The following is a 51,133-nucleotide window of genomic DNA, read 5'->3' as shown; positions in this document are numbered from 1 at the left end:
AAATAAAAATTTAGCTGCTGAGCTCCATGCCCACACAGGCAGCACTGATGAGTGTCAGCAGCAGCTTCTGGGGGAGAGGTCAAGGAACGTGGTGTCTGTAGTCAGGGGGAACTCGTTCAGAAAGTCCCTCATCTGTAACTCCTTCCATCACCTGCTCTGTGCCGCTGGCCCAAGACACCTTGTGCATCTGTGTCTCAGGTTTGGCACTTGGAAAGAAGAAGACATTATAGCCCCTACTCCTAAGGTTGTTGTGAGCACAGAAGGAAAGAATGCCTCCAAATCACCTAGAGTATGGTCATAAAAAGAGCAGCCCTTTTTATGATTTTTCCCAAATGAACACAGTAAGAGACAGATTTAGTTGCAAAAAAAAAAAAAAAAAAAAAAAAAAAAAGGCACTGGTTTGAGAGTCTGTCTAAAATAAAGATCTTCTTTATCTGATTTTTTGTCCTGCTGGGGGAACAGAAAATCTTGGAACCCCTTCCCAGCTTTCACTACCTGTGTGACCTTAAGTAAAGTCATTTGATCTTCCCAGGATTCTGTTCCCTCACCTGTAAATAGGATTTTAACAGGACTTAATAGGTTCAGGCTCTACCATAACTGGGTGTGTCACTCCTCTCTGAATGAGTCTGTACTTTCTTTTGGTTTATGGAGGAAATGACTATTGAGAATGCCAAAGACTCTTCTAGGCACCGAGGACACAACTGGGAATAAAACTAAGTCCCTACCCTTGTGGACTTTACAATTCTTGTGATTGGCATAAAAATAAATCATAAGCCAATGAGAGACCACTGATTAAAAAGGTTTACTTTCTTTTAATTCCCATTAGCTGCAATAACAGACAAACCAATCTTATGGCCCTTGAAGTTTTTATACCCACATGTCTTCTGTTCCCAAGTCAGGAATATCTGCAGCTTCTTTGCATTTCACTTTGGTTAGCATGGTAGCATCCAATCATAAAGTTCTGTTTTCCTCACAGTAGGTAAGGTTTCTCCTTACTATTTATAATAACACCGGGGAACAAAATTTTTGTTGCATCCACAAAACACTTGTTCTTACCTAATTCAAGTGTGCTGAACTCAAATCTGACATTAGTTTTTCTCTGTAAGCTACGGTTTTTTTGCAATTCAAGATTTTTGGTTTTTATCCTATTGTAAAAATTTTCAACATTTAGTTTAACATAATGAAGTAAAATGTCTTCTTGGGCATCATCTTTGTGAAAATATAATTTATATAATGCAGTAAATACACTAATATACTAAAAGATATGATTGCATCAGAATTTGTCCACAATTTCAAAATAGAACATATTAAAACACTTATTTTAATAATAAAATTTGCGTAAAACATTTAAATTCTATTCAGGCAAAAATTTGCGTTTGTAGCTCTTGCATTTCTGTACCTATTGAGGACAATCTCATTTGATGCTCCAGCAATACTCTGTTCATCACTAACAGCTCCAAAATTTTCGGAAAACTTATCAAGGTGACTTTTCAGGAAGTGAATCTTAACGTTCATGTTACATCCAATGTCACGGAAAGCCAACAGCATCCTTTGAACCAGAAGTTTGTAGTTTTCTGCTTTTTGTTGCCAAGGAAGTTCTTTGTAACTGCCACAAAAGACTGCCATGCTGCTTTCTCCTCCTTATTCATCTTCCTGGAAAATTCTTTGACACATATGAGGGTGCAAATTTGAGGTCCATCGAATACACCTGCTTTTATCTTCTCAAAAGACAAGGCAGGAAAAGCACAAATAATATGTTGAAAGCATTCACTTTCTCTATTCAAAGCCTGAACAAACTGCTTCATTAAGTCAAGTTTGATGTGAAGTGGGGGAAAAAATGATCCTGTCTCAATTAGCTACAGGTTCATTCACAATATTTTACATCCCTATTTCCAAGGCTTCACATTTCAGCCACTCCTTCTGTGTCCAGTGTTTCTCCCAAGCTCGGCTGTATAACAAACACAGAAAGCAAGGATACTTGGTGAAACCTCTCTGTTATCCCAGCAGGAAATTTACCATTTTAAGGTCCACACAAATGACCCAGTTATGCTCCTCATACTTCAGAAAGTCAAGGATAATTTTTATGTCTTTATAATGTTCTCGCAGATGAGTTGAATAACCAATTGGAACCGCTGCATAAACATTACTGTTGTGTAGGAGAACACATTTCAGACTCTGTTTAGAGCTGTCAAGAAATAGCCGCCATTCTGTTGGACTGTAAGTGGTAACACCTAGCTGGCTGAGGAGACTACTGATATCATGACAGTAAACAAAGTGTTTGTCTTCAGAAAAAAAGTCCACAAAAATTTGTTCATGCTTCCTGAAATGGGATACTTTAGCTGACTGGTGAGGTACATTCTTTTCTGGAAGCCTGGAGGCTAATAACTCAGCTGCTTTCTTTGATAGGCCCAAATCTCTTACTAAGTCATTCAATTCGGGTTGGCTAAACTGCTGAGGGGTTAATGACTGCTTGGCATCAGAAGAAGACCCTTCAGATTCTACAACCATTTCCTCATGCATCTTATCAACATACACTTGATCACCATGTTCACTTTCTTCGTCCTTAGAAGAAATAAAACCATTGAAAACTGGAAACAGGAGTGTCTCAGAATGTGGGATAGGTCGTACTGCTGAAGGAATATTAGGATATGTGATCATATACCGTTTTTTCTTGCCAATGCCCTTTGTATGGATCAGACAGAAATAACAGTCATTTCTGTGGTCCTTAGGTTCACACCAAACCATGGAAATACTAAAAGGCATTCCTTTGCATTTTCCTTTTGTCCAGTTACAAAGCATTTCCTCACAATTATGACACACAATATGAGGAGCCCAATTCTTGTCTTGATCGCCAAGGGGAACTTGAAAATAGGCAATGTATGCACGTGTCACAAATGATGAAATATTGCACCTTCTTTTTTTTTTTTTCTGAAGCTAGAAACGGGGAGGGAGTCAGACAGACTCCCGCATGCGCCCGACCGGGTTCCACCCGGCACGCCCACCAGCGTAGCTCTGTTGCGACCAGAGCCACTCTAGCACCTGGGGCAGAGGCCAAGGAGCCATCCCCAGCGCCCGGGTCATCTTTTGCTCCAATGGAGCCTCGGCTGCGGGAGGAGAAGAGAGAGACAGAGAGGAAGGAGAGGGGGAGGGGTGGAGAAGCAGATGGGCGCTTCTCCTGTGTGCCCTGGCCGGGAATCGAACCCAGGACTCCTGCACGCCAGGCCGACGCTCTACCACTGAGCAAACCGGCCAGGGCCTAATATTGCACCTTTGACATTGAAGTGTGTAACAGCCACAGATATAACAGAAGGTGTCAGGACTATTCTTACATTTATGCCAACTCCAAGAAGCCATAATTCAATATTAAAACAAAATAAGAGAGTGTTTTTATCAGATAATAATTTTTTACATTTAAAAACTACAATTATGTAAAAGTGATGTTTATAAAACATTAATTGTGGCCCTGGACGGTTGGCTCAGCAGTAGAGCGTCGGCCTGGCATGTGGAGGACCCGGGTTCAATTCCCAGCCAGGGCACATAGGAGAGGCGCCCATTTGCTTCTCCACCCCTCCGCCACGCCTTCCTCTCTGTCTCTCTCTTCCCCTCCCGCAGCCAAGGCTCCATTGGAGCAAAGATGGCCCGGGCGCTGGGGATGGCTCTGTGGCCTCTGCCCCAGGTGCTAGAGTGGCTCTGGTCGCAACATGGCGACACCCAGGAGGGTCGCAACATGGCGACGCCCAGGATGAGCAGAGCATCGCCCCCTGGTGGGCGTGCCGGGTGGATCCCGGTCGGGCGCATGCGGGAGTCTGACTGTCTCTCCCTGTTTCCAGCTTCAGAAAAAATAATAATAATAATAATAATTGCCTTGTGGTTATGTTCAATCCAAGAGCCATTGCCCTTTAACTCCAACTTAAAAAACAATGCATGCCATTAACTAACAAAAAGAAATTAAAATCGCATAAAAACTAGAGCATGCACCAAAAAACAGATTTCAGATTTGGAATCAGCGATGCAGAAATATACAGAAAAAGTTCTAAAACTCCATGCAACAGAAAATGGAAAAAAATATTGTTGCCCAGTGAATGGAACAAATAGATTGTCCAGAGCATGACAGCGGACTATCATGGATGTTAGCAGGGGTTTTGCCAGGGATTTGAGTTCTCCTTGTAGATATGATACAGCCTGTCTCTTACCTTTCATCATTTTATCTCTGTTAACTATACCTGCTTTTATTTACAAAAATGTAAATAAATATACATTTTTCAGACTTCAAGAGGCTGTGAATAAAAACGTATGTATCCAAACTTTATGCAAAATTTAATATATGTACAATATACATGACAGTATCAGGAAGTTTCAGGCTTTAAACAAAGGCTCTTACTCCTCCGGAATCACCTATAACATCATTTCAAAGGATTTGCTGTGTTTAGGTCACAGTTGACATTCAGCAAACGTGTTCCCTTTCAAAACAGATAAAAATTAACGGAATAATAAGTAGCATTTATATGCATCATTAATTGCATCAATAAAAAGCAGCCCTTTCCCGCAAGCCGCTCAGTCTAGGGATATACCAGATGCAGTCAGGCTGGAGTGGGACCGGATGAAGAGCACGGGTGCTCCTGAGTCTCTCCCCCACCCCTGGAGCGTGGGTGAGCAATTATGATTGTGCCGCAGAAGTTCAGCGAACACCGGAAAGAAGCAAGGGCAGGTCGTATGGGGGCAGCAGGGGAAATACTGAGCACGAGGGCCTAGCACGAGGACCCGCTAGCGCTTTGGCAACCCATACTGAGGGGCCACGCCCAGCGCTTAGCAACGCTCTCTATGGCAACCAAAACTGGGCAACGGACCCGCCCCGCTGCGTCGCGACTAGCGTGGTGCGTCACAGCGCCGCGCCGGAAGTTACTGAAGCCGTCGCCAGAGACCCCGGAAGTTGGCTCTGTGGAGGATTGTTGCTGACTCTGACAACCGGCTTGCGATGGGTTGCGACGGGGGAACAATCCCTAAGAGACACGAACTGGTGAAGGGGCCTAAGAAGGTTGAGAAGGTCAGCTACTTGGGCCCGGCGGGGGTCTGGGGATGGTAGAGCTCCTTGGAGCGCGGAGAGGCGGGGGTTGGTTTGGGGCCCATCGGTTTCCACACACAGCTGAGCTCATTTATCCTATTTAAGAACTCAAAATTAACAACAGTATTAACAACGGACCTTTATTGCGTGCTTGCTCTTGCCATTCACCCGGAAGTATGGGGTGCCTTGTGCTGTTCTCACATCGGTGCATACTGGCATTATCTTCACTTTGCACACATGGAAATTGAAAGTGAAAAGGAGAAAGTTGAAACGCTAGTAAGTGACAGCTGTTGTCTATCGAGCTTTGTTATACAATAGCATCATTTCTCAGGGCAGTCTTCCCAAGTCGTTCCCTTATCCCCGTGAGACCAGGTCGTCCTCTTACAACTGTATTATCCCCTGTGCACTGCGTTCGTGGTCGATTAATGTCGGTCTCGGGACAGTAAGCTCCTGGTGGCAGAGTCTGTGCCTTTTTCGTCTCTACAGGTATCAGAATTTCTAGCAGACTAAATACAGGATAGTGAATTAGTGAAAGAGTGAACAATTCCTAATTCTCACAGGTAATTGATCAAATTATATACCATTTCCATGCTATGACAGGGAACTTTTGTCAGCACTATGACCAGGCTCTCACAGCCTGTAGATAATGAAACCAAGATTCCCATTCATTTACTCAGGATTTCAAAGTTAAGACTAGTAATTTCTTTTTAATAACAGAAGGCAGGTAAAGCACCTCATTCATACAGTGTTTCACTGCTGGCAGGTTTCTCCGTGCTCCACCGCAGTGTGAATTTTGATGAAAAGCTCTTTAAATTGCCAACGTGTGGCTTTGGATCTGGGCAGTGATAGACTAACAGTTGCAATAGTGTGGGTTTGGCTTGGTTCGGTTAGAAATAATAGAGAATGGCGATTAAAAAAATGGTCTCCAGCCTGACCAGGCGGTGGCACAGTGGATAGAGCGTCTGACTGGGACGCGGAGGACCCAGATTCGAGACCCCGAGGTCGCCAGCTTGAGTGAAAGCTCACCAGCTGGGACCCAAGGTCGCTGGCTCCAGCAAGGGGTTACTCCGTCTGCTGAAGGCCTGTGGTCAAGGCACATATGAGAAAGCAATCAATGAACAAATAAGGTGTCGCAACGAAAAACTGATAATTGATGCTTCTCATCTCCCTCCGTTCCTGTCTGTCCCTATCTATCCCTCTCTCTGACTCTCTTTCTGTCCCTGTAAAAAAAAAAAAAAAAAAAAAAAAAAAAAAAAAGCATGGTCTCCAGTGCCAGACTGCTCTTATGCTCTTATTCTGGCTCCTTCATCTTCTTGCTGTGGGGCCTCTTGATGCCTCATTTTCCTCAACAACAAATGTAAAAATTCTGAGGCACAGGATGTTCATGAGGGAAAAGAAACGGCTTAGTACATACAGTGTCTGGAACACAGCAGATACTTAAGCAGTTCTTGCTGCAAAAAATCAAATTTAAGGGACTTTTTTCTATTTCTATTTTTTCCCAAATGTGCCACCTGATTACATTGTTCAGGCTTGGCATTTTAGGAGGTGGAAAGAGTGGGACATGGAATATTTGTCACTTGAAGGTTGTGGAATGTCAGCATCTGGATTCTCAGATATTAATACGGTGGATAAGATTTGATATGCCCCCTAGTGAACAGTTTTTTAAAAAATCTGTTAAATTAGTGATGTTATAGTTAAATAGATTTTGTGCTGAACTTTTAAATAAGAATGCCTATCTTCTCAGTTCTTAGTCCTTAAATTCTGCTGAAACTTTGGAGCCTTTCCCATTGCTGGAAATTAATCCATACTTATTAATCCATACTTCTTGCTTTTTCTGTATGGCTTCCCTAATTTACTGTTAAGATACAAACATTAATATTTATATGTAGTTTGCATAAGCAATTTAATAACTTGATGTAAATTGTCTCAACATAGGTGTCATGTTTACAGGGGACTTTATTTGACATAGTATTGATTACTTGACTTTTCAAATCCCAGCTTCTTTTGTCACTATCTTTGTAAAAAAAAACAGTCATCACAGTGCGATAATACAGAATAAGCCTTTATATATAGAACTGTGGACCATATGTTTTTCAGAGATGAAAGATAATTTAAAAGTTTTTTTTTTCTTTTAGATTGACAAAGATGCAGAATTGGTGGCCCAATGGAACTATTGTGCTCTAAGTCAAGAAATATTAAGACGACCAATAGTTGCCTGTGAACTTGGCAGGTGTGTTTCTTAATCAAGACAAGTTTTTATCAAATGATTTTTAAAAGAATTTTAACGTGTAAATGCAGTTTTTGGTTCATCAAATGTGAATTAGTGCAGGCAGATTTTTGAAGTGTAGGTTATCATTCCCTGTGGACATACTTCTACACCATCTGTTCAGTTTGGTGTATTTAATACAGGGGTTGATAGGAGTCGAGTTGTAAACGTAAATGTAGGGAAGAGCCATGTGGGGTCATTGGGAATGGTGGGGCCTGGGGGAAGCTGGGAGAGTTCATGTCCTGTCTAAAGGGGTAGTTCCAGCCAGTTGTGGCAGTTCAAGAATGTGGGCCTAGTGAGTCTAGAACTTCCTATTTTATTTTCTAACTCAGAAAAAGTTAAAAATATATGCTTTTATATTAAATTTTGCATTTTTAAAAATCCTTGTTAAAGTCACATTCAGCCCTCAGATTGCCAGTTTGCAACCCTTGTTTTAAACTAGTTTCTTTCTTTGTATGTTCTGGAAATAGTTGAGAAAGGATTAATAAGTTTACATTTTTAGTGAGGTTGGGCATTTCTATTATCAAATGTAAAATGTCTTTGGATTGTACTCAGTTTAGTCTTCCTTTATGTAAAGGTTCATTGTTGGCGAAATGGTTTGACTAATCTTTATTGTTGCAGACTTTATAACAAAGATGCCGTCATTGAGTTTTTACTGGACAAGTCTTCTGCAAAGGCTCTTGAGAAGGCAGCATCTCACATTAAAAGCATTAAGGTAAGACAGGTGATTCCAAAGTGCTCCAAGGGTCTCGGTAGTTAAGGGTATCTTATAGAATTCATATACGTATATTATAGACTGAACTTGGATATTTGGAATTTAAGTCCCACCAGGCCAGCTAACAAACGTGTCATTTGGGACAGTCACTTAAAGCTCAAGCCAGAAGGTCCCACACCTGTACTTTCTGCATTATAAATCTGTTAGGATTTAATATGCGTCAAAAAGAGTTTTGAAAACTCTTAATGTACTGTATAAATGGTGGGATACCTTATTTTTGTAGTTAAAACTCAGTTACTTGAATTTTTTATTCACTTTTATAGACACTTTTATAAAATTAGAGAATTTTATAAAAGGACCACTGTTAAATCATCATGGTTTTATCTCCTGCTGCCTAGAAATTCTGATTGGCAGTTCAAGTTCTTTCATAAAAGTAGAAATACAAGTATTTTAGTAAAGGAAGTCTGTTGAGAGGACAAAATTTTCACATTTGGTCAATGGGAGAAAAATCAGAAAAGTAGTGAAGAATTTGAGAGCCATTAAGCTTGTCTAGGACTTCATCTCTCTTTCATTTAAATAGCTCATTGAGACCACAGAGCCAGCCAGGCCTAAAGCAGAACCAGAGCCCCTGACTCTTAGACTAAGGCTTTGGGTTGTTTTTTATTTCTTTGTTGTTGTTTTTTCTTTCTTTTTTTTTTAGCAGGAGGCAGGAAGGGAGAGTGGTGAGGAGCATCAACTTGTAATTGCAGCACCTTAGTTGTTCATTGATTGCTTTCTCATATTTGCCTTGACCCGGGGGCTCCAGCGTAGCCAGCAACCATGGAGTCATGTCTACGATCCTACACTCACACTGGAGACCCCACACTTGAGCTAGTGAGGTCATGCTCAAGCTGGATGAGCCTGTGCTCAAGCCGGCAACCTCAGGGTTTTGAACCTGGGTCCTCAGCATCCCAGTCCGGCACTCTATCCACTGTACCACCACCTGGTCAGGCTCCTTCTATTTCTTTTTGAATGTTTTATTATTATATTAGGCTTTTTGTTTTAATTCTTTGGGAGTGATTACAAGATATAGGATATGTTCATTTCAGGCAAATTAGTAATTCTGAAATGTAGCGAATCATAGTATAATAGAAATCACTGTGCTGATTTTTGTCATCTTTTGCCTTGAGAAGAGAATTTATTCCTAAAAAATCCATGCTAACATAATTATCTCAAAAATGTGATTATCGTTGAAATGTATTTATACAATTCTGTACTTAACTACAGTATTCAATTTATGTGGTTGAACTTTTCATTTTAATGCCAAAAAATGCTTCTTCCAAGAGTCTCTGAAAGGTAAAAACAAAAAATTCAAGTAAAGTGATGCAGACGTACAAGATTATCATTACTGTCAGTGACTAGTCCACAAACATTCTGAGCAGAGTCCTTGGTGAGACACATCCAGCTGTAAACCAAGAAGCCTACCATGTGCATGGTGGTTTTCCTTCAGCCTCGCAGCTGCTCTCCAGAGTGCTGAAATCAGAGTGGTGCGGTTAAAAATGAAAAAATGCCTCCAGTGCTAGAGTGGGGCAAAGTCACTCCTTGCAAAGTTGAATTTTTTGAAAACCTAACTGGCTGAATCTTGGAATATGATGATATTCTCTGGCTAATATTCTGCCCTGGACTTATTAGACCATGGCCTCCAATTTTACTGTCTCTTCAACTGTTAAGTAAACATTATAGTCAATAATATGGAATAGCCTCTCTGTGCATTCATGAGCATGGAAAGAAATGTTCCTTTTAGGTGGAGTGATTTTTCATGTCAGAAGTTACTTTTCCTGGCCATGGCTGGTGGATCAGGAAATAGAGCCTTGGCCCAGCGCATGGATGCCCTAACTTTGATTCCCAGTCAAGTCACATAGGAAAAGTGACCATCTGCTTCCCTCACTCTCCCTCTCTCCACTTCCCTTCCCCACTCCCCCTTTCTCTCCCCTCCTCTTCCCCTCACCCTCTCTTCCTCCTCTTCTTTTTCCCCTTTCACAGCCAGTGGCTTGATTGGTTTGAGCCTGGCCCCAGGTGCTGACAATAATTCTGTTGGAGCACATCAGCCTCAGGCACTAAAAATAGCTCGGTACTCGAGCATCAGCCCTAGATGGGGTTGCTAGGTGGATCCTGGTCAGGGTGCATGCGGGAGTCTGCCTCACTATCTCCCCTCATCTCACCTAAAACAAAAAACAAAGTTACTTTTCCTTAAAAAGCAAAATATTTGTGAAATAGAAATTAACTTACTTGCTAGTTAGTGAATTTTAAAAATCATGTTTTCTGTTACAATTTATGGTTTAATTTTATATCCATGTTAATTGATGGCCAAAGGAAAGTAGCTCGGAAGGAGATTTGAATGGAAGGGAGTAGAATAACAATTTCTCTGTTGATGTAGGTGGTTATGAAGGCTAATGGTGATCCATTTATCAAATAAGTTCTTAAAATATTGATGGTTTTTCACAGAATGTGACGGAACTAAGGCTTTCTGACAACCCCGCCTGGGAAGGGGATAAAGGAAACACAAAAGGTGACAAACACGATGACCTCCAGCGGGCACGTTTCATCTGCCCAGTTGTGGGCTTGGAGATGAATGGCCGACACAGGTCAGTCTTGTTAAGTACTAGTAGTCATTACTGGTACTATTAGGGTTTGCGCCGGAGCCTTATGCTCACACGGACTTCTTTAAAGTGTCCTTCAGTCGGGGCAGCGCCGTAGAGGCAGCGGTGCTCATCATGACACCATGTTCACGTCCTGTCAGCCATTTGTAACATGGCGTCCAAGTCCACTCACCTTTGTTGTCTGTGGCCTTCTGTTCTTCGGAGCAGAAGAACCTGAGGTAAAGACGGATTTTTAAAGTTTGGTATATGATGCTCATGAGACTTGGGCTGGGTTATCTGATCTGTCCCTATGGGCAAGAAAGCAAAGGGCAAATGTTTCCTATCAAACATCAGTTTTTCTATCCTTGTTAAAAACTATGCAGTGGAAAGTGTTATAGAATGTGTGATTGGTCAGTCAGCTGAAGGCCCACCTGATAATAAACAGTATGATTTGCATTTGTAGCTAAAAATCCTCTGACCAAAAAAAAAAAAAAATCCTCTGGCTAGAGCACCAGAAATCTTAAGGTTAATATTTATATAGAAAATGTAGCTGTGGCTGGTTGGCTCAGTGATAGAGCGTCGGCCTGGCGTGCAGGAGTCCCGGGTTCGATTCCCGGCCAGGGCACATAGGAGAAGCGCCCATCTGCTTCTCCACCCCTCCCCCTCTCCTTCCTCTCTGTCTCTCTCTTCCCCTCCCGCAGCCGAGGCTCCATTGGAGCAAAATATGGCCCGGGCGCTGGGGATGGCTCCTTGGCCTCTGCCCCAGGCGCTAAAGTGGCTCTGGTCGCGACAGAGCGATGCCCCGGATGGGCAGAGCATCGCCCCCCTGGTGGGCATGCTGGGTGGATCCCGGTCGGGCACATGCGGGAGTCTGTCTGACTGCCTCCCCGTTTCCAGCTTCAGAAAAATACAAAAAAAAAAAAAGAAAGAAAGAAAATATAAGTGATCTGTATATCTCTCCCTTAAAAAATGTGAATGTTGAAAAGGTTAGTAGGTGTCTTTGTATAGAATGTCTCTTAAGCCAAAGCTCTCAACTCTTCCACCATTTAGAAATATCTTTAATAGCTGGTAGTCTAGATGGAATCTTCCATCTAACACATTGCATGTTGAAAGGTAGTATATTTTCACTCAGTAAAGGGGAGAAAAGCATCTTAAGTAAGTAAAAACTATAAACTATAAACAGCCACAGTCCATCTGGCACATTTGTGTCCATTCATCTGTCAGATGTATGTGTGCTGTACGTGGCAAAACACACCAGAGAGAGGAACTGCTCAGAAACGAATAACCTTACGACTCTATTATTCTTCAGATAGTCTGAATTTAAGTCATTTAGGCCTCTCTCTTCATTGTGGAGTGGTGACTATGTCAGGTGATGGACGTGTTAGTTAGCTGGATTGTGCTGATCATTTCACGGGGTGTGAGTGTATCAGATCATCAGGTTGTATACCTGAAATATACATATTTTCTATTCGCCAATTATACCTAAATAAAGCTAAAAATAATAAAATAGAAAGCTAGAGTTCACTATTTGGGTCAAGCAGGAAATATTTGGGAACCAGTCTCTTACACCTAATTCCCCCTTCCCTTGGCCCCTGGCAGCCACCAATCTGCTTTCTGTCTCTATGGTTTTACATATTCTGAGTATTTCATATAAATAGAAGCATATAGTATGTGACCTTTTGTGTCTGGCTTCCCACTTCTTTTTAAGAAAACCATGGTTCAGCCCAGAAGAGGAACTTAGCAGGACAAACTCAATTCCCAGGTCCTGAGCAGGGATTACCTGGAGCCCGCTGCTCTGATTGTGGCTTCCTCCAGTTTTCTCCCTTTCGTTTGCTCTTCCTCTTTTTTTCTTCCCAGTAATCAGCTTTGCCTGTTTTGGCTCTGCCCTCCTCCTAGTAGGGCCTTTGCACTAGAAAATTCACTTGTTTGTATATTTAATAAAGATTTAAATATATAGAAAAATATAAAAGAGCTAGTAGTATAATAAAAACATTGAGCCTTTGTTTAAAGAAAAACAGTTTCCTAAATTACTAATAATTAGTATGCATCTGTAGAATAGGATTTTTTTTGGTCCTAAACAACATTTAATGAACTCAATACAGTGTCATGAATTGGGTTTTTGTCAGGGCAGTCTGCAGCTGCTGCAGCTGCTGCGATCCCCAGGAAATTGGAGAACCTTCTAATGTGGAATTTTTAGATGGGTATGTAAAGTAAAACGTGAAAGTGCATTTTGCCCGTTTCCCCCAGTGCTGGCCTCCAGAGGTGGCAGTATCAGCCACGCGGTATTTAATGTCCCCTACAGACCCTCCCAACACCAGCATAGCCCACTTCCCTACACCTCTGCAGGCGGAGTTATCAAACAGTCGTAGAATCATACATATTTTGTAAGCTTTTTTTGCGACTTCTCTAATCTGAACGTGTTTTTATGGTCTTACACAGAGATTTACCGTATTTTTTGAACACTGTATGAGTGTCGATAATTTTCTCAGCCATCCCCTGCTAATGAACATTTAGTTGCTTTTCTCTCTTTCCCTGTCCCAGGCAGTGCTGTTTGTACTACAGTGCTCCACCTGGCACTGTCACACTGTCCTCCTAACATGTGTCCCCGCACTGTACTCCCAACCCGCCAGCTCACATGCTGCTTCCACAGACATCAGCCCCTGGGCTCCTGCGGCCCCTTTGCTGTTGCCCGAGAGGGAAAGCATTATGCGTTGTTTTGAAACCACTTCTTTAACCATTGAGTATAGGCGCCTGTCACATGTGTTGGCTGTTGGTATTTCCTTTGTGAGCCACACGTTAATGCCTTTGCCCAGTTTTCTGTTTTCTTGTCATTACTACTTTTGATACCTCTTTTAATATTCATAAACTCTGAACCACATATATGTTTAAAATATTTTTTCCTGAGTACTGATTCTGTGTTTTGACTTTTTACATTTATAGTGTTCTTGTAAATCTATTTATTTATTTTTATTTATAGGGAAGACTTTATTCCAGAGGCTTAAAGCAAGGTCACAGGAATGGTACTATTATTGCCTATGTTTGTGGCTTTAATTTACATATATAGAAATGGAACCAAACGTAACTATTTTTCGTTGTGGTTCTTGGCCTTTGTGTAAACTGAACAAGTGTTAATTGCTAATGTGGGTAATAATTTTTTAATTATCATGGAACTCATTCTCCAGTTGGACTGTTTCTCCAGGTTTTGCTTCCTGCGGTGCTGTGGCTGCGTGTTTTCTGAACGAGCCTTGAAAGAGATAAAAGCAGAAGTTTGCCACACAGTGAGTTGTTGACAAATACCAGCTATTCCTTCTCAGTAGCTGAGGAAATGAGGTGGTTTAGGGTCCTTCCCTCCATGTGTCATGTCAGCACCCTCCGGTTCTTTCTGAAACGTGAGTGTAGTTAGTTGTTATTCTGCTTACAGCCCTTCCACAGCTTGTCACTGCTGGGAGTACAGACCCAAACTTTCTCTTGTGACATGTCCCTGCCTGCCTGTCCTGCTCAGACCAAGCTCAGGCCACTCCCTGAGAGCTGTTCTTTATTGTGTGCCTTTATTCCCTCCACCCTGACCCGCCAGCCTGGAGGGGCCTTCCCAGGAACCTTAGTTCCAGAGTGACTGCTCCTCGGTGGACCCCGCCTGCTCACCCTTTCCCCCGTTTGCTGGGCACCTTGTTATCCCAGAAACCTCATCACAGTGTAATCGGTGGCTATGTGGCAGTTTCCCTGCTGAACCATGGGATTTTCCTTATCTTTTTTTTAAATAAGACTTTTTTTAAGAGTGATTTTAGGTTCACAGTAAAATTCAGAGGAAAGTGATTTCCCATATTGCCTCTACGCTTCCCCCCAAAACAGGCATAGCCTCCCCATTGTCAACATCCCACCAGAGCAGTACATTCATTACAATTGATAAGCCTGTAGTGACACATTGTCACGGCCCAGAGTCCGGGGTTCACACTAGAGTTCTCTCTTGCTGTGCATTCTGTGGGTTCAGACAAATGGGTAAGAATATGTATCATCATTATCGGGTCATTTGGAGTATGCCCTGAAAATCCTGTGTTCCTCCCGTGAGTGTTTGAGGCCGATTCTCTCAAGGGCACGTTGTGGGTCCTCGGTTGGTGCTCAGCCAAGTGAGCGAGCTCTCGACCTGGGAGCTTGCCTGCTCAGTCCCTGATGAAAGGCTGGTGACTTTGCTTTCACGGGTTGCTGCTATAGCCAGAACACTGTGACTGGTGTTCTGGCCTGTGGGAAGCCTGGCATTTAGTTTAGTGTCCTGGATGCCAACAGCTCTGTACTGTGTTTTCGCCCATATTAACTCTGCTTAGACTTTGTTACCTCCCTGTACCGTTTCTCTCTCTTGTGAGTGATTCTTGCATTCAAGCTTTGTTGAGCAGCTGATGGGACCAGCCCTGTCTCCAGCACTGTATGGTGGGATCCACGGTGGATAAGATTGATAGCCCCTGCCAGCTGGAACCACCGTCCAGTCATAGTGATGGACACTCTGATGACTGAGCAAGGAGTATCAGTTGTGACAGGCGCTAGGAAGGAAACACAGAGGGTGATGTCCCACGGAGACAGTGGCCACCTTGGTGGTGTTGGAAGGATACCTCTAGAGATTTGAGCCAAGACCTGAAGGGTGCGAAGGAGGCGGCCGAGCCAACTTGGAGCAAAAGCTCAGAAGTGACAGAGGCCTTTGCTGGGTCAAGGAACAGAAGGGGTGGTGGAGAAGGGGGACAGAAAGGAGAAGTAGGTGAGATTGGAGGGTCAGGGATGGGTCAGTTTGTGTAGGGCCCGAGCAGCTCCATGAGGGTGTGTGGGTTTTACTCTAACAGCATTGGGAAGGCAGCTTTGAGCTAGACCAGATGGTCACCAGTTTTATAACAATTCCTCTATAAAAGAAACCAGATGTGGAAGAGGATACACTGGGTCATTTCATTCATTTGGGACACAGAGACAAGCAAAGGTAACTGGTAGGGAAGAAGTCAGTTTGGGGTGATTATGAAGAAAGCCATCATAGAGAATCTATAATCTGCCCCATTAAGCTTTTACCCCCCCAAAAAAAACGAAGTTCAAAGGATGCATTCAGGAACTGATTCATGCCATTTATTCACCAGTACTTACTATATCTCCTGTATTAAAGGTGATGTACACATGCCCACAGGAAAAAGGGATGTAGGTGACAGTCCCTGTGCTCAAGGAGACTGCAGTCCTGCAGGAACACAAGTTATCTGAAGATCACATTCTACCTTGTTGAGGTCAGGTGCCAAGTACATGGTGAAGATGTTCAGTTTATTTTGACTGGGGTGGTGAGAAATGGCTCTATGAAGGAGGTGTTTGTTCTAGGCCTCGGCAGCAGGGCATGTCTCTCATCAGTCAGACTTGCCACCCCCCAGTCCGACTCACATCTCTGGCCTGCCTCCCAGCTCCCACAGTCCTGGCCCACTGTGCTGTGACTGTGCTCTTTCAAGGACATCCTGAGTGTACCGGCAAGTGCGCGTAACACCGAAACAACACCTTATGTGCCACTTGGCAGTGCACACAGCAGATACGAAGCGCCTTTCCGGCTGACGGAGTCCCATGCCAGCTGAGCTCCTGCCTGCGCCCTCTCTGCGCTTCTTACACAGGCTGCTCTCCACTCCCGCCATCAAAGCCTTGCATCAGTGGGTCCCCATAAATACACTGCCTTTTAGCCTGACCAGGCAGTGGCACAGTGGATAGAGCATCGGCCTGGGATACAGAGGGCCCAGGTTCAAAACTCCAAGGTTGCCAGCTTGAGCCACGGGGTCACAGGCTTGAGCGTGGGATTATAGGCATGACCCCATGGTCGCTAGCTTGAATCCAAAGATCGCTGGCTTAAAGCCCAAGGTCACTGGCTTGAGCCCGAGGTTGCTGGCTTGAGCAAGGGGTCACTGGCTCAGCTGGATCCCCCTGGTCAAGGCACATATGAGAAAGCAATCAATGAACAACTAAGGTGCTGCAACAAAGAATTGATGCCTCTCATCTCTCTCCCTGCCTGTCTCTCTGTCAAAAAAAAAAAAAAAAAAAAAGCCTGACCAGGCGATGGCGCAGTGGATAGAGCGTCGGACTGGGATGCAGAGGACCCAGGTTCGAGACTCCAAGGTCGCCAGCTTGAGCGTGGGCTCATCTGCTTAGAGCAAAAGCCCACCAGCTTGAACCCAAGGTCGCTGGCTCCAGCAAGGGGTTACTCAGTCTGCTGAAGGCCCAGGGTCAAGGCACATATGAGAAAGCAATCAATGAACTAAGGTGTCGGATTGTGCAACGAAAAACTAATGATTGATGCTTCTCATCTCTCTACGTTCCTGTCTGTCTGTCCCTGTCTATCCCTCTCTCTGACTCACTCTCTGTCTCTGTAAAAAAAAAAAAAAAAGAAAAGAAAAAAATATATATGTATACACATTGCCTTTTAGATACATCTGTAGCAATATATTTCTCTCCTGAGTTTTTTCTCAAAGGTATAAGAGTGGTCTATAATTAATAGCAGAGTTTTGTCGAGGACATTTTTTTAGGTTCGTTTTAGGACTAACTTGTATCAAAGTATCATTTTCCCGTTTTTCTTCTTTGGTTGAGTGTTTGGGGTTTTTTTGTTTGTTTGTTTGTTTTTAAGTGAGAGGAGGGGAGATAGTGAAACAGACTCCACATGTGCCCTGACCAGGATCCACCCAGCAACCCCCAGTCTGAGGCCGATGCTCAGATCAGCTGAGCTATCCTCACTGCCTGAGGCCCACTCTCAGACCAGTCTAGCCACTGGCTGCAGGAGGGGAAGAGGGAGAGAAGGGGGAGAAGAAGGGAGAGAGAAGCAGATAGTTGCTTCTTATGTGTGCCCTGACCGGGAATCGAACCTGGGATGTCCAGACACTGGGCTGATGCCCTATGCGCTGAGCAAACTGGCCAGGGCCGGTTGAATGTTCTCTTATTTCAAATCAAGGAAACAGAAAGCAAGCACGCCTTATAACTCCCAGCTTAGTGGTTCAGTTCACATTGAAATGACTGTGCCGCCGAAAACGCCAGTGTGGCTCCACGGGAACCTCTGCCTGCTGAAGCGCTCTGTGCCTCTGCCACCTCTCCAGGCACGTCACCACCAGGGGGTCCGAGGGCTCGAAGTTGGCAAACAGGGAAGGCGAGTGAATGACCCATGGCAGGTCTCCTGGCCCGTGTGCACAGCCATCCTGGATGCAGCGGCCTGCAGAAGGAAACCAAAGCAGCCGCCCGTGTTCAGCGTCAGTTTACGTTCACAGTGATCTGCTTCTCCTGAGTTCACCTGCGAGGCCTCCCTGCTTCACAGGAGTTCAGGTTAAACGTGACTTCTGTGATTGCTGTGGTAGGGGCTTTTCTGTTGAATTTTGGATTTACAATGGAAGGGACATTTTCATTTATTGTGTTAGTGGTCTGAAATATTTAATGGCTCCATTAAGTCAATACTATGGGATTTTAGCTAGTTATGAGCACAAGGGAGGTTTAACAACACTCATTTCTCTGGTAAAATCTAAATTCTGATAGCTGCTAAGTGTTTTTCTTGGTTGTAAGTTCATAAGAACTGCGTTGATTTTCGTAAGTCATTGGCTTCAGTCCTTTGGGTTTTGCAGAATGAGTGTGTGATATGAATAGAAGCCAGCGCTGATTGCAGTCCTTCTGGCTGAGCTCAGTAGCATGTCTGTGTGCCTGACGCTGTGCGTGCTCTTTCTCCTCTCTCTCAACCCTCCACCACACTCAGCGGGGTTCTCTCATCACCTCCAACGTGCAGGGAAGTGAGCTCTCAGCGTGTGTGCGAGGGAATGTTCTGTCCACTGGGAGACCCTGCTCTTCTCTCTGCTCAGCTCTGCCCTGCTCTGTCCCCCTGCCAACCCAGTCATCCACTTCTAAAAACTTAAGTAAATATTATTTTTAAGAAGAAGTGAACTGCGTTGACCGGTGGTGGCACAGTGGATAGGGTGTCAACCTGGGATGCTGAGGTCCCAGCTTCAAACCCTGAGGTTGCTGGCTTGAGCACAGGCTGACCAGATTGAGTGCAGGGTTGCTGGCTTGAACATGGGGTCATCAACATGATCCCATGGTCACTGGCTTGAGCCCAAAGGTTGCTAGCTTGAAGCCCAAGGTCGATGGGGTTTTATACTTACGTAAAAAGTCTGTAAACAGCCTGACTAGGCGGTGGCGCAGTGGATAGAGCATTGGACTGGGATGTTGAGGACCCAGGTTCAAGACCCCCAGGTTGCCAGCTTGAGTGCGGGCTCATCTGGTTTAAGCAAAAGCTCACCAGCTTGGACCCAAGGTCGTTGGCTCAAGCAAGGGGTCACTAGGTCTGCTGAAGGCCCACAGTCAAGGTACATATGAGAAAGCAGTCAATGAACAACTAAGGTGTCACAATGCGCAACAAAAAACTAATGATTGGCCCTGGCCAGTTGGCTCAGCGGTAGAGCGTCGGCCTGGCGTGCGGGGGACCCGGGTTCGATTCCCAGCCAGGGCACATAGGAGAAGCGCCCATTTGCTTCTCCGCCCCCCCCTCCTTCCTCTCTGTCTCTCTCTTCCCCTCCCGCAGCCAAGGCTCCATTGGAGCAAAGATGGCCCGGGTGCTGGAGATGGCTCCTTGGCCTCTGCCCCAGGCGCTAGAGTGGCTCTGGTCGCGGCAGAGCGACACCCCGGAGGGGCAGAGCATCGCCCCCTGATGGGCAGAGCGTTGCCCCTGGTGGGCATGCCGGGTGGATCCCGGTCGGGCGCATGCGGGAGTCTGTCTGACTGTCTCTCCCCGTTTCCAGCTTCAGAAAAATGCAAAAAAACCCCAAAAAAACGTAATGATTGATGCTTCTCATCTCTCCGTTCCTGTCTGTCTGTCCCTGTCTATCCCTCTTTCTGACTCTGTCTCTGTAAAAAAAAAAAAAAAAAAAAGTCTGTAAACATTGACACCATGCCAATCGGATCACCACCATTCCCAGACTATTTTAAATGTGAATGTCTGTCTCTGCCCTCTGTTACTGAGGCAGCAGTTGTCTAGTTCTTAAAAAATTTGAAGGCTTTGTGGTTTTTCTGTTTTTACCTTTACAGCTGTCATGAACATTTCCCTCCTTGTTCCTCCATTTAGTGACCCGAACATCGTCTTCCAGCCAGCGTTTGGTGTGGCACCTGGGGCATCTGGGGGGAGGGGGGACAAGCGCACAGTGTCGGTACCAGCTCCGCAGTCAGACGATGGCAGCAAGTTCAGCCTCGTTCACAGGGTTCAGCCGTCACTGGGTGAAGGCCCCGTGCTGGGCGCTGGTGGCGGCCACGATCCCAGCAGTGCTGGTGGGGCAGACCACGGCCTCACAGCTCCATCGTGGCACCTAGGTTTTGTTTTCCATCCCTTTCTCCGTCTCTAGTAACTAACAGTCTTTACAACGTGCTCTTCGTGGCGTTGGGTTTCTTTGGATCCTGTTTTCTCTGTAAGCCCTCTGAGAGGATTTGAAAATGGGAGTTTCAATGGATGTGGGAGATTATAAAAAAGTCCTAACTGATTTCTGCTGGATTCATTGTACCGTCATCTGGACTGATTGGCTTAGCTGTTCAAGCTTAAAGCCTCATTCCCATTGGAGCCAATCAGCTCTCTACATAGGGAAAATGCGGCCACTGAAAGGAGGGCATCAGCTTCCCTCTAACTCTCAGAGAACCCATCTAAAGTTTTATATTTACCCTCCAAAAATTAATCATTTTAACATTTTTCATTCTCTAGAAGCCCCTAGCACAATGCCTAGTACTAGTTGGTACCCAGTAGTGTTTATTAAGTGAATGAGGGGATGAAGAACTTTCCAAATATTTGCACTTAGAATTTTCAAAAGGCTCTATTTGATGTGTAAATGCTTCTTTCTGGAGAGGGGATAAAGACAGCCAGGCGGTTTGGGAACAGGGCTGTCTCAGCGAACTTCAGGCCCTTGTGCTCCCCTAGTGGTAGGTCTTGTCAAGTATAGAAGTACTGACCCCGCCACATAAAAGTGAAATAGAAAGAATCTTCAATTAAGAATTAACTTCTACTGCTGCCTCTGATCTGCGCACACAGCGTATTGCTGGAGTTTTCTTACCTTTTATTCGGTTCAGAGTCACCCAGTAATGTCGCTCTGGGCAGCGGATGTCTTTGGACCACTGAAGCATGTCTCTTGCACGGATGTCACTCAGTACAAACTGTACAAACTTCCTCGTTAGCACATAGTAAGCGCTTCCAAAGTAAATTGTTAAGTTATGGGGTGGTTCCCCCTTGAATCCCTTGTTTGGAGATACATAGACATTCCCTTCAGGGGTGGATTTGGGAGGACTTTGGCTTGTCTTGGATTTAATGTTTGCTGGTTGGATTACTCCAGGAGTGTTATTTTTATCATTCCATTTACTTCTGATGTGGTGTGTGATTTCTCTGTTGGTTTTGATTGGAAAATCCTGTCTACAAAGATTAATGACATAGTTCCATTGAAGTTTGGACTGGACTAGATCTTTCATACAATTAATTTCTGCCTGTAGTCTTAGAAAGCCAGTATTAGCCCCCTTCTCTCTTTTTGATGAAATGAAAATATTTTCAAAACAGTTAATCAGGGTCTGCACAGCAGTCATATGCTTTTTGGGGGCCTTTTCATCAATGTGAATACAATAAACATTTTGAGGAACATAAATAGCTCTGAGAAGCTGCACAAACATGGCCAGCTCCTTATGACCAGTTATAACATATGCCAGAGAGAAGTTGCCCTCCTCTGCAGACAAGGGTCTGGATATGAAATGTAACCCCTGGGTCATCCAGGAGCAGTTTCCTGCTGTGTGTAGGTGAGCAAGTATTTCTGATTCATGAGTGTTTTTACAAAATTTTGCAACTTGGGGGGCTGCCTCTTTGCCTTCAAATAAAGCTGAACACAGTTCGTCTGGATAAAAGCCGCATTCCACTACTGCTGGGTAGGTGGGCTTCTCCTCTGATTCCTCCGGTGATGGATTCCTTAAATAAAGAAAAATGGAGATGCAGATGGCTGTGCACAGGAGAAGCCCAGGCTTGCTGGCTCGCAGCTGACTCATGTTGTATGCTCCAAATGCCTTATTACCATGGTTTGAAATGTTTTTCTTTAAGCTTCCTAAAATAACAACAGATAGAATTTAGGGTGTTGTAAACCCTCCCCCCAACTTTATTGAAGTACTCATACTTAAAGTGTATGCTTTAGTCAGTTTTTATGTGTGTCTGCGCCTGGGAAACCGTCCCCACAGGCACAGTGACAGGCATGCCCCTTACCCCTCCTCCCAGCCTCCGTGGACAGTCACTGACATGCTGTCACAGCAGACCTGTTGGCATGCTCTATGTCTTGTATAGACGGACTCACACCCTGCACTTTGCCTGGCTCATTTCCCTCCAGATAGTGACTCTGGAGTTCATTTACATCGTATCCCCACCGCCCCCTTCCCATTGCTGAGCCCTGCCAGTGGATACGAAGTGCTTCCAGTCTTAGGATATTATGAGATGCTGTAAGCATTTGTGCACATGTCTTTGTACGGACTTCTATCTTTGTTTCTCTGGGGGTAAATGGCTGACTCCTCTGAGGATGTTTGTTTAACTCTTTCAGAAACTTCGGCCAGAAGTTTTCCAGAGCAGCTGTACCATTTTTCATTCCCACCAGCAACGTCTGAGAGTTTCTGCAACTTGGTTTGTTTCAGTGAGAGTGTGTTGAATGCCCCTAATGTGAAACGTTGTAGTATACCTTTAAAGCCATTTTTATAACACACAAAACCATCATTATAATGTTCACATTTTGTCTGGCCTGTGCTGGCTCAGTGGATAAAGCGTCAACTTGGAATGCTGAGGTCACCAGTTCGAAACCCTGGCTTTGTCTGGTCAAGGCACATATGGGAGTTGATGCTTCCTACTCCTCCCCCTTCTCTCTCTCTCTCCTTTCTCTCTAAAAGTGAATAAATTAAAAAATCTATAATGAACACAGATCAATCTGGTCTCTAAAATAAAACCATTTTTTAAAATACTTTATTGATTTTACAGAGACAGGAGAGAGGGGAGCATGGAATGGGAAGTATCAACTCATAGTTGCTTCATGCTAGTTGTTCGTTGCTTGCTTGCTGTATGTGCTTTGACCAGGCAAGCCTAGGGTTTCGAACCGGCAACCTCAGGGTTCCAGGTTGACGTTTTATCCACTGCACCATCACAGGTCAGGCTATACATGTGGGGTTTTTAAAAATTTTTTTTTTTATTCATTTTAGAGAGGAGGGGGGGAGAGAGAGAGAGAGAGAAGAGGGAGGAGCAGGAAGCATCAACTCCCATATGTGCCTTGACCAGGCAAGCCAGGTTTTGAACCGGCAACCTCAGTGTTTCCAGGTTGACGCTTTATCCACTGCGCCACCACAGGTCAGGCAGTAGTTTTCAATAATTAAACGAAGCCAAGTCTCGTGTGTAATCCACTGTCCTTCAGGGTCAAACGGGCACGTGTTTCTCCTCCCTGACAGAGACCCACTGAGCTGCCCTGCCGCCTTCCTCCCTCTGGTCCTGTCAGTGCCCTGTTCACAGTCGCCCGCCTGAGTCTGCCTCCTCGCTCAGGTTCCGTTAACACTTAGAAATAGGCGTGCACCAGAATGCCCTGTGTGTGGAAGCTCGCGTCACCGGGGGTAGCTGTGTCGTCACCGGTGTAGCTCTGTCATCACTGCTCCACACGAGCACTGGGGAGCCAGCCAGGCTGAGCGAAGCTGCAGCGTCCACCGCTGCTGAACCTGAATGTGCGGGTCCTGCTGTTGCTCTCGCTGAACAGCTGGTAGAGAAGGGACGAGCCCCACAGGCGTCCGCTCTGGAGGGCCCGCAGTCTTTCCTTTCTAAATAGTGAGGGGCACCATTGTCAGTTCTGCAGACATTTCCTAGCCTTGGTTTTGGTGATGTTTTTGTTGTGTGTTTGTTTTTAGATCATGAAGTCAGCTTTGTGGCCATAGTCCAAGTGTAAGTGTTATACGTGTCACTTGCACTAAGTCCATTTCCAAGAAATGTGTTGTTATCCAAGGCTGAGGGAGTATGCAGGTCATAAGAAAGTACAGTCCTGCTGGGTTTTGAACTGCTGTTTTCCTCCACAAAAGGTTATATTGAAATATTACTGAAAGCACAAGTTCTTCTAAAATTGTGTGTATGAGAGAGAGCGTGTGCGCATTTTAAGGTTTTTCTTCCTGTGCTGTCATTCCTTAACTTACATTTCCTGGGCTTTTATATACTTTACTAAGCTTTTAGTCCTCCACATCAGCATCATATTGTAGGTAGCATCATTAAAATATATATAGTGTACAATAAAATTAAATAGCTTCCAAACAATGAATGATGTGTTTTTTGTTTTGGGGGTGATTTTTAGCAAGAGAGACAGACAGACAGGAAGGGAGAAAGATGAGAAGCATATCATCTTGAGGTTGTGTCACTTTAGCTGTTCATTGATTGCCTCTTATAACGCCTTGACGGGGGGGGGGGGGGGGTGTTCAAGCCGAACCACTGACCCCTTGTTCAACCAGCGACCATGGGATCATTTCAGTTATCCGTGCTCAACCCGGTGAGTCTGCACTCAAGCTGGATGAGCCCATGCTCAAGCCAGCAACCTTGGAGTTTTGAACCTGGGACCTAAGCGTCCCAGGTCAATGCTACTGCACCACCAGCAGTCAGGCTGAATAATGTTTTGAAAATTATACATTTAGTTCACTGAAGACATATCACATCCAAGAGATAGTGTAAAATATCTTTCAGTAGAAATAATCACCGAAGTTATGGTTAAGGGTGGTATTTAAATATTTTTTTCTCCCCTCCCTTTTTTATAGTGCTAGAATCTCTGTAACAGAAATGATGTCCAATTACAGTTCTCAGAATGGGATTGTTTTACATTTTATGTGTTTGTCCAAGCATAAAATACTTTCAATGAGTAGTTTCAAAAAACATCACTATCCTAATTATTAGGGCCAGTAAGTTTTCCTCCTTTTCTTTGCCTTCTGCAGTCTCTCCCTGCCCCCAACAAGCCCTGACAGTCAAAAACAGAAGTCAGCAATATGGATTTGGTATCGAGTATCACTGCTACTACACTTTATTTAAGGGCATTTGAATTTCATTGTGATAGCATTTAATTTGTTATAAAGACTCTTCAGGGGGAGTTGACAACATCCCATGTAAACTCTTTCTGCTGTTATACTTTTTTTAAAAAAGGTAATTCCAATTCCCATGAGCAAATAGATAATGAACAGGCATCTTTAAAGACAAACTTAAAATATGTTGCCATATATTCTAGAATATTACTGTTGGCCTGACCTGTGGTGGCGCAGTGGATAAAGCGTCGACCTGGAAATGCTGAGGTCGCCGGTTCGAAACCCTGGGCTTGCCTGGTCAAGGCACATAAGGGAGTTGATGCTTCCACTCCCCCCCCCTCTGTCTCCCTCTCTCTCTCCTCTCTAAAAATGAATAAATAAAATAAAAAATAGAATATTACTGTTTAAGTCATTAATCCTAGCTTACATGGATTAAACAACTTATCTCCCACTCTGGTCTGCAGATGGGGGTCTGACAGTGCCTGCCTCACAGGGACCCCAGCATGGGGGCACGGGAGCAGACGGTGACGAGCCTCCTGCTGAGCCTGGCCAGGAAGGGGGGTGCTCAGTGCTTGTGTGGAATCGGGGTGCTTAGTGCCTCGGAGTAGTGTGGACCCCAGAACAGGAGTGTCAGGTGCTCTCTCGATATACTGTATGTTTGTCCTAAAAAAATAAGTCCCTATAGCACAGCATTGAAAATTTTGTATCTTATTTTGGCTGGCCTCTGGGCTCAGAATGATGTCCAAAAGCACCCTGCAAGTTAACACAGTATTTTCTTGAGCTGTTTAAGCTAATAATATTAGACTAACTTGGAATTAAAAGACAGTCCTTTCCAATGAAAGAGATGTCTTAATCAGAACATGCCTTTTCCTAAAATGCATATATTTACATTATCTCAAACCTTTTGATATGAAGAGTGAAACTTTCGGATATCTACTCAAAACAACTACAACAAAAATGACATCTTTATTATTGGCACAAAATGTAACTGAGAACTTGGACGTGGCCTCAAGGTTGACTCACTTATTTTCTCCCACGTGAGAAGTGAACAAGTGGCCTGACCTGTGGTGGCGTGGTGGATAAGAAAAGTGTCGACCTGGAATGCCGAGGTTTCGGTTCAGAACCCTGGGCTTGCCTGGTCAAGGCACATATGGGAGTTGATGCTTCCTGCTCTTCCCCCCTTCTCTCTCTCTCTCTCTCTCTCTCTCTCTCTCTCTCTCTCTCATCAAATAAATAAAAGATATTAGAGGAATGAACAAGTGGCATTTCACATTGTAAACTCTTAACTGATCTCATACTTGAAAACATTTCACTCTTATTTTCTTTGGATTAAACAAAAAAAATGAGGACTTTTTTGAGAGAAAAAGATGCCTGCGACAGCTGCATTTTACAGTATTACTGGCATTCCAGTATTTCTATTTTAAAATCATAAAGGAGGCAGAGAAAAACATTTTGTTTCACTAATAATACCTGCTCAGCCTCTGCCATCCCTGACCTCTGCGTCGGTGACAAGCACGTACCCAGAGATGTCTTTTCTAGTCCGTGGGTGGGATCCTGCCCGGGTCCCTAGTCCTTCTCTCCGTCAGGGGTTCCTCTTGCAGTGACTGCAGCTTAAGTCACATAAACAGTCGCTCGGCAGGTTTCATTGCCCTTCTGTCCCTGGAGGTTTCGTCTTCTTCATTCTGACACGTAGATTGGAAAATAGCTGCTGCTCTGGGACCCTTACAAATCAAAGTGAGACGACAGAAAACACCTGGCCCAGAGGGCAGGCCATGCAGCCTGGTTCTTGTATTCTGTAAGCTGGTGGCATCTGGCTGTCATGGGTCAGAGCCTTCAAACACCTTTCAAAGTAGGAAGGAGGTCAGATTTGGTTCTCTGGCCCTTTTTCATGAAAGGGATGATTAAATGCTTCCTAAGTAGCAATCAGAACAAACCGAGTGTGCCAGTTTGCTCTCCAGGGGGCCTGATTTCAGGGACAAGGGGGAAGCTTTGCCCCCTCTGTCCTCTGGCTCCACCAGGCGCCCCCACCTGTGCCAGCACCTCGCAGGGGTGGAGTCTGCTCACTGTTAGTGCACCCTCCCTTTCATCAGCCTCCAAAGCTGGAGACTTGTGCCCTTAAGACCCTTCCTTCCACAGGCTTTACAGCTTCTCACTGGCCGGCACCGTCTTCAGGGCTCCCGCAGACCCCTCTGGTAGAGCAGTGAGCCAGGAGATGTGACCCACACACACCCCGGAGAGACTAACCATCCTCGCGTGTGTCCAGACGCCTGAGCTCGGTGCTTGTCAGACAAGCACAGGTTTGCTTCAGCTGCTGTGGGTGACTCCAGACAAGGTGCCTTTGTAGAACAAATGTTGCTGTTGCCGTGGGAAGATTTCTTAATTGGACAGAAAGAACCAAGGCTGTTTACACTTAAGGGGTTGCAGCATTGCTGTGTGTGGGGGATGTATATGCTTTTTATGCAGAACAGCTTCATGCAGCGTTGTGGTGAGACCCTGGGTATGTGTGTGTGAAGGGGTGCCACTTCCACGAGGAGAGGGAACCAGAAAGGAAGTTCCTTTCATGTGTGGAAAGGCCCCCTGCCAGCCTGTGATGCTTACTGTAGCTTGTCCCTTACACCCTGTTTGTTTTAAAAATTGTCCTGCGGGTGCTATTGATCTGGCCAGCAGGTCCATTCATAATGTCTTGTCCTGAGGTAAGGCTTGTTTCACCTGTTACCTCAGGGCCTTAACCTGGAAGGAGGAAGAGTCTCTAAGCTAAAAAGCCTAGAGAAGGAAAAACTGCAGTGACCATGGTGCTGCCTACGTACAGCCTCCCACTCCTGTGGCTCTAAGGCAGTGGTTCTCAACCTTTCCAATGCCGTGACCCTGCAATACAGTTCCTCATGTTGCGGTGACCCCAAACCAAAAAATAATTTTGGTGGCTACTTCATAACTGTAATTTTGCTACAGTTATGATTTGGAATATAAATACCTGATATGCATTATGTATTTTCCAATGGCTTTAGGCGACCCCGCCGGGGTCGAGACCCACAGGTTGAGAACCGCTGCTCTAAGGAAAACGCAACTGAAAACCAGGCTTACTTGTGGGGGTGGGGGACACCATGTAATCAGTGTACAGAAGGCTAATAGGTGAGGAAAAGGTTAAAAGGCATAATGTATCAACTGCTTGTACAAGTTAATTAAATTAAAATGTTTTTTAATGAGGCCTGACCTGTGGTGGCGCAGTGGATAAAGTGTCAACCTGGACTGCTAAGGTCGCTGGTTCGAAACCCTGGGCTTGCCTGGTCAAGGCACATATGGGAGTTGATGCTTTCTGCTCCTCCCCCACTTCTCTCTCCCCCCCCCTCATCTAAAATGAATAAATAATTAAAATGTTTTTTAATGAAAGCCTTAATAAATAAAGTGGACATAGCACATATACATGTAATTTACAAAATAGACTATTGGACATGAATGGCCTTTTTTCCAGTGCTTTCCTTTAAAAAATCCACATCCAGGGGACATAGGAATATGCAGTTTCTAGTCTGCTCTTTCTAAATATATGGTAAGTATATTCTATGCTGTCTGAAATTCTACAGGAGCCTGACCAGGCCAGCGGCACAGTGGATAGAGCATTGGACTAGGACATGGAGAACCCAAGTTCGAAGTGCCAAGGTCGCCAGCTTGAGCGCAGGCTCCCGGCTTGAGCGCAGAGCCGCTGGCTTGAGCATGGGATCATAGACGTGACCCCATGGTTGCTACCTTGAGCCAAAAGGTTGCTGGCTTGGGCTTGAAGCCCAAGGTCACTGGCTTGAGCAAGGGGTCACTTGCTCTGCTGTAGCTCCCCCACCAAGGCACACATGAGAGAGCAATCAATGAACAACTAAGGTGCAGCATTGAAGAATTGATGCTTCTCATCTCTCTCCCTTCCTGTCTGTCTGTCTCTCTGACACTCTCTGTCTCAGTTAAAAACAAAATTCTAAAATAACTATGTACTCCTCCTGTTTAGGAATGTGTTATGATCTATTTGACCCCTATTTTTTGGACATCTAAGTTAAAAGTGGTAAAAGGAAGCAGAATTTAAAATAAATATATGACTTTAACTGTGCAGTAACAGTACACTTAGAAAAGTGCATTTGCAGGAAAACACGGGTGTTTTTTATAGTGTGCATACATCAAAGCAGAGAGAGGACAGTCCTGTTGCGCCCCTGTGTCTCTGAAGCAGCCTGTCCCCCCTTTCTAAAGTGACCTCTGCCCTTTAGCTTGGCAGTGGCCATGGTGACAGAAACCTGCTGCCCTGGTTTCACTTGTCCTCCAGGGATGGGCCGCTCCACTCAAGTTCCTGGGGTTAGGCAGAAGTCTGCCAGGGTCAGGCCCACACCACACACAAGCCACAGGGCCTGTCGCCAGTGGGGGAGTCTTGTGCCCTATATTCAGGGGCATCCCTGCTCAGGTCCAGACAGTTGAGGCGTTGAGGATCTGGGTCTGGGGTTAGTGGATCTTTTAAATTTTGGAGATAAAGACCAAGATACCTCAATTCTTAATGTGAGAGGTTTCCAACTTTTTATTGTTAGTGGCTAATCGACTTTAAAAATACAGCCCTGGGGGCCCTGGCCGGTTGGCTCAGCAGTAGAGCGTCGGCCTAGCATGCGGAGGACCCGGGTTCGATTCCCGGCCAGGGCACACAGGAGAAGCGCCCATTTGCTTCTCCACCCCTCCGCCGCGCTTTCCTCTCTGTCTCTCTCTTCCCCTCCCGCAGCCAGGGCTCCATTGGAGCGGAGATGTCCCGGGCGCTGGGGGATGGCTCTGTGGCCTCTGCCTCAGGCGCTGGAGTGGCTCTGGTCGCAACATGGCGACGCCCAGGATGGGCAGAGCATCGCCCCTGGTGGGCGTGCCGGGTGGATCCCGGTCGGGCGCATGCGGGAGTCTGTCTGACTGTCTCTCCCTGTTTCCAGCTTCAGAAAAATGAAAAAAAAAAAAAAATACAGCCCTGGGCATACAGCATGCAGGACAGAGTCTGTCGTCACATCCAGAGGAGAGAGCTGCGAGGAGTGTGGGGGAGACACCACTGGGAGCCAGAGTAGCCAAGGGGGAGAGTGGGGCTCAGGGAACCGGGGGGCGCCTTCCCGCCTTGGCTGTGTCCTCAGGAGGGTTACCGGTGCCATGGCCCCAGCCCCATGGGCCTCATCTACCACCTGACTCTTCCCACAGGATCTTTTCCTCCCCTTCCCAAGGAGGACACCCCCAACGGAAGGCTCTGCCCCGGCTCCCACAGTGTGGGGCGTCCTGGGGGGACCTCCTCCCCTCGGCCTCCCTGCGTGATGACGAAAACAGCTCCTTCTCATCAGCGGTGGTCCTGGCTGCTGGCCGGACACTGTAGTAGGCACCTGCTCATTGTTCATATAGCTTCTCTGCGGCACCTAACTTAGGACTTGGGGCTTAAAGGAGGGACTTTTCAGTCGAGGACGTACCATACCCACCCTAGAAAAGGAGCTGGTCCAGAGCAATGGTTCTGGAGACAGAACCACAGTAACTAACCCAGCTAAGGGGGCGGCAGGACGGCAGGAGCCGAGGGCTGTGTGGACTGGGAGCAAGGGTCTGAGGGGCGCTGCCCGCCTGGTGATGGAGTGTGTCTTCTTTTGCTCTCCAGTGTGGGGCGGCCTTCCAGGAGGATGACGTCATTGTGCTCAATGGCACCAAGGAGGACGTGGAGACGCTGAAGAGCAGGATGGAGGAGAGAAGGCTGAGGGCGAGGCTGGGAAAGGTAACGGGAGTCCTGTGTCCCTCTGCCACTGGGTCTGTCTGGCTCCCAGGTTCTGCCTGCCAAACCACCACCCCCACCCCCAGCCCTGCCCCCACCCCATGCTGGCGCTGCTTCAGGTCTGCAGTAACAGGCGCTTTTTACAACCTGGAGGGGCCTGGGGTCGAGAAGGATTCCAGTCCCGGCCCGGCCGCACTGGGCACAGGGCTTCTCTCCTCACTCAGTGTCTTCGTCAGTGGCTGTACTTGCGTAGGACGGGAATCGTGACAGGGCCTGGAGGGAGGGCGTTGTCAGGAGGGTGGACAGAGGGAACGGCGGCCACCATGATTTCTGTGCTCCCACTGATTTAAGAGTACGGTCGGCCCTCCGTTTCCGCAGGTTTTGCATCAGTGCGTTCACAGCCAACCCTGAATTGAAAATATGCGGGGAGAAAACATCCCAGAAAGTTTCAGAAAGCAGAGCCGAACATACTGAGCATGTGCTGAAGCCACACGAAAGAAGTGGTGGGCAGGCACGCCCTGCTACAGCCTCTCTGCAGATGTGGGCCATGCCAGTACCTTTTACATAAATGCCGTTTTATGAAAGGGACTAGGGACTGAGCATCCTCAGATCTTAGTGTCGTGGGGGTCCCAGGAGCAGCCCCCCACACATACTGAGGGACACCCACACATACTCAGGGTTCATGGCTTGTAAAGTCAAGAAAGAGTGCCCAGCACAGCTGAGGAGCCCGGGCTGCCCAGAGTTGAGTGTCCCAGGAGTCCCAGGAGTCCCTGGAGATGTGGGCAGCCCAGGAGCCTCTGTTGCCTTCCTGGCCTTCCTCAGCCTCCTGCAGGGAGCCAGGTGTGAGTGCTGCCCCAGCTCTCCAGAAGGGTGGCTGGAGCTCCAGGTGGATGTGCAGCTTGAAGGCCTTGTTCATGGCCCCTGGTTTGGAATCCATTTCCATAAGCAGTAGAACTGTGGATTGACATACCAAGCAGGTTCCAAAGAGTTTATCAGCCAAAAACTCATTCAGTGTGCCATTGATTCTGGATGATAGCCTTAGTCTTTGTGAATGGCAAAGTTTTCATTTTTTTTATGTTGAGTGAGAGGTGGGTAGGCAGAGACAGACTCCTGCATGCCCCCCGACCGTGATCCACCCAGCAAGCCCCCTACCAGGCAATTCTCTGCCTCTCTGGAGCTGTTGCTCGGTAACAGAGCTATTTTAGCACCTGAGGCAAGGCTATGGAGCCATCCTCAGCACCCGGGGCCAACTTGCTCAAACCATTTGAGCTATGACTATGGGAGGAGGAGAAAGGAGAGTGGTAGAAAAGCAGAAGATCACTTCTCCTGTGTGCCTTGACTAGGAATTGAACCTGGTACTTCCACACACTAACCAACACTCTACTGCTGAACCAACTGGCCAGGGCCATTTTTTTTTTTAAGATCACTTCATGTGATAACTAAGACAAAAGAATACTTGAAATATTAAAATATTAGTTTCCATATCCTGAAAACATAAAACTGAAAAAATAATTGGCAGTGATACAGTAAATAAAGATTTTTCAGTTTGTCTTGATTATTATAGAGGAAGGGGCAGGGACTGTGCCACCCCACAGTAATATAATTCATAGTCAAAAGGCTGAAGGCTGATGCTGGTGAATGTGGGAGCGCTGTTGTTATCATGTAGGAATCCAGAGCCAAATCCATCTGCATTTCCTCCTTTTATCACTGTACTTAGGTAGAAAATAAATAATGCCTGTAAATGGTTCTGTAGTAACAAGGAATTGTGCCCAAACTTGTCCTCAGATTTACTAGAAGTATTCTGTAGATCAGTTTTTTCATAAGGTGTCACGTCAGTACAACAGTCTTGAGAAATATTTAAAGGGCTGGATGCAGGTTTAAAAGCAGATCTATCTACATGCATTCATTCCAAGTTGATTTTCAAAATTACTGTGATTCCATTATTATCAAGCAAAAAGAAGGAAAAAGCTTGAGATAGTTTTGGTAATGGACAATTACCAAAAAGGATCTGTTTGTTCTTTGTTGATCAAGCTCAGTTTTTGAAAAGCAGAAGGAAAATTGTCTCTCAGCGGAAGATCCTGGAGTTATGCGTGTGGTCGTTCACTACCTGACTATAATGAGTTGTCTGCCATGTTCCAGGTTTCCTGCCAAGTTGTTCCCAGCCCTGGGGGACTAACGTGTCCCTCTCCACAAAGCACTCACCAGAGCTTCTGGGAATGCCTCTTGGATACTGCTACCAGGACACCAAAATATTTCCCAAATAGACTCACAGCGAGAGACAGGGCAGCATTCCCCTGACTCCTTATTGCTGTGCTTTTCAAATAACCACAGCTGTGACCCAACCGCAGCACTCAGCAGCTCTCTTTCTTTGAGGACTACGTATTCTCCTCGGATTTGAGTGTGAAGGAACAGAGGTTTTTATGTCTTCCATGTGTTACAAATCACTTTGCATATGTGTATTATAAGTTCAAGGCTACTGCCCGAGAAAGACCTTTTCCCCATGTTGTCTAGTGATGGGAACCTTCTGAAATAATTCAGTTGTGTATCTGTAGTGCCAGCTTTTGGCTACTTGAGCAAATGGTATTTTTATTTTTTACAGGGACAGAGAGAGAGATAGATAGGGACAGACAGACAGTAACGGAGAGAGATGAGAAGCATCAATCATCACTTTTTCGTTGGGACTCCTTAGTTGTTCATTGATTGCTTTCTCGTGTGCCTTGACTGCAGGCCTTCAGCAGACCGAGTGACCCCTTGCTTGAACCAGCTACCTGGTCCAAGCTGGTGAGCTGTTTTTTTGCTCAAGCCAAATGAGCCTGCGCTCAAGCTGGCGACTTCAGGGTCTCGAACCTGGGTCCTTCCGCATCCCAGTCTGACGCTCTATCCACTGCACCACCACCTGGTCAGGCGGCAAATGGTATTTTAAAGGAAATTCTCTGAATGAACAGGTCCTAGTTATCCTTTTTGTGATTGAATCACTTCTAACCCAGCTATGTGGTCTTAGGGTAGTTAGTTGCATATTTAAAATCTTTTTTCTGCCTGACCTGTGGTGGCGCAGTGGATAAAGCGTCAACCTGGAAATGCTGAGGTCGCCGGTTCAAAACCCTGGCTTGCCTGGTCAAGGCACATATGGGAGTTGATGCTTCCTGCTCCTCCCCCTTCTCTCTCTTTCTTTCTCTCTCTCTCTCCTCTCTCCTCTCTAAAATGAATAAATAAATAAAAATAAATAAATAAATTAAAAAAAAAATAAAATATTTTTTCTGACACATATCACTATTAAGAGCAACAGAATTCTAATGCCCGAGTAATCCAGAGTTTAGGAGAGTTGGCCAAGGTATCCTTCCGCATAAGCCTCAGGTCCTAATAGTTAAATAAGCAAATATCAAAGCAGTTTGGCAACTTTGAAAAAGTCCTGGAATGGTTAAGAGTCAATTTATGTTTATGCTGGCTGGACTTTATGTGCTGTTATGGACTCATTTAATGTGCCGTTATTACTCATTTAACTGCCCTTGTGTACAAGAGTTACCATTAACATTGACTTACCACTGAAATCTGTCATCTTCAGTAAAATTTCAGAGAATGTGATTTCTGGATGTAAAATTTAAGTAGATCTCTACAGATATATTCATGTGTGAGGCAGATTGTCCAGGTTTAGACTTAGTGGTGTATTGAGGTCACCTTCAGAATGAACACCCGCCTGCCTGAACTGCGGGCCTGGCATGAGGCTGGCGGGGTGGCGGCAGCCCGCGGGTGCCGGTGTTGAGGGGACCTGTCACACCTCCAGCTTCCTCTTTTTGCAGAAAGCAAAGAAACCGAAGGCGGCAGAGTCTGTCTCCAAAACCGACGTCAGTGAAGGTGAGATGCTAAAAGAGGACCTTACTTTAGCAAAATAAGCTGCAAGGCGTGTGTAGAAGTTCATGCTTTTGTTTCTGTTTTACTTCCTCTGTTGCTTTTACAGAACCCGCAGGGCCATCCACAGTTCAGACAGAGAAGCCTGAAGAACCCAGCCTTGACTCCCGGGAGAAGAAAATCAGCCCGGCTCCCAGAAGTGCAGGTGGGTCCCACTGAGACCCAGAGGCTATCTCACAGTTTATTGCACTGAACTCAGAAACTGAGGCACTCTGAAGTCATGTTCCTGAGTAGTTCACTGAGCTCTCCTGGGCGGCTGAGGAACAGCCGGGTTACCCCGAGCAGGAGCCTGTCAGGACTGAAGGAGTCCGGGCACAAGTGCCACTTGTTCAGTGTCCTGTCGAGTACACACTTGGTGCCGAGCAAACACATGCCCCAGAGGCTCGTTAGAGGCCGAGGCGCAGGGCGCAGGGCAGGGATGGCCCGGTCCCTTGAAGGCTGGGGTCTGTGTGCACCCCATGGCACTCCGAGCCTCCTTGCGCCCCCAGGTTCTCAGCCATTCGGCATGTGGTCCAGAGTCCAGCGCGTTTCTCCTGGAACTCTCGACTGTTCTTTGGGTAAGAGAATGTGTTCTCTTATGTTGCAAGTAGCTTCCGCAGTGGTTAATAGGGCCCCATTCCCACTCGCCACATAGAGGCTGCCAGCCAGGAGAGATCCCCCAGCCTCCCGGGCCTCCACTTCGCCTCGTGCAGAGGGGCTGACTCAGGCTGCATGGAGCTGGGACCAGTGAGCGCATGGCAGGGAGTCAGTGTGGTTTTACATGATGGCTCTCTGCCGCAGCTTCATCTGCTTATAGGAGTTGGTGATTGAAACGATGCTTTTCCACCTTCGTCCCAAGAGAGAAGGAGGAAAATTCCCAGGAGTAACAGGAATACTTTTCTCCCTTTGTGAATGTGGTATATGGAATGATCTTTAGTCCCAGCCGTGTAATGTTTGGCTTTTCATTTTCCTAACAGTGAATGGAAGCTCTTCTGGAAAACTTGTGAAGCCGTCCGGTGGCACCACAAAGCGCTCCATCGCCGACGGCGAGCAGTCGGAAGCGTACAAGTCCATTTTCACGACCCACAGCTCCGCCAAGCGCTCCAAGGAGGAGTCGGCCCACTGGGTCACCCACACGTCCTACTGCTTCTGAGGCCAGGCCGCCCACGCGGGCGCTGTGGGGGCCTGCGTGATGTCACCACGCTGGGCCCCCAACCCTGGTGCTGGCCTGGTCACTCCTGCCTCTGAGGCCCCGGGCCCCGCGACCCTCCACCGGCAGACGCGCTCGGACCTCTCCCCGAGCAGAAAGGCTGTGCTAGCTGCACTTCTGTGTTTGAAGTCATTAAAGATTCCAGAGGCCTCGTGGCTGTGTGTTTGGCTCATTTTGACTAAAACTCAAACGCTCTTGCTGCCCGCAGTTGGTTAGCGAGGCCAAGTGAGATGGAACCTGAGAAGGGACGAACTCTGGACGCACTGACCGCAGGCCTGCCGGCAGAGGCAACTGAGGCCGGGCCTGGGGTCGGGCACTGGCCAGGCTTTCCTTAGTTTATCGTTTTCGAGGTAGAAAGGAGAGAGTTACGCACCTGACGATTTGATGCAAAAATAAAGCAATTCTGCCTTTTCTCTCATCTGTCTATTTTTGTTCTTCTGTCTTTCCTGGATGTTTTGTAAGAAAATTGAGTGACCAGAGTAGCTCCATGATGTCATGTCACTTCCACCTTTTCTCTCAGCAGAACATACGAAAGGGAATTGTACCTAAAACTGGTGTGTTTTCTCCGTCACCTGCTGGCGTCAGCAGTTACTGAAAGTCCCCGTGAGACTGCCAATTGAGACCCAGGTATCAGTTCTGGATGCTCTCTGGGGACCACTGTCCTAGTGAGGTGACTGGCTGGTTCTTTATCCCACACCCAGGGCACTGGCCTTCACTAACGGCAGGAAAAGGAGCTGGGGAGGGAGGGTCAGACGGTGGGAGGGAGGGTCAGACGGTGGGAGGGGGCCGGTGGGTAACATCACGTTCCAGGCCGCAGAGGCTTCTGGGGACAGGGCTAGAGGGGAGCCCCGCCCGCTGAGTCCACTGCATTCTCGGCCTCTCTGCACGCGGGGAGGTGTGGCCCTGAGATGGTTTGACATTATGAATATAGATGCATTTTAATCAGATTATATTAACAGCAATGAATTTTTGTTGTGGACTTTTACAAAAGAAACCTGATTAGATCTTTTTCTTTTTTTTTTTTCCAGAGAGAGGGATAGACAGGGACAGACAGACAGGAATGGAGAGATCAGAAGCATCAATCATTAGTTTTTCGTTGCGCGTTGCAACACCTTAGTTGTTCATTGATTGCTTTCTCATATGTGCCTTGACCGCGGGCCTTCAGCAGACCGAGTAACCCCTTGCTCAAGCCAGCAACCTTGGGTTTTTCTTTTTCCATTTTGTTAAATTATCGTAGTCTGTACCTTTATTTGGATAAAACTTTTATCACAATGAGTTTTTTATTTTAATTTTATAAAGAAAACTCGATTCAGCAATTCTTTGAGTCAAAGGTTACAAATTAATAGCTTCAGCCATCATGAGACATTTTGATGGCCATTATATTTCTACCAACTTCAATCTTGAGTTTAGCCGTGCTCAGTTTTATTTTGGGTTGATCATTCTGACTCATTTTTCCTGTGCTAGTCACAGTCCTCAGCCTCAGAACTTCTGCTTCCCCTCAAGGTGGCATTCACAACCTCCACTCACCCCCACCCTCTTCCTGCTTTTCAGCGGTCCTCTCCTACTGAAAAGGGCTTCAGACTTTTAACTACAGTGTAAACCCAGAAAAATGAGATTTCTGTCATTAAATATACATAAATATTTCCAAATGACAAAAATCGCATGGGACAAAACTTGCTGAGCATCTCTGTTTGGGGACATCTGTGTAAGTTGAGCCGTTTTCCCCTCACTGCGTTACACAACGGCCAACGAATCTTAGAGCACCATTGGGGGTGGCTCACGTGCAGGGTACACGCAGACCCAGGCACCTTGAATGCTCCGCAGGTGTGGCTCGGAGCATCTGGAATGGCTCTCCCGCAAGCAGTGTGAGGGGAGACCGGAACAGTCATGATTTCAGCGATGAGCCCCTGAAGGTCATGGGCACACCTTGCAGCCTGCAGTCATAGATTGCAGGCCAGCAAATTCCCAAACAGCAACTGAAGTAGCGGCCCCTCCGGACGGATGGATTTCACTGCCCAGATGACTCCTGCAGGAAGACCCCACCCCTCTCCAGACAGCACGCTGTCCCTCTCTAGATGTCTACAGCACAGATCAACTCTCCATCTTCCCCTTTGCTTCCTTCCTCATAGTCTTAGAGACCTCCTTTGTTGCTAGAGCTCAACACGTTTTAAAGGTACTCAGTGGTCCCTTGGATTATATTCAGCAGAACAATTTATTCCTGGAGGAATAAGTCTGAATCAGATGACCCAGGGGACAAGGACAACCTTTGTGTTCCATTAACTGGGATTTCTTGTTCTGTGTCATTTTTAGGAGCTGATGGTTTTAAACACCCTGGCCCGTGAGTCCTAGTTACATTCCTGGCATCAGCCTTGGTTGTCATACAGGCTGTGTGTCCTCACGTTGGGGTCTTCATACCCTCTTAATCATCCTTCAAACTCTACTCATATGTCTTTTTCAGGAAAGCCTTCCTGCATAACCTAACACGTTGTTCTATGCTCTTAAAGCTCCCTACTCTAATCTCAATTTTAATAAATTATATCCCTCATTAACCCAGGGATTACCCTCTTGGGTAAAATCAGTGAGTGAGGAGCAATAGGGAGGGGTGGGGACTGTGGCACCAGTCTTTTCAGATCTTCCATATTTTCAAAAGGAGCCAGAAATCTAAGATTTTAAAAATGAAACCCCCACCCAACATTTAAATATTGAAAATACCAGTACTTATTTTTAGAAACAATGTAGGCCAAACAATACACATCCATGGTTCCTAATGTGTAGCCTCCAATTTAATATCTATCTCACGGGGCTCTCAGCTCCACAGGGGTACATGCCACGTGTTCAACACAATGTCTGGTTTCAACAAACAGTTCAACAGAACGACTAGCGAGGAGATGGCAATCCATCATCCCGTCCTCTCTTTTTTATTTCCTACTGGAACTTTCTCCATCTCCCCTGAAGTCCTACTTCTGGCCCACTGGGGGGCCTCATTATCCCCTTTTCTGCTGTCATCACAATGGCTGGAGCTGCTCCTGCCTTGGGCCCTCTGTGACATCAAACACGGCCCAGCCCTAGGCACGCTGTCTCCAGGTGCCAGGGCAAACAGGCTCACCATGAGCAGTTTCCTCCCCCATCACTGCTCACCATGCCTACGCTGAAATGGTTCTTGCTCTTGACTCTGTGCTTGCCCTGCAGCTACGCCTTTATGTTTTCTTTTGTGAAGGAGAAGGTCAAAGAACCCCAGGGGAAGGCGCCTTGCGAAGGGCACTTTCGGATTAGGCAGAATCTATCAAAGCACACTCAAGGCTGGCTTAGCAGCAAATGGCTCTGGTTCTTCTTTGTAGTTGTGCTGTATATGATTCTAAAGTTTCGAGGAGGCAGTGAGAAGAGTAAGGTAAGGAGAACACATTGACTCCGTCTCAGACTTGGAGAAACAGAGGTTTTAATTGCTATAGGTAGGAGCCTTGAGTAGAAGAAACTAGGAGGGAAAGCACCCATACTTCATGGTCCTGGGAAATGCTGGTAAATCCTTTTCCTGGTGTAGCCTTAGGGAAGACGATAATCCCCAAACCCAGTGAGGCTGGAACTGAAAGTTGAAGACCACCTTCTATTTATTGGGTGAAGGGAAATTGGCATGATATTTTTAGCCTGTTTAATGAGGGGTTTTGTTTTTGTTTTTGTTTTTTCAAATTGAGGATTCATTTAAGAACTTGGCATATTTCAGGTCAAAATTATGCCCAGAGCCAGGTTTAAATATTTTTAAAAATTAAATATTTCCCTAGTGTTTGACTTATTACATGTTGCTGAACTGAATGGAGATACTGTTAGCCCAAGTAAAGGTAGAGACCTGTCCTAAAGGGATAGAGGTGTGGAAAGGTAACAGCTTGTTCCTAAAGTGACTAAACTCACAGAAGGGGAAAGAGACAGAAACATGGCCACTTACCTTCTGCGAGACAGACCCCACACATCACAAGACTGTGTCCAAACTGATCAGAGTGGTGTTGGCAAGCCTTTTCTGTAGAGGTCCAGACAGTAAATGTTTTCAGCTTTGCAATGATTCAATTCTGCTATTTTAGTCTGAAAACCCTCGACAGTATACAAATGAATGACCACGGCTGTGTTCTAATAAAACTTTATTTATAAAAACAGATGATAGGCCTGACCTGGCGGTGGTGCAATGGATAGAGCGATAGACTGGGACGCAGAGGACCCAGGTTCAAAACCCTGAGGTCTCAGGCTTGAGAGTGGGTTCATCTGGCTTGATTGCAGGCTCATTCGGTTCGAGTGCAGACTCACTCGCTTGAGCGCAGGGTCGCTGGCTTGAGCATGGGATCATAGACATGACCCCATGGTCACTGGCTTGAGCCCAAAGGTCGCTGGCTTGAGCCCACAGGTCACTGGCTTGAAGCCCGAGGTCATTGGCTTGAGCCTAAGGTTGCTGGCTTGAGCAAGAGGTCACTCACTCTGCTATAGCCCCCCAATCAAGGCACATATGAGAAAGCAATCAATGAGCAAGTAATCAATGGACAACTAAGGTGCCACAACAAAGAATTGATGCTTCTCATCTCTCTCCCTTATGGTCTGTCTATCCCTTTCTGTCCCTGACTCTCTCTGTCTCTGTCAAAAATGGTGGGCCAGATTTGGCCGTACTTTTCCAATCCCCAGACTAGAGCAATGCTAGAACCAGCTTCTCTTAAGTGAGCCCAATTCCCTTAAAACTGTGTCAAAACCCACAAAGCCAATAGTGTTATTCACCCTGCATGTCTTTCTCGACAGGAAAGGAATCCTCCTGGCTTTCGAGGCTGTTCAGTGTGTATTCCACCGAAGAAAACCGTTCCCCCCGGCAAAGACTATGCCCTGAACACCTTAACCCAGCTCGAGATGGACCTTGTGAGGTTTGTGTCCAAGGTGCGGAATCTGAAAGTCGCCGTGGCAGCTGGCAGTAACCTCAGGCTTCCAAACTTAGAGGTGCCTGCAAACCCGCACAACAATGTCACAATATATGAAATATGGGGCGAAGATGAGTAGGAATGAGTGGATTTGTGTATCAAAGTAGGACAAAAAGAGTTGAGTGTTGACAAACTATATGCAAACTAATAAAACTATTCTGAAGAAAAATCTTGAATTTGAGATTTTTTTCCTCTTTTGTTAAACTTGAAAAAATAAATGTGAAACCAGTGGCTGTAGCTGTTGATGGTTTGTTTTTGCCTTTCTCATTTTTATTTTATTTTTTTGTATTTTTCTGAAGTTGAAAATGGGGAGGCAGTCAGTCAGACAGACTCCTGCATGCACCTGACCAGGATCCACCCGGCATGCCCACCAAGGAGTGATGCTCTGCCCTTCTGGGGTTCCGCTTTGTTGCAATCAGAGCCACTCTAGCACCTGAGGCAGAGGCCAAGGAGCCATCCTCAGCGCCCGGGCCAACCCTGCTCCAATGGAGCCTTGGCTGAGGGAGAAGAAGAGAGAGACAGAGAGGAAAGAAGAGGAGGGGTGGGGAAGCAGATGGGCGCTTCTCCTGTGTGCCCTGGCCAGGAATCGAACCCGGGACCCCTGCACGCCAGGCCAATGCTCTACCACTGAGCCAACCAGCCAGGGCCTGTTTTTGCCTTTCTCACTTCCTCTAGAGTTGTGCGTGTGAGAAGTGTATCAACAGAGACCTAGTTGCATGGAAATTTGCGTTGATATTAATACCATTTTCATATTTTCTATCTTTTTTGTAAGATTTTATTTATTTATTTTAGAGAAGAGAGAAAGAGAAGGGGGGAGGAGCAGGAAGCATCAACTCCCATATGTGCCTTGACCAGGCAAGCCCAGGGTTTCCAACAGGCAACCTCAGCGTTTCAGGTCGATGCTTTATCCACTGCACCACCACAGGTCAGGCCATATGTGCTATCTTTATATTAGCTCTTTGTACAAAAGATGGAATTGATCATTTATATGATGTATTATAAAGGACAACTTTAATTATAGGTTTAAAATAATAAAATGATTGAATTAGGAGGGCTGTGGGGAGGAGGGGGTGGATTCTAGAGTTACTTGATTTTCTTACCAGCAGAAAAGTATCGTGATGTATTATGGACTTCCTTCTACCAACTAGAAGTTATATATGTCTAATTAGATTGAGAAAAATGGACAATCAATTTAGACTTTCTTTTTTTTTTTTAAGTTTTTTTTTTTTTCATTTTAGAGAGGAGAGGGAGAGACAGAGAAAGAGAGAGAGAGAGAGAGAGAAGGGGGAGGAGCTGGAAGCATCAACTCCCGTATGTGCCTTGACCAGGCAAGCCCAGGATTTCGAACCAGCGACCTCAGCATTTCCAGGTCGACGCTTTATCCACTGCACCACCACAGGTCAGGCTCAATTTAGATTTTCAATGTCATTTGGATACAGATGATCTAACCAGGGCTTCCTCCATTACTTGATATGAATGCTCTTTATAATACTTATTAAAAATATGGATGTTTTGGCCCTGGCTGGTTGGCTCAGTGGTAGAGCATCGGCCTGGCGTGCAGAAGTCCCGGGTTCGATTCCTGGCCAGGGCACACAGGAGAAGCGCCCATCTACTTCTCCACCCCCCCTCCTCTCTGTCTCTCTCTTCCCCTCCCGCAGCCGAGGCTCCACTGGAGCAAAGATGGCCCGGGCGCTGGGGATGGCTCCTCGGCCTCTGCCCCAGGCGCTAGAGTGGCACTGGTCACAACAGAGCGACGCCCCGGATGGGCAGAGCATCGCCCCCTGGTGGGCAGAGCGTCGCCCCCTGGTGGGCGTGCCGGGTGGATCCCGGTCGGGCGCATGCAGGAGTCTGTCTGACTGTCTCTCCCCATTTCCAGCTTCAGAAAAATACAGAAAAAAAAAAAAATATATATATATATATATGGATGTTTTGGCATGTTCATACGGCTAATGGAAACACTACCCTGCTTGAGGCTATTCAATGAGCTCACTGACCCCTAATCTAAGCCACCCTGATAGTTTGTTTTTTTTTTATAGATGCTATTCTTTTTTTTTTTTTTAATTTTTTTTTATTTATTCATTTTAGAGAGGAGAGGGAGAGAGAGAGAGAGAGAGAGAGAGAGAGAGAGAGAGAGAAGGGGGGGGGAGGAGCTGGAAGCATCAACTCCCATATGTGCCTTGACCAGGCAAGCCCAGGGTTTCGAACCGGCGACCTCAGCATTTCCAGGTCGAGGCTTTATCCACTGCGCCACCACAGGTCAGGCCACCCTGATAGTTTTATAGACATGACCTCCGGGCATGCCTGGAGAGAAGTTCTGTGTGAGACACCATGGGAATTCCCTTATTCCCACTTCAGTCCAGATGAATGAGAGCCTGTCTGAATCTCCATCACCTTCCTTCCAGGCTCCAGAAGTGAATTCCCGCTGTTTGAGCAAAGGCTCAGCAACTGTCCCACGTGAGCGTAGCAGTTAGACCTCAGATGAAAGCTGCCTGTTCTGTCCTCTTCAGTCAACACAACCTTACCTTTGAAAAGCGGTGTCTGAGCACTTAACTGTTGGTCTTCACTTCAGCTTTGAGGGGAGGGAAGGAGCTGAGGTCATTCCCAGTGCCCTCACCGTTTTCAAGCACGTGGGACTCTCGAGTTCTTTTCACAGAACACTGGAGAAACTCAGATGAACAAAATAAATACTGGGGTTTTAAGCTGTGAAATCAACATGGGGCAGATTTGAGATTAGAATGGAGACCATCTAAAAGCCAGTGATCACCAAACCATGGCTTATGGGCCAAATCCTGCTGGCCGGCTGGCTGCTTTTCAAGAAAACCCAGGGCCTAATAATGATTTTTATATTTTTAAATGGTTGGGGAAATGAACAAACAATAATATTTCATGACATGAAAATTACATAAAATTCAAATTTAAGTGTTCATAAATATTTAGCGGCACACAGCCAACCCCCTCACACACACATTGTCTACAGCTGCCGTTGTGCTCAGTGGCAGAGCTGAATCATTTTTTTAACTGAATTTAATGGGGTACTCCTGGTTAAACATAATTATGCAGGGTTCAGGTGCCCAATTCTACAGCACGTCTCAGTACACCGTATTGTGTGTTCACCCCCCTGCCCGAGTCAAGTCAAGTCCATCACCCTTTATCCCCCATAACCTCCTCCCAAACCCCCCCCCCGCCACTCCCCACAGTCATCACTCTGTCGTCCATGTCCGTGAGTTTTTCTATTTCTTATCTTTTATTGCTCAACCCCTGCACCCACCTCACAAAGCCCCCCATAGCTGTCAGCCTGCTCTCTACTAGTCTGTCTCTATTTTGCTTGTTAGTTCATTCTGTTCATTAGGTTCTACGTATGAGTGAAATCATACTTGTCTTTCTCTGACCGGCTTATTTCACTTAGCATAATGCTCTCCAGGCCCATGCATGCTGTCACGAAGGGTGACATTTTCTTATTTTTTATAGCTGCATAGTACTCCATTGTGTAACTATACCACGGCTTTTTTATCTACTTATCTATTGATGAGTACTTGAGCTGCTTCTGAATCTTGGCTATTGCAAATATTGCAGAGCTGAATTGTTGCCCAGAAATCATATGGCCCAGAAGCTGAAAATATTTACTAACCAACCCTTTACAGGAAAAGCTTGCCAATCCCTTGCTTATACTAATCTCATGTGTTATCTTAACAACCAGGAAAAGTGCTGACCTGTGGTGGCGCAGTGGATAAAGCGTCGACCTGGAAATGCTGAGGTCGCCGGTTCGAAACCCTGGGCTTGCCTGGTCAAAGCACATATGGGAGTTGATGCTTCCAGCTTCTCCCCCCTTCTCTCTCTCTCTCTCTCTCTCTGTCTGTCTCTCCCTCTCCTCTCTAAAATGAATAAATAAAAAATAAGTAAATAAATAATTAAAAAAAAAAAAAACAGGAAAAGTGCTCAGCTGTAATCTTCACAAACATCCCACCATATTTGTCAAATAAGAAAAACTATAATTTCATAGATCATATTTTTCTAGTTCTGTCCAGGTCACTAGCAACCAAAGATGGTGGTGACCCATCACAGTTTTTCCTATCAAGAGGTTCAGGGATACAAATTAGACCAAAAACTGCTATATAGCTGGGTTTAGCAATTCACATCAAAGAGTGTCCCCAAGTCTTTGCCTCACCTAACACAGGGCTTTGTGGGACACAGTTCTGCCTAGGAAATCATGCTTTCTCAACTCAGTCTTTTTCATGCAATGTTGTCATGCAAAAATGCATGAGATATAGATTTAAGAGCCAGAGCTCAACAAAGCTCCTTACTTCTGCTGTTAGAGCTTAAACTCAAACTCTTTTTTTTTTTTTAATGCGTGAGAGAGAGAGAAGAAGGATGGACAGGGACAGACAGACAGGAAGAGAGAGAGATGAAAAGCATCAACTCTTATAATTGTGACACCTTAGTTGTTCATTGATTGCTTTTCATATGTACCTTGAGTAGGCGGCTCCAGCCGAGCCGATGACCCCTTGCTCAAACCAGTGACTTTGAACTCAAGCCAGCGACCTTAGGCTTTAAGCCAGTAACCTTTGGGCTCAAGCCAGTAACCATGGGGTCATGTCTATGATCCCATACTCAACCCAGCAACCTCGTGCTCAAGCCAGATGAGCCTCAGCTCAAGCCGGTGACCTTGGGGTTTCAAACCTGGGTCCTCAGCATCCCAGATCAACACTTGATCCACTGTGCCACCACCTGGTCAGGCCTGAACTCAAATTCTGATGCCACCACACCCGTGGTTTTACCTGGGTCACTGCCGTTGTCTATACCGACATGCTAACTGAGGAGGCTCACTCAGGCGGTTGCAGAATTCTTTTCCTCGCGGCTGTTGGAGGTGTGACATGTCTGCTTCTCCGAAGCCAGTGAGGAGATGAAGACTCTGGAATGAGACTTGTTCACAGAATCCAGTCTCACGTAATGTAAGGAAATCACCTCTGCCATATCCTACTGGTTAGAAACAAATCATTCCCGGGGAGGGGATTACATAGGGTGTGGACGTGAGGATTGAAAACCGAGGCAGACCCAGCTGCTAGCCCCGACGGAAAGGGGAACACTGGAAAGGCATGGAGGACAGGTGACACATCCCTGGATGAGGGTGGCAGGCAAAATTCTCAGTTGACCCCCAGCGGCACACACACAGTGCTTCATCTCTGCCCTCAGTGGGGGCAGCAGCTGTGGCTGTGATGGAGTCATTACTCCAGTAATCACACTGCATTATATGAGGTGCCGTCATAGCCAAGAGACCCTCCTGGTGGCCCGGAAGAAGGCAGATGCTCTACTGTGAGGTGGCGGGTCACGTGGTAAGGATGTGAAGGCAGCCTCTGGGACCCTAAGATTGGTTCCCAGTCAACAGCGAGAAACAACCAGGCATCCACCAAAACCAGTGTCCTGGAAGAGGCCCCAGTCAGATGGGACCCGAGCGCCAGCTGACACCTGGATTTCAGCCTGGTGAGACCTTGAGCAGAGGAGCCCCCTCCCTGTACATGTGCCTCTGACCCCTGGAAACTATGAGATAATAAATGGGGGTTATTTTAAGCCACTCCGTTTGTGGTCATGTATTACACAGCAATAGAACACCCACGCAGCACGTGGACGCGCCCAAACACAAAGTCTCTCCACCTGCTGTTCGGATGCCGGGGATGCCACGCTCACCTTCTGTCTGACCTCGTCACCTGGCCTGTGATCCAGGGAAATGGGACCAAACAATGTTGGCATTGAATCAAGAATGAGAACGTCCTGTTCCTTGAAACCAAAGGTTACAAACTGTTGGCTCAGAGACCAAACCTGTCCCACCCCGTGTTTATGTGGCCTACAGTTATTTTGTTTTTTTCTTTTACAGAGACAGAGAGAGAGTCAGAGAGAGGGATAGACAGGGACAGACAGACAGGAACGGAGAGATGAGAAGCTTCAATCATTAGTTTTTCATTGTGCATTGCAACACCTTAGTTGTTCATTGATTTTTTTCTCATATGTGCCTTGACCATGGGCCTTCAGCAGACTGAATAACCCCTTGCTCAAGCCAGCGACCTTGGGTCCAAGCTGGTGAGCTTTTGCTCAAACCAGATGAGCCCGTGCTCAAGCTGGCGACCTTGGGGTCTCGAACCTGGGTCTTCCACATCCCAGTCCGACGCTTTACCCACTGCGCCACCGCCTGGTCAGGCTACAATTATTTTTATTAAACTTTTTATTCTGAGCTTGACTGGTGGTGGTGTAGTGAATACAGTGTTGACCGGGAATGCTGAGGACCCAGGTTTGAAATTCCGAGGTCACTGGCTTGAGTGTGTGGTCATAGACATGACCCCATGGTTGCTGGCTTGAGTCCAAAGGTTGCTGGCTTGAGCCCAAAGATCACTGGCTTGAAACCCAAGGTCGCTGGCTTGAGCCCAAGGTTGCCGGCTTGAGCAAAGGGGTTACTGACTCAGCTGGAGCCTCCCTGCCCCTCGAGGTCAAGGCACATATGAGAAGCAATCCGTGAACAACTAAGGTGTTGCAACTACAATTTGATGCTTCTCATCTGTCTCCCTTCCTGTCTGTCTGTACCTGTCAGTCTGTCTGTCTCTCTCACCAAATTGGGAAAAAAAATTTATTTTGAAATAATTACAGTCAGGCAAAGTTGCAAATGTAGTAGTGCTGTTTTGCTTCCCATGGTTTTAGACTCTCAGGATCCAACTAAAAATATTAAATGGGAAATTTCAGAAATAAACAGGTTATAAGTTTTAGGTTGCAGTCTGTTCTGAGAAGCTGTAATAAAACCTCACGATGTCTGCGCGGGCCATGACTCATCCTATTGTCCAGCGTCTGCATGCTTTAGACGCTCGCTGGGCGTTAGTCACAGAGCAGCCACCTGGGTATCAGATCGTCTGTTGAGGTATTGAGGTGCTTGTGGCCGTCTCCCTCATTTTACTTACTAATAGCCCCAAAGTGCAAGAGCAGGGATACTGGCAATTCAAACATGCCACAGAGAAGCCATCAAGTGCTTTTTTTAAGTGAAAAAATGAAAGTTCTTGACTTAATAAGGGAAAGCACATTATATGCAGAGGCTGTTGAGATCTATGGTCAGACGGATCTTCTTGTGAAGAAGGAAAAAATATTCATGCTGGTTTTGCTGCCACACCTCAAACCACAAATGCCTCTCATCAGGTGGGCAGTTTATCATCTCACCAAGAGTAAGGGTGCGTACGGGACAGTAAGATGCTGAGAGACAGGCCTGACCTGTGGTGGCACAGTGGATAAAGTGTCGACCTGGAAATGCTGAGGTCGCCAGTTCGAAACCCTGGGCTTGCCTGGTCAAGGCACATATGGGAGTTGATGCTTCCAGCTCCTCCCCCCTGTTTCTCTCTTCTCTCTTTCTCTCTTCTCTCTCTCTCTCTCTCTCTCTCCTCTCTAAAATGAATAAATAAAATAAATTTTAAAAATTGAAAAAAAAAAAGATGCTGAGAGACAGAGAGAGAGGGGACACTCACCTAACTTTTATTACAGTGTATTGTCATGCTTGTTCTTTTTTTTTTTTTTTTTTTTTTTTTACAGAGACAGAGAGAGAGTCAGAGAGAGAGATAGATTGGGACAGACAGACAAGAACGGAGAGATGAGAAGCATCAATCATCAGTTTATCGTTGCACATTGCGACACCTTAGTTGTTCATTGATTGCTTTCTCATATGTGCCTTGACCGTGGGCCTTCAGCAGACCGAGTAACCCCTTGCTCAAGCCAGCAACCTTGGGTCCAAGCTGGTGAGCTTTTGCTCAAACCAGATGAGCCCGTGCTCAAGCTGGTGACTTCGGGGTCTCGAACCTGGGTCCTCGGCATCCCAGTCCGACGCTCTATCCACTGCGCCACCGCCTGGTCAGGCTTGTTCTATTTTTTATTAGTGAGTGTTGTTAATCTCTTCCTGTGCCTAGTTTATAAATTAAACTTTATCATAGGTAGGTACGTGCAGTATAGGAGAAAACCACAGTCTATATAGGGTTCATACTCTCCGGGGTTTCAGACATCCACTGGGGGGTCTTTGATCATACTGCCCACAGACAAGGGGACTACAGCACAGAATCTCCCTGCACCCTTCACCCACTCTCCCCCAGGGGTCCCATCTTACGTAACGACAGCACAATACCCAATCAACAAAACAACATACGTGAAGAGTTCTGTGCCATTTTATCCCTCGTAAGTTCCTGAAGCACCAGCAGCAGCATGACACAGGACAGTCATTCCAATGCCACAGGGACCTCTGCCATGCTTCCCCTCATAGTCACCCCCAGTCTCCTCCTGCACCATCCCTGGACCCTGGTGACCATGAATCTGTTCTCCGTCTCTATGGTTTTGTTGTTTTGAGCGTGTTACATGGATGGAACCCTACAGCGTGTGACCTTTGAGATTGGCTTGTTTCTCTCAGCATAAAGGAGGCCCTCAGATCCATCCAGCCAATGCTGCCTGTCTGTCTATACAGCTGAGTGTGTTTAATCATCCACCTATGGAGGGACGTTTAGGTCGCTGGCAGGTTTTGACTATTACCAGTGGAGATGCTACGCAGAATCGCAAAGAGGTTTTAGTGTGGATCACCGGTTTCCTTCTCTGGGATAAATGCCCAGGAGTATGGTGGCGGGGTCATATGGGAAGCATGAGATTTACCCCATAGTCTTTTTTTTTTTTTTTAATTTTGGATTAGCGGCCAACATTTCACAATGAGATTTTACATTATAGTCTAGTGAAGGAGGCACAGTAAACCAAGAAGTTTCTATAATATGTAAATAAACATAATATGAGATGCAGCTGTACTAGACTTCAGCCTCTGTGCTTTCCTGCTGTGCTTAGGGCAGCGTCCAGCCCCCTCCCTGGCCCACAGGTCCTGTGGTTTCCCAGTGCCTCCTAGCTCTTTGTCCTGCTTCCTCCCAGCGTACCAGGCCAAGCCCATTTCTGGGGCAGGGCCTTTGCACATGCTTCTCTCCCTGGGTAAGATCTTCCTCCAGATGTCACAGTGCTGGATGCCATGCTTTCCCTTCTGGTCTTTGCTCAGAGGTCTCCTCCTCTGAGAAGCCTTCCCTAACTACCCTCTCCTGCCACTCTCACCACATCACCTGGCTTTGTTTTATTTTCTCGGTAGCACCATCACCATGTGACGTTATGCTTTTCATTGACTTGTTTCAAACCTAGACCCCAGAAGGAGCATGTTTACTAACTAGATCACGGAATTCATGACAGTTCCTTGGTCGTCAGCCTTGCAGCATCCAGCGAGAATCGCCTTCCAGAGTTCCTTATGCAATCTTTTTCCTCGCCCACGCCCTTCCACATGGTTAGTGATTTCTCGGTGGTCTGTTAGATCCATTTGTTGTTAGATCATCCGTTTCAGGTTCCCCCACATCCTGGTTGGTTGTAATTGTCAGTTAACTTTGTGCGTATGTGAGGGCATGTGCAATGCCATGATGGTTCCGAGAGTCAAAGATTTAGAAAAAGACATACCCAGAGAATTCTCATCTCACCCCTGCTAACATGGGTCCCATCCCCTCCCCCTCCCCACCTCTACCCCCTGAGTAGAGAATCAGTCTCCAGTTTCTGTTTTACCCTTCCTAAATTTCTTTTGCACAAATGAACAGATATGTGTGTATTTTCTTATACTCCCCACCATTTCTTACGTGAAGGATGGCATGCTATTGATATTCTCAAGGCTTTGCTTTTTTTCCACTTAACAGAATGTCCTAGAAATCACTCCATATTGGCGTTTAGAGATCTTCCTCATTCTTCTTTCTGGCTGCAGAGTACTCTGCTGGGTGGATGGACTCTCTTCTACGCAGGCATTCAGGTAGTTTCCAGGGGTTTGAAATAACAAATCACGATGTGATGAATAACCTTGTGCATAGGTATTTTTTGTGTTTGGAGGTGTATTTTCAAGGCAGATGCCTAGAAGTGGGATTCCTAGGTAGAAAGGTAAAAGGCACGCGTAATGTTAAGTATTGCCATACTTCAAAGGCTTGCACCAATTTACATTTGCTCCAGGGATTCCAAAACAGAGAAGGCCTGAAAGGTTTATCTTAAAATGTGTTGAGTGACTTGCAGTTACCCAAAATTGTCACTAGGTGACAGACACAGCCCATCACAAAGAATAACATTTTTCAAAAGACTTTGCTCCAAAGGCCTTTGATAACAATAATGTGTAAGTTAAAGTAATAGAATCTTCAACCCATAATCATTTTATACTGAATGAGAGTCATGCTTCTGCCCTCTTAAATATTTCCCTTTCACAGAGCTGCGAGCCCCCCCAGAGCACCAGTGTGGAAGTAGAGACACTCCAGCACGTTCCTCTGGGTCATAAATTAGGTGCAGCTCCACTTAGAAAACCTGGAAAGAGGAAATCGGATGAGAAGGAAGGAGACAGGGGTGGGGTGGAGGACTGGGGGCTGAGGACTCTCTGAGGCCTCACAGGCACCCAGGCAGAGCCCAGGGTGACCTGTCCGAAGGTGGTGACATGGGCAATGCCCAGGTGAACGAATCGGATGGAGTGAGATTTGGGAGACAGCAAAGGAGAAACTTAGCTCCCTGAGGTCAGGGCCGTGTCCCTCTCCAGAGCCAGTTTGTTATTGCCTTGAGCCCCTCCACAGGTCCTCCACCCCCTCCTTCAAGGAAC

The 51,133-nt window shown here is 46.2% G+C and overlaps 3 protein-coding genes across 4 annotated transcripts; 2 read left to right on the top strand and 1 right to left on the bottom strand.

The window, feature by feature from the left end:
- The first annotated feature begins 4,899 nt into the window (after positions 1-4,899).
- Positions 4,900-35,963, top strand: RTF2 (replication termination factor 2). The gene is made up of 9 exons (XM_066236533.1): positions 4,900-5,044; positions 7,198-7,292; positions 7,950-8,043; positions 10,528-10,667; positions 13,861-13,939; positions 30,340-30,453; positions 34,248-34,302; positions 34,406-34,501; positions 35,313-35,963. Exons 1-9 carry the CDS (start codon positions 4,976-4,978, stop codon positions 35,486-35,488), a joined length of 918 nt encoding a protein of 305 aa, XP_066092630.1. The 5' UTR covers positions 4,900-4,975; the 3' UTR covers positions 35,489-35,963.
- LOC136308802 (beta-1,3-galactosyl-O-glycosyl-glycoprotein beta-1,6-N-acetylglucosaminyltransferase 7-like) lies at positions 13,961-27,090 on the bottom strand. 2 transcript variants are annotated; one of them, XM_066236532.1, is made up of 3 exons: positions 26,231-27,090; positions 20,720-21,745; positions 13,961-14,043 (listed from the first exon to the last, which is right to left on the bottom strand). In XM_066236532.1, the coding sequence occupies exons 2-3, from the start codon at positions 21,687-21,689 to the stop codon at positions 14,024-14,026; spliced, it is 990 nt and encodes a 329-aa protein (XP_066092629.1). In that variant the 5' UTR covers positions 21,690-21,745; positions 26,231-27,090; the 3' UTR covers positions 13,961-14,023. The 2 variants fall into 2 exon arrangements, with proteins under 2 accessions (XP_066092629.1, XP_066092628.1); XM_066236531.1 differs by having other exon boundaries at positions 13,961-14,039.
- Positions 35,964-38,684: 2,721 nt separating the features above from the next.
- Positions 38,685-40,617, top strand: FAM209A (family with sequence similarity 209 member A). Its single transcript, XM_066236534.1, has 2 exons — positions 38,685-38,933; positions 40,316-40,617. Exons 1-2 carry the CDS (start codon positions 38,685-38,687, stop codon positions 40,565-40,567), a joined length of 501 nt encoding a protein of 166 aa, XP_066092631.1. The 3' UTR covers positions 40,568-40,617.
- The last annotated feature ends 10,516 nt before the right edge of the window (positions 40,618-51,133 follow it).

The sequence above is a fragment of the Saccopteryx bilineata genome, chromosome 6 (genome assembly GCF_036850765.1).
Source record: "Saccopteryx bilineata isolate mSacBil1 chromosome 6, mSacBil1_pri_phased_curated, whole genome shotgun sequence".
Taxonomy (NCBI): Eukaryota; Metazoa; Chordata; class Mammalia; order Chiroptera; family Emballonuridae; genus Saccopteryx; species Saccopteryx bilineata.
The sequence above is the reverse complement of the archived record's forward strand: the minus strand, read 5'-3'. Positions and strand labels throughout refer to the sequence as shown.

Bases quoted from the DNA above. Each gene is read 5' to 3' on its own strand.
- RTF2 (XM_066236533.1), top strand. From the start codon at position 4,976: ATGGGTTGCGACGGGGGAACAATCCCTAAGAGACACGAACTGGTGAAG. The intron at 7,293-7,949 runs GTGTGTTTCTTA...TTATTGTTGCAG, and splicing joins GTTGCCTGTGAACTTGGCAG to ACTTTATAACAAAGATGCCG. The intron at 34,502-35,312 runs GTGGGTCCCACT...TTTTCCTAACAG, and splicing joins CCCGGCTCCCAGAAGTGCAG to TGAATGGAAGCTCTTCTGGA.
- LOC136308802 (XM_066236531.1), bottom strand. From the start codon at position 21,689: ATGAGTCAGCTGCGAGCCAGCAAGCCTGGGCTTCTCCTGTGCACAGCC. The intron at 14,040-20,719 runs GTAAGAAAACTC...CGTTTCAGAAAG, and splicing joins GACTCTGAACCGAATAAAAG to AACCGGAGGGTGCTGACATG.
- FAM209A (XM_066236534.1), top strand. From the start codon at position 38,685: ATGCCTACGCTGAAATGGTTCTTGCTCTTGACTCTGTGCTTGCCCTGC. The intron at 38,934-40,315 runs GTAAGGAGAACA...CTTTCTCGACAG, and splicing joins GAGGCAGTGAGAAGAGTAAG to GAAAGGAATCCTCCTGGCTT.